Source organism: Protopterus annectens, chromosome 13.part0 (genome assembly GCF_019279795.1).
Source record: "Protopterus annectens isolate FY-2018-M chromosome 13.part0, PAN1.0, whole genome shotgun sequence".
NCBI classification, from domain to species: Eukaryota; Metazoa; Chordata; order Ceratodontiformes; family Protopteridae; genus Protopterus; species Protopterus annectens.
In genome coordinates this window covers 1,310,958,966-1,311,031,054 of record NC_056747.1, presented here as the reverse complement: position 1 = coordinate 1,311,031,054, position 72,089 = coordinate 1,310,958,966, and positions in this window count along the sequence as shown.

Genomic DNA, 72,089 nt, shown 5'->3' with positions numbered 1-72,089 from the left:
TATTACACAAATTAGGATGGTCATAGTTCACATCAACGTGCATTTTTAACACTAAGAGGTAAGAAACTCTAATAACTGGCATTATTAACTGTAATCCGCTTTTATTTACCATAAAGTCAAAACATTTTACCATGGGAAGGGCAGACCTAAGAGACAAATCGGGATGTTGTGCAAAATCGGGGAAAGGTATGAATGTAAGGTTTTAATAAAGTTAATTAATTATATATGCAAACACGCGTAGTGGAAAATGAATAATATCGCGTCTAAAGTGACCTTTGCATTTATAGTTTTACTGTTTTTTAACCATTCTGTGAAATTAGGCTGGACTGCCAAAAGTCATGGGCATTCATAACTGCTATACAGCTGAAACACCTGATGTCCTTAAAGGGTCATTTGCATATACCCCAGGTGCCTCCTTGTATATGATTGCTACAGGGTTACCTAAAATGAACTTTACTGCATTCACTAGGAAACAAATTTGGTGGCGTGGAGGTCTTGCATAAGTAACTTAAAATATGCTACAAAAGAGTCATTTTCCTCTTGAACTACAGAGACATTTGCAGTCATATACGTCTGGAGAGTGGACAAGCCTTTTAGTGGCTTAGTGAGGGTCAGGCTACATCCAGTGATGGAGCATTTTAAAATATAAGTTAAGGAATGATTAAACAGGTGGTTTGTCATTTTTTTCTGACCATAAAATGCCGACAAATTTCTAATCAATCATTTATCTTCAAATCTACCACGAAAGGGGGAGAGGTTCTTGTTCTCTATAAAACCACCCTAAATGTTACTCTAGACAACCTTCAACCACCTATATATCAAAGCAGAAATTATGATTTCCAAACTACAAATAAAAACAAATGTATAAACATAATATGTGTCTATATTCACATAGGTAATAACTCAGGGACCCTAGAAGACGTCCTCTACTGGCTATCCAATGCCTACCCCCAAGAGACCATTGTTTTAAGGGACCGCAATATAGATTGGTACACCTGCACTGCAGAGACCCCAACCACTCATGTAAACCTACATGGTTTTACACAAACTATAACCTCCCCTACTAGGATCAGCAAGCCTAACAATAAAGTATCCTAGACTGGACACTAATTAATAGCCCCCACCACATGTACAAATCAGGTACTCTCCCTGAAGATCTAAGTGATCATTTCTTAACATATACTATTAGGCATAAAGTTGAATGGCCACATCTACCCACCTATAAAACAATAAGAAATAAAAACTTCAACCTTAATAAATTCTTAGAAGAACTTAAATTATGCAATTGGTCATTTCTAAAACAACTACCACTAGATGAGGCAGTAATACACTTTAATAACACATTCCTGGCCATCCTTGACAACCACGTACCTGCATGGTCTATTAGAATTAAAACAAAAGTTGCCCCCTGGCTCACTAAAGAAACAAAACTAAAGATAATCAAGCTAGAACTTCCAATGAGTGACCTCCCAAACCTCCTGTAACAGAGGCACATGGGATATATGCAAATGACCCTTATGAACATCAGGTGTTTCAGCTATATAACGATTCTGATTGCTCATGACTTTTACATTTGAAGTTGTTTTAATGGACAATTTCAGGCCAATAAAGCCAAACCCCACTAGCTATGGATATGCATATTTCAGCCTTGTTATGAGCTCATCAGCATACCATAAGCAGAGTGTTTGACTAAGCATAAGAAACACAGGGTTGTTATACACAGCTGATGTCCATTATCATTAGGGTGACTGCAAAATATCCCAGCTAACAAATTAAAACAAAGAGTTATAAGGTCACACTGAAAAAACAATCAGAAAAAACTAAATGAAAGCTATTACTAGACAAAAAAAACTATTTCTGCCATCTACAGCAGAAGCACCACAACAAGCCACAGAAGTTCTGGGCAGGTATTAACAAACTCCTCCACCCAGGGCAATCCACAACTCCAACCCCCTCAGCCCCAACCCAAAAATCACCAGAGTCCATTGCCAACAACTTCAACAGTTTCTTTACAGAAACCATCCAGGCCCTTGCAAATCTAAACCCACTTGTCCTAATTCTGAAACCCCTAAACCCAGTGACAATCTCTCCTTTAGCTTCCAAAAAGTTCTAATTTCACTCATTAGAGCCCTAATTAAAAAACTAAAACCAACCACCCTTTCAGCTGACCTCCTCCCTGCAGACTAGCTGCAAAAAGCTGCTGATGTTATAGCATACCCTGTCTCTATTTTTATAAACAGAACCATAACTGAAGCCTCTATCCCCTCTATCTGGAAAATATCACGTCATACCACTCCACAAAGGAGGCAGCTCCATTGGGCTGTCAAACTATAGATCAATAGCTATTCTTTCCCCTCTGGCTAAAATTATGGAAAAGTGTATCCATAAACAACTCTTACACTACATTATTCAACATAATCTTCTGGCCAACTCCCAGCATGGATTTAGACCACAGCACAGTACCACCTCAACCCTCCTCTCCTTTTCTAATGTCATAAATTCAAATCGTAAGAGCAACAAACTATCTTCTGCCCTGTTTCTCAATCTTTCCAAGGCCTTTGACATGGTTAACCACCAGCTACTCTTACTTACCCTAAATAAAATATCCCTAAACAGCCATGCCATACAATGGTTTCAATCTTATCTTAGTGGAAGACAGCAGGCTGTCCTTTGGCAGGACAAACTCTCCACCCTTCTCCCCGTTACCCTTGGTGTCCCTCAAGGCTCCATATTAGGTCCTCTTCTTTTCTCCCTCTTTATCAATGACCTCCACACTCTAATCCCAGACACAACCTGTATGCAATTTGCCGATGACTCCACCCTGATTTGCTCAGCCTCTGCCCCTGCAAATCTCCTTAGTTTAACCCAGAAAACCTTTAATAGAGTGGAAAACCGGATCTCTAATCAACAGCTGATATTAAACCCTAATAAAACAAAGCTATTGCTCTTCTCCCCTACTCGCAAATCCTGTCAACCTTCGTTTACTATAACGTCTAACAATGAGACCATAATCTCACCAGATATGTATACCAAACTCCTGGCTGTTATAATAGACAACAACCTCAAATATGATATGCATGTAAACCAAACTATTAAAACTGTTAACAAAAAACTTGGCTCCCTATACAAAAACAAACCTTTTCTCACCCCTCTAGCTAGGACTGCCATTGCCCATACCCATTAGCTTTCAACTCTACTTTATGCCTCGCCAATACTCACTAACTTGAACAAAACTAATCTTAGCAAACTCTCTCGCTGCTACAATCAAATTGCCAGGTTTGCCACAGGAACTCCCTACAGGACACACCATTGTCAAAACCTAAACCTCTTAGGATGGCGAGAACTCCCCAGGCTAATTCAATATAATCAACTTACTGTAGCATTCAAGGTTATTAATCATCCAGAAAAAAATGCCCTCCCTTAAAAACATTATCCATCCCTACAAAGACGCTAGGTCACTTCATTCCACTACAGAACTTTTGGTTCAATCTGTTAAAGCTAACAACCTATCTGGAGAATCTTTGTTTGCAAATTCAGTAGGCAAAACCTGGAATTCACTCCCATCTGACCTTACTCTGAACCCCTCCCTTAATCATTAAAAAAAAAAAATCTAACCCAGTATTTTAAAACTCACTGGTTATATCCTTGCTCTAACCCTGACTAAAGAGAAACTGCAGCATCTTTGTAGATACTCCGTATATAGGTTCATAGGTAGGTACTAGGCTATTGGCCATGTGGCCTATACAAGCCCAGGCAAAAAGGTACCCTGGTTTTTGCCACCTAAGAAAATTATTTTCCTGTGCCACTGTCAAGCAGAGTCACAGAAGTGATCCCCGGGGTGAATTTCCTATTTTCCATCCAATCATCAATATTTTTTTTGAAGAGTGCTAATGAGGAGCTTTGTTTGATATATATAGGGAGTTTATTCCAGAGTATGGGAAGTGTCTGGGACAGGAATCTATCCCTCCAGCATGTTCTGTTTATTGTGGTGACAAGGTTTAGGTCCCTAGAGTGTGTAGCTCGGAGGGATTGGGATTTCTTTAAGTGGAGCATGTCCAACAGCTCTGGGTTTGACATAGCTTTGTATGTTAGGCAGAGATCACCTCTGAGTAAGTGATATGCGATGGAGTAAAGCTGGAGCTTTTTGAGACGGTCTGCGTAGGGCATCTGTTTGAGGCCGGTAATCCTCTTTGTGAGGTATTTCTGCAGCCTTTCCAGTTGTTGTAGATGCCTTGTGAGGTACATACCAAAAGGGGCATTGTACTCTATAATGGGTCTAATGAGTGATGAGTAGAGGGGAACAGTGACCTCTTTTTTTCTGGATGAGAAACTTTTTGTGATGAGGTGCGCCACGTAGAAGGATTTTCTGACTACTGTGGCGATGTGATAATCAAAGGAGAGACTACTGCCCACCTGTGTCCCAAGGTCTCTTATCACACTTTTGATGCTAAGTATGCTACCGCCTATGTTGTAGTTCATGGGTACAGAGTTTTTACCAAAGGGGATGACTGACAATGCACTTTTTGGCATTGAGCTTGAGGCCATGGCTTTGACACCAGGCATCTGTCTCAGTGAGGCCCTTTTGTAGGATGTCCACATCGTTAGGGGTTTCGATTATGGCTCCTAGTTTGCAGTCATCTGCAAACTTCATTAGCCAAAGACCTTCTGTGTTAGCCTGTACTTCAGAGAAGTAGATACCAAACAGGAGAGGACTCAGGACTGAATCCTGTGGTACTCCACTTGTCACTGGTCTGAAATCGGATTTGGAGTCTGCTACTTTCACAGTGTGAGTTGTGTCAGTGAGCCAGTTGGCAACCCATCTTGTGACATAGGGATTTATACCTTGTTTAATGAGTTTATCTATAATTCCAGAGTGGGAGATGGTGTCAAAAGCCTTGGCAAGATCTAGATAGGCTGTGTAAACCACCTTAACCTTGTCTATGGCTTTGGTGACTGCTTCAAAGAAGTCTATCAGGTTTAGGAGACATGATCTGCCTTTTACAAACCCAAACTGGGTGGGGTCCAGAGTGTGGATATTACTAATGTCTTTGTTTATAAGTTCCATGATGACACGTTCCATGGCCTTACAGACCAGGCTCGTCAGGCTAATGGGACAGTAGTTCCCGGGGTCCATGGTGGCTCCCCACTTGTGGAGTGGGATAACCGTTGCTGTGCGCCATTCAGCAGGCACAAAGCCTGAGGTGAGGCTATGACTGAACATGGTACTTAGTTGGGGTGCCATTTCATTCTGTAGTTCATGTAGAATGCAGCCTGGGATGTTGTCTGGTCCCATGGATGCGGTGTTCTTGGCTTTGGACAGTGTGGTTTTTACCTGTGCAGCTATGATTACAGGGACTTTGCATTCTTCCCATATAGAGATGGGCTCTTTAGGGGGTGAGAGGGGGGTAAAGTTAGCACTGAACCTATCTGCCAGGATGTTGGCAATATCAGTTGGGTCTGTATATTTAGTGCCATTGTGCTGTAACTCAGAGCAGATCTGAGTGTTGCCACTGAGATTCTTGACATAGCTATAGAATGCTTTGTGGTTGTCTTTAGAATGAGTGGTGATTTTGTTTTCATAACTAGCTTTGGGGGATTTTATCAGGGATCACAGCTTCTTACTGAGGCTGACCAGGGAGCTCCTCCACACATGGGATTTTACTCTCTTTTGCAACAGTTTCTTCCTTCTGTTGTACAGTTTGTTTATGGCAGGGGACCACCAGATTGGCTTCCTTTTTTTGGAGGATAGCATCTTGGTTCTGTTTGGGATAGCACGATCCATACACTCGTGTAAGTGCTTATAAAGTGCAATTGTGTAGGATTCAGTAGTCATAATTGTATTGTCCATCTGCATGGGTGTCATGAAGTTCACCACTTCTGTCTTAAGAAGCATGAAGTTGGCTTTGGAGAAATTTTTTACCATGGTTTCTTTAATGGGGGGTGGGGGCAGGATGTGGATATCTATGGTAATTAGCTTATGGTCGGATTGGACCAATGAGGAGTTGACTTCAGGTATGGAACACCGGTCAGTCATGTTGGTAATGACTAGATCTAGGATATTGTTGCTCCTGGTGGGGGTGTGGATAAGTTGATCCAGGGCATTGGAGTTTATGAATTCCAGAAAGCATTGAGCGAAGGAGTTAGTACATGAGTAGTTTTCCCAGTTAATGGTGGGGTAGTTGAAATCGCCCATTATTAGGGTGTTTGGTTGAACCCTAATATTTTCCAGTACATCAAGAAAAGAGGAGTGGGAATCCTGGGGCATGGTGGGGGATCTGTAGCAAGCTACAATTTGGATTGCAGTTTTGCCCAGAGTTAGTTGCACTTGGATAACCTCGGCTGCATTATGCTGAGCAACTAGCCTGGAGGTGTGGATATCCTTAATGAATATGGACACACCTCCGCCTTTGGTGTTCCAGTCCAGGTTACATGGCCGAAAAGTGTGGTATGAGTTATAGCCTGGTAATGCAGGGGTGCTCTCTGGAGCCTTGAACCAGGTCTCAGTCACTGCACAGATATCGATGTTCTCCATATTAAGGAGTGCCTCGAGTGAGTGCATTTTGAGATTTAGACTTCTAGCATTGAGTAGCATCACCCTCAGCTTTTGCTTGCCTGTTCCTCTTACGGTGGTGAATTTGTCATTTGAACCTTGCCTAAAAATGGCACTATAGGGGCGGCAAGTACCTTAACCAGTATCTGGAATCCCACGGGTGACAGGTGAATGCCATCTCTGGCAAAGCATCGTGGTCTGTTGATCATGTCATCCCAGGCAGACAGATACTGTATGAAATACAACACAAAAAGTAGCACCAAAGCACAAATTTGCTTCACCACAAACGAAAAAGAAGAATCCGAGCAGTCAGACAGTTTATTTCTCTAGCGCTTCGGCCACAATCAGCCTTAAAGGAGTAACAACTAATACATTTTACACAGTATATATACACAATCAGCTACCAATTAATAAACAATCAATTAATTAAACTAATTAAGATTTAAAGTCACATAATACAAATTAGAGAATACTTTTCCAACAAAATTCCACACTCAAACCTTTAGGCATCAAAGTATTATATTTAAAAATAAAAATAGCCTCTTTTCTTAAAAGCATAAATTTTACTTTTTCTTTATCAAAATCATCTGTTAAAATATGTTCCAAAATGGTCACTTTTAAACCCACAGAACTATCATTGTGACATTCTTTAAAATGTTGGGCCACAGGACTTTCATCTTTGTTTGTCCGAATATCCCTTAAGTGTTCCAACAGCCTCACTTTAAACATTCTTTTTGTTTGTCCAATATAAAATTTATTACATCCACATTTTATAGCAGAAATAACCCCCTCTGTTCTACAATTGTAAACACCATTGGGTATAAAGCAAATGTTATTAATACAAGAAAAAAAATTCACTGTGTGCGAACATACACTACATTTCCCACAAGGCTTCATGCCGTTAACATAAATTTGTAAAGGAAGTCTAACCTCAGGTCTAATAAATTTAGTATAAACTAACATATCTTTAATATTCCTATCCCTTTTGTAAGAAAAAAATAATTTCCTATTAATTAAACTTGTCAGTTCAACAAAATTCCTCAAAAATTCCCAAAAATATAAAATACACTGTCTAATATCACTAAGAACATTATATGTGGAAACTATAAAAAAAATCTCTAGATCTGTACTATTGGTCACTATATTAGTATTATTATTCCTAAATAATTAAATGTTTCTATTATTGTTACATCTGATAGCAAATACCTTTTTTAATATCTTTATCAACTAGTCTAACATCATATTTCCTATTGATAAACATATTCCTAGTCTGCTCAATTTCTTTCATAAAATTATTTTCTTCATTGCACAATCTAGATATTCTTAAAAATTCTCCATAGGACAATGAATCAATAGTATGCCTAGGGTGACAACTAGTGCCCATTAAGAATTCATTAACTGATTCAAATTTTCTATGAATACTCGTAATAATATTTTTTCCTTTTATTCCACATAAATTAATATCCAAAAATGAGACTTGTTGCCCATATTGTAAGCCATCAAATAATATATTAAATCTGTTTACTTGAATTTCTTGCACAAAATTAGATACTAAGTGAAATCACCTTCGCATAAAAATATTAAATCATCTATATATCTAAAATAAAATTTAACATAATTCTTAAAGAAAAATTTACTATAAATACATTCCTTCTCAACTAAGCCCATAAAAATAGTATGGGTTTCCACATATAATGTTCTTAGTGATAATATTAGACAGTGTATTTTATATTTTTGGGAATTTTTGAGGAATTTTGTTGAATTGACAGGTTTAATTAATAGGAAATTATTTTTTTCTTACAAAAGGGGTAGGAATATTAAAGATATGTTAGTTTATACTAAATTTATTGGACCTGAGGTTAGATTTCCTTTACAAATTTGTGTTAAGGGCATGAAGCCCTGTGGGAAATGAGTGTATGTTCGTACACAGTGAAATTTTTTTCTTGTATTAATAACATTCGCTTTATACCCAATGGTGTTTACAATTGTAGAACAGAGGGGGTTATTTATGCTATAAAATGTGGATGTAATAAATTTTATATTGGACAAACAAAAAGAATGTTTAAAGTGTGGCTGTTGGAACACTTAAGGGATATTCGGACAAACAAAGATGATAGTCCTGTGGCCCAACATTTTAAAGAATGTCACAATGGTAGTTCTATGGGTTTAAAAGTGACCATTTTGGAACATATTTTAACAGATGATTTTGATAAAGAAAAAGTAAAATTTATGCTTTTAAGAAAAGAGGCTATTTTTATATTAAAATATAATACTTTGATGCCTAAATGTTTGAATGTGGAATTTTGTTGGAAAAGTATTCTCTAATTTGTATTATGTGACTTTAAATCTTAATTAGTTTAATTAATTGATTGTTTATTAATTGGTAGCTGATTGTGTATATATACTGTGTAAAATGTATTAGTTGTTACTCCTTGAAGGCTGATTGTTGTCGAGGCGCTAGAGAAACAGACAGACACTGTATCCCTTTAGAATGACACCAGAAGCTTAGCCAATTGTTGAAGTCAATCATTTTGTCCTTGTACTGTGGCATCATTTTGGGTGATGGCAGAATGCTACTCAGGGCTAGGGTCATACCTGCCTGGGCTACAAGATCAGAGAGCTCTTCCATGTCTCTTTTCATGTAGTCCAGGGAGGTACATCTCAGGTAGTTCACACCAACATGGACAATGACAGAGTCATATTTGTACTTGTTGTGGAGTGACCTGAGTGCATGGGTTATGTGGCGGATCCTGGCACCCAACAGGCAGCTGACAGTAACCTTCTCCTTGTTTAGCCTGGTGAGTGGGACATCAGTGTGCCTGACTATAGAGTCACCTATGACTAGTGTGTTGGGTATGTTGTTTTGCCTTATTGGCTGTGGTTGAGTGGCACACTGAGTCTGCGAGCTATGTGTCATTTGGGTTGTGTTGGGGGGTGGAAGTTGCATGCATTTCTGCTTTGGAGGTCTCTGTTGCTTGAGCAGATTATTATTGAGAGCCTCTGCGAATGTTTTTGAGTTTCTGTGTGTGGATTATGGTGGTGTAGATTTAGTGAGACTATCTGATGAGTGTGGTGTGGTGCAAGTGTTTACCTTCTCCTCTTGACTGTCAAGTTCAGTCTTGGTTGGAGAGAGCTTTACCTCCAGTTTGGCTAGATAAGTGCATCTCTCACAGGTTGTAGTGCTGGGTGGTAGGAGGAGAGGGTTGTCTGTGTACATGAGGCAATTTCTACATTGCCCCAAGATGCCCAGATTCATCAGATAGGCAGGCGAGAACATTGGGAGCTGACCCTTGGACATGCCTGAATAAAAAAACTATTTTCCTCTAGATAAGTGAGGAAAGTGAGTACAAGAGCTGTTTTTCTCCAAGCAAGTGAGGAAAGTAAGTACCAAAACTGTTTTCCTCTAGGTAATGAGGAAGGTTGAGTGCTGTAGTAATTAGTAGGTTATTTAGTGCTTACAACAAGTTCTGAACAAGTGCTGATCACAAATAAGAAAATTCAAGTGCTAAAACTAAGAATCTGTATCTGGACTAAACTAGTTACAGGAAAGGGGGGAAACAAGTGCAAATGCGGGCTTTTAAATCAGAAAGTTGAGAGAGATGGAAAACTGCCCGAACGGCCAATAACTACAGTTTCTGAGTCAGAACCACTCCTTATGTGATAGATAAGTTACCTAGTGCTTACCACTCCCACTGATAAGCTAGAAGTCTTCCCTCCAACACAAAAAGCATGGAGGGGCTCAGAAGCTTACATACAGTCCTGGATACAGCAAATCTGAATCTGGACTACACTAGTTACAGGAAAGGTAGGAACTAGGCTTTGATTTTATTTTTTTATTTTATTTTATTTTATTTTTTTATAAGTTGTACCTATAGGTTTGATAAGAGAAACTGTAACATATTTGTAAATATTTCTAAATATAAACTGTATTTTTCATAGGCTTGATATGTGAGACTGTAACTTGTATGTTAATACAATATGTTTGTGCATATACTATAACTTGCTTGTCTTTATCTGTTTGTAAGTTTGGAGCTTTTCTCCCTGAGCCTCCACTGAAAATGGACATGTATCCAGTTGGACTATCCTGGTCAACAAATGCAAAATAAATAAATAAAAATAAAATAAAATCTAGGAGTTAATGGTGCAACTTTTCATGACAAATGGTGATCAGTCACATGGTGAACCTTCCCTTGGTTATAGCCAGGCATTTATCACATATGCAAATGCATGCATCATAAGATCCAGTAGAAGAGCAACAAATATCACACCTTTAAAAACGTTAATGGAGTTAAAAGGATACTCCTAGATCAGCAATAACAACTGTATCTACAGTTATTCATACAGCCATTCATTCTCTAATTATTTGCTTATTCCAAGGTCACAGGGGAGACACAGCCTACTCTGGTACTCAGCTGGAGGGCAGAGGGCATCAGACTATCATAGGGCACAGATACACACTTGCACAAGGCACACACATCTATAAACATTTCTGGGGCTATGTCCGTAGTACACCTATAGCACATCTTTGGGATATGATAGGAAACTGGGCCACCCTGCAACACCCTCCATGGCCACAGAGAACAATACCTCTCTTTTATTAGTATTTAATCACTTAATTTTTATATGTGCTATATCTTTCATTCTGCATTTAGAATATCTGCATTATGAACCCTGCTCATTTAGTACAGATGATTACAGATGTGAGCTGCTAATGACCTTTATTATTTAGCCATGTGTTTGATTCCCTCAGTCTCCATTTGCCTGTTAGTTCTGTGGTTCTGAGCACTTCAGTTAACCGGACAGGTCATCCTTGAAAAGAGGAAGCATATACCTTATGGGCTTACTGGTTTGAAAAGGGGGAGCAGATTTGTTTGAGGTGAGAGCAGCACAGAATTGTTTCATACAAATCAGAAATATCTAATTACTGCATATGTAGGGAGAAGAGGCAATAGTCTGGAAGATGGTGTGCAATTCCAAATCATGTATCTTCCTTTGTGTAGAATATAATAAAGGCAAATAATTCCACCAATTGCAACATTTAGTTTTTTTAACTGAGAGAAAATAATGCAATTTGTTTATTACTTGCACACAACATTACACTTCTGGGCCAAGTTTACTATGTATACTTTATATTAAAGATTTTTAATCAGATTTAAATTTGAGCAGGTTAAACTTAAAATTATAAAAACACTAAACCCAACAGGGTAAGGACTAAATAAAACAAACAAAAAACACAAATTCACAGGCTGCACCAAGCTGTTTTAATGAAGAGCTAAAAGGCTCCAAAATACTAAGTGCTTTCACTATCAACTGATGGCTTCTTCAGAGTAAAAGGAGCTCATAATCACGTTGTTTAAATACAAAATTCCACATGCACATTGACCAATTGACTTCGTTGATTAATTACAATCCCAATGAACATACTGTTATATCTTTCAAATAAACCATAAACATGCATGCTGAACGTGCTTAAAAACATGTATTAAAACATCTATGCAAACAACCATAGCCCTTTGTTTCAAAATGGGTGACTTGCACGACATGTGCAGGATTTTACGTATGGAAACCTATACGTAGATTAAGGGAAAGGATAGCAGAACACCAGATGGCTATTAAAAATATGGATAATCATAACGCATTGTATTTACATTCCAAGGATTGTGTCAACTTTAAAAAGTTTATATTTTTTGTAATTGATAGGGTGATGATAAGTGAAAGAGGGGGTGATGATAACATCAGAGTTGAGTCTTTAGAATTTAAATGGCAGGTGATTATAGATGCAACAACTTACCCTGGGCTCAACGACCATATTTCTATTAAGTCCATTTTGAAACAAAGAGCTATGGTTGTTTGAAGTCTTTTTGCTTTGTTGTATTGGGAAAAGCTAGTAATAATTCAAATAAGGTCTCAACTCTAATATGTGTATAATGAGTATGTTCAAAGTGAGTGCATAGATGTTTTAATACATGTTTTTAAGCAAGTTCAGCATGCATGTTTTATGGTTTATTTGAAAGATATAACAGTATGTTCATTGGGATTGTAATTAATCAATGAAGTCGATTGGTCAATGTGCATGTGGAATTTTGTATTTAAACAATGTGATTATGAGCTCCTTTTAGGTTCATAGGTTCATAGGTTCATACTAGGCTATCTGCCCGAGGGCATTTACAAGCCTAGACCATCGTTTTGTGGCTTACGCCACCCCTTTAGTATGGGGAACTATACCCATTATTTTGCTGTGCCTCTGTCGAGCAGTGACACTGAGGTAATCCCTGGGGTATATCTGCGATCTCCCATCCATTGGTCAAGATTTCTCTTGAACAAGGCCAGCGAGGTGCTCTGCCTCACATATACCGGGATTTTGTTCCACAGCATAGGGAGTCTTTGGGTGATGAATCTATCCCTCCAGCACGTCCTATTAATAGCCGTGTCGAGGTTTAAGTCTCCGCCTTGTGGCTCTGATGGATCTAGATTTTTGAGGTGAAGCATATTCATCAAATCTGGGTTTGACATGGCCTTGTATGTTAGGCAAAGGTCACCTCTGAGCAAGCGGTAAGCGACTGAATAGAGCTGGAGTTCTTTCAGTCGGGCAGCATAGGACAAATTTTGAGACCCTTTATCCTTTTGGTGAGGAACTTTTGTGGCCTCTCCAGCTGCTGCAAGTGTCGGGTCAGATACATTCCGAATGGGGCATTGTACTCAATCATTGGTCTGATGAGTGATGAGTAAAGGGAGACTATGACCTCCTTGATCTAGATGAGAATCCCTTCATGATAAGGTGGGCAATGTAGAAGGTCTTCCTAACTACTTTAGCTACATGGGTGTCGAATGACAGACTACTATCAACCTGGGTCCCCAGGTCCCTGATAACTTCTTCTGTGCTCAGTGGATTGCCACCTATTTGGTAGCTAGGGTAACCTTGTTTTTCCCGAAGGGTATGACTATGCATTTTTTGGCATTTAACTTTAGGTCGTGGCTCTGGCACCAGTTATCCATTTCTGTGAGACCCTTCTGATGGATATCTGTGTCAGATGTGTTTTCTACTATGGCGCCCAGTTTGCAGTCATCTGCAAACTTTGTCAGCCATAACCCTCCTGTGTTTGCTTGTACTTGGAAAAGTAGATGCCAAACAAGAGTGGGCCCAGGACTGAGCCCTGTGGGACACCACTTGTGACAGGCTTTGAGTCTGACATGGCGCCAGCAACTCTGACCCTGTGGGTTCTGTCACTCAGCCAGTTTGCAACCCATCTTGTGATGTATGGGTTAACATTTAAGCTGATGAGTTTTTCAATGATACCCGAGTGGGGTATTGTATCGAAGGCCTTCGCCAGATCGAGGTAGGCTGTATGGACTGCCTTTCCTCATCAATGGCTTTGGTGACTGTTTCAAAAAGTCAACCAAGTTTAAAAGGCATGATCTGCCTTTGACAAAGCCAAACTGGGTTGGATCCAAAGTCTGCAAATTCCCTATGTCTTTATTTATGAGGTCCATTATGATCCTCTCCATGGCTTTGCAGATAAGGCTTGTCAAGCTAATGGGCGGTAATTTCCAGGGTCGGTGGAGGCACCGCCTTTGTGAAGTGGGACCACAGTTGCAGTGCGCCACTCCTGGCATGTATCCAGAGGTAAGACTTTGATTAAACAGCTGTCCTAGCTGTGGGTTTAATTCCTCATTGAGTTCGTGGAGCACACAGCCGGGGACACCATCAGGTCCCATGGATGCTGTGTTTTTTGCTTTGGAGAGAGCAGTTCTCACTTGGGCGTTGGAGATGTTTGGGGGGCTGCAATCGTTTGGTATAGATATCTCTCGTTTTGGGGGGGAGGGGGCGGAGAAGTTTGCACTGAACCTGTCAGCCAGTATGTTGGCAATGTCTGTAGGATCAGTAATCTTCACATCATTTTGAACTAGTTCTGAGCATATCTGGGAGTTTCCTCTGAAGAAGCCATCAGTTGATGGTGAAAGCACTTAGTATTTTGGAGCCTTTTAGCTCTTCATTAAAACAGCTTGGTGCAGTTTGTGAATTTGTGTTTTTGTTTGTTAAACTTAAAATTAGGTGTTAGAATGAGTCTCAAATCTGATTATGTAGTGTAGCAACTGTGTGTTGGGGGGTGTAGGGAACAAAAACAGGGTAATTTTTGTATGATGATGACATTGTTTTCCTTGAGAAAATTATTATTTTCAGTAATCTTGAATGGTTTCTACATGTGTCATGAGCTCTGTGTATTGATTGTCAGAGAATAATCATTAGGTTGTTATGGCAACTCCAATGAACTAGTTTAGATGTGTTCTGGAACTATCAAGTGCAAAAATGTAGCTATATTTTAATTTTTAAATTAATGTTGTACACAGATTGTCAAATATTTTTATTAACTTTTCAACGGCTCTGCATCAATCTGTTATCAGAATTTGTTAGTTTTTAATAACTATATTTTTATTTCATTTATTATTTTTATTTATTTTACATTTGTTTACCAGGATAGTCCAACTAGGTAGTTTACCCTTTTTCAGCAGAGGTCTGGGAGAAAGACCCAAGGTACATTCAAACTTTTACAGTCCACTGTGGCATATAAAATAAACAGGCATCTGAAATACAATAGTAGTAAAATATAATACATAGCAGGTTGCAATCACAGGTTAATTCACACATAGGCTTTACATACAAAGAAAAAAATTCACACTTAGTACATTTAATAGGTGCCATACAATAACAGGGAGATTTGTCAGTATTGCTTAAGGTTTCAGTCAAACTGTTCTATGAAGATGAATGTTAGATTAGACAATGGAAGTGCGAAAATATATTAATAAGCAGTGACAGTAAAAAGTAAACTATAGTTTTATTAGGTAGTTTAGTTATAAATCTATGTTAGTAGATACAAGAAAGGATTACAATGATTATGGGGGTGAGAAAGAGTAATAGATGAAGGTAACAGTAGAAAAGTAACTAAATATAATATTAGTCAGCCAGGATTAAGACAGGAGCAGAGCCATGATTCTGATTGGTGGGACTTGAGAAGTGTTTTAAATATATGGTGGTTGGCAGTAGATGGTATTGGCTAAGGGGTCATGTTCCACATCCTGCAGATACTATTGGAATATAGAGTCTCCATGAAATTTGTTAGACCTAGTCACTTGCAGAAAGAGTTTAGCAGAGGATCTGAGTTGTTTAGTGTTGGATTGGGTTTTAAGTAGGTTTTGTAGAGCTGGACATTTTTCAGGTTGATATATTATATTGTGGGCTTTTGTAAGTTGAGTAAATACAAGGACATTGGGTGGTTCTATCCAGTTAAGTTGTTGTAATGCAATACAGTGGTGTTCTCTATGCTAGATTAGGGTTTTCCATTTTAAAGTAGTTGGACATTAGACAGGCTAAAGGGTAAAATAAATTGTGTTTCATTTATGCATAAAAAACAGTTAAGCAGAAAGAAAACCTTGCTGGTCAAGCATAAGAGACAGTTTATTAAAAAGGAAAGATAAGCATAAAGTGTGTAAAAAATGCAGAAATACAGAATGTTCTTTTCTTAAGGGAAAGATACAATATTGTCAGCTACAGTGTGTTCCTTAATGGAATGTTAAAATAAAGCACATATGAGACAAAGCCTAGGACCAAGATTAGAAAAAGTAAATAAGGAAAATTACTGGACTGAAACAATATAATATGTTGTGCTCAGGATAGCAGTTCAGTTAAGGTTAGTAAGTTTGTTCGACCTGTTATTTCAGAGAAGATGACAGACACTCGAGCCTGAGTACAGAAGACAGGTCATATCAAGACTATGTTAGTTTACATTTTTCAGGACAATCAGAACATGACATGCAGTAACTTTAAACACTAATTGTTTATCAGCACTGTTAATGAAAACATTATTCAGATATTGTGAACATCTTCTTTTCACAGTCTGTGGAACACCTGTCTGCTCATGACTGGCAGTGAAGTTTTTACAGTGTTGAGTTGCCAGCCTGGCACCCAACCTTCCACGGAAGACACACACACACACACACACACACACACACACACACACACACACACACACACACACACACACACACACACACAGGGCCAATTTAGAGTATCCAATCCACCTACAGCATGTCTTTGGGATGTGGGAGGAAACCAGAGCACCCGTAAGAAACCCACGTGACCACAGGGAGGACATGCTGACTCCGCACAGAAGGCACCCCAGCCGAGGATTGAACTGGAGAACATCTTGCTGTGAGGTGGCAATGTTAACCACTGCACCACCGCGGCTGCCCAGATATTATGAGCATCTAATAAAGCCTTATTGAATGAACTACAGTGTTTGGAGAATTCATTCTAAAAAGCGCACAAGACTTGGTCCATAAAGGAAAGATGGGCATGTGTTCAGCATGAGCTTGGGTAATTAACAGATAAAGACTTTTATTCTCATTCTCATTCTAGCTAATTATGGTACAGTACAGTATTATCAGTGCTTACACTCTATATGGGGAGCTGTTAGCAAATCAGGCAATTTTATTATAGCATACTTCAAGTTTAGTTAGATTGATTTTCTTCAGGTTGGTACAAATGGCTGAGGCATATATGAGGGGAGATAGTAAATGTGTCCCAGTGATAGAGTGCCTGGAAAAATCAGTAAATAGGGTTGGGCTCTATAAAGGGAGCCAAGTTTAATGTGAACATTTTTAATGACAGTTGCCAGATGTTTATCGAATTTCAAGTTATCATCAGTTGTGATACCAAGAAGTTTAGTGTGTGATACTGGTTCGATCTTAGTGCTATTTGAGTAGTAGATTTGGAAAGGTGTATGCTGGCTTGAGGGTTTGTTGTTTGTAAATAACATTAATTTTGTTTTATTGGGGTTGAGGATTAATTGTGAACTGGCAAGCCAAGATTCTACAGCAGTGAAAGAGAGGTTTTTTTGTGCAGTTCAGAGACGGAGGATGCTGCACAAATAAGCATTGAGTCATCTGCATATTGTATAATTTTGGCAGAGTCAGTTGCAGAATGGAGCTTGTTTGTAAAAATGATAAATAAGAGTGGACCTAAGATTGATCCCTGTGTTACACCCGGTGTAATGGGTAGTGTGGGATATAATTCATTGTGCCATTTTAGTGCTTGCTGCTGTCAATCTGATAAACAGTCATGGAACCACTGAAGGGCAGAGTGGCTTAGTTTAAACAGGAGATCTTCTAGACATTTTTGGTGGGACACTACTGTATCAAAAACTTTGGACATGTCTAGGAATATTGAGGAGACTAATTAACCATTGTTTCTTAAGAGGTTAATGTCATCTGTAAAACTTAATAGTGTTGTGGTGGTGCTATGGGTAGGTCGAAAACCATGTTGGGTGTTAGTTAGGAGAGTAGGTGAGTCATGAGTTGTGACAGGTCTATAATTAGCAAGGTCAGTGTTTATTTTATTTAACATTTGTTTACTGGGAAAGTCCCAACTTAGAACAAAGACAATTTTCAGCAGCGGCCCAGGGAGAAACACTACAGACACGTCTTTTAACATTGGAGGAAACTGGAGTACCCAGAGAAAACCCTCACGAATACAAGGAGAGCATGCAGACTCCACACAGAAGGCACTCCAGCTGAGAATCAAACCAGAGAACCTCTTGCTGTGAGGCAACAATGCTACTGCTGCACCACTGTACCACATTGGTTCCCCCTTTGTGTAGTGGTATTATGCAGGAAGTTTTCCAGATTATGGGTACACAGAGTTCATTTATGGACATTTTGTGCCACATTTCATAGCTAGTTACTAGATGCAGTGAAAATTGCCCAGGACACTGTCTGATTTTGTGACTTGCTCAAGGTTACGCTTTAAGCAAGTGAAGGTTTAGGGAGTCAAACCCTGTACCACATGGTGATGGAGGGATACATTTCTGACTTACCTGATGACACTGCAGTAGAATAAAAACTCTGTCCTATTCCACAACTACTCTCTGGTTTACTGTCACTTAGCTTTAAGATGATTGCTGTTGTGCCCTCCACTCCCCCCCCCCCCTCCACACACACACACTTCTCTTTTTTCTGTTTATACATATCTCTCCCAGTTTGTTACTTCTGGTGTAAAGTTAATTATTTTAAAATGCCTGTTAACTATAACAGGACAGTGGTCAGCACCCATAAATGAACATTTTTCAGAAATGTTGCAAGGAATTAAATTAACAATTTTGTAAACAAAGGAGAAACATGTAATCTACAACAACTGTAACAACTCCACATCATAGTATAGAAAAGAGAAAATGTGTGCCACTCTGGTACAGTTTTTTTAACTATTTATAGGAAGATATTTCTATATTTATGCAAAATACAGATATGGCAAATGCATTTTTGAATTGTATATAATTTACACAGAAACCAAAAGCCCTAAAATGCTCTCATTTTCACAATTTACCACTGGACTATTGTGAATTTCCCAAAGTGCAGTGCTGCATTGTGTTTCAGTACAGTGGATTTTTTTTCTGTGCAAGTTCAAGTTCAGCTTTAATTAGATGTCTTAGAATTTTGCTCAAAAATCCATAAAACAGATAACAAAATAATAAAACACCAAACTGAGTTTATGATAAATGTCAGAAATTGAGATTAAATATGTGAGGTCATCCCATTTCATCAAAGACCATTTCAAAAACGTAAGTTTTAAAATTTACCATACATTTGACGATTCAGTAAGGCCTGTTACTGAATGAGAAGAGTTCTGTATGGAAACTTCTATCCTGAGTGCAGAAAACTGCCAGGAAGATCCCATATGGACATCTGTATAAAGGTGATTCATGCAAAGGAAAAACCTCCTGCATCCCTCCATGTGAGGGTTTGCATACTCTTTCCAATAAGATCAGCATTACTTAATAAAAAAAGGAAATTACTTTGTTTCTCATTTGCCTCTCTACTTTCTTTGCAAAATTTTGAGCACTTATGTTTGGCCAAAGTAATGACTCCCTTAATGTTACGATGTGTTAGAAATTTTGTTCTGTAGTGCCAGTTACATGGTATCAAAAAGTATTAATAGTATGACTACACTAAAAGCCAAATTTGACCACTTTTTTACCCTCCTTATATCTACCAATTTCCAGTTCTGCCCCATTCACCTGGATAAACAGGCTATCTGCCCAAAGGCATTTATAAGCTTATCCAGAATGTGTTGGCTTTCACCACCCCCTTCGATTAGTTCCCTGTGCCTCTGTCCAGCAAAGCCACTGAAGTGATCCCCGGGGTAACCTTTCTGTTTCCCATCCACTCGTCAAGGTTTCTCTTGAAGAGTGTTAGCGAGGAGTTCTGCCTAATGTAGATTGGAATCTTGTTCTAAAGCATGGGAAGTCTCTGAGACAGGAATCTATCCCTCCAGCACGTCCTATTTATTGTGTGGTGAGGTTTAGATCCCTAGATTGTGTGGCTCGAGGGGATATGATTTTCTTTAGGTGGAGCCTGTCCATCAATTCTGGGTTGGACATGGCCTTGTATGTCAGGCAGAGATCACATCTGAGTAGGAGGTATGTAACCGAGTACAGCTGGAGTTTCTTCAGTCGAGCTGCATAGGGCATCTGTTTGACGTCAGTGATCCTATTGGTGAGGTACTTCTGTGGTCTTTCCAGCTGATGCAGGTGTCCTGTAAGGTACATCCCTAATGGGGCATTGCACTCTGATGGGTCTGATGATTGATGAGTAGAGGGGCACAATGACCTCTTTTGATATGGATGCGAACCCTTTTGTGATTAGGTGGGCCACATAGAAGGATTTTCTAACCACTTTGGCAATGTGATTATCAAAGGAGAGATTACTATCTACTTGGGTCTCCAGATCCCTTATTATGTCTTCCATATTTAGGGGACTACCACCTATGTGGTAGTTTGTGGGTACTTTGTTTTTTCCAAAGGGGATGACTATGCACTTTTTGGCATTTAGCTTGAGGCCATGATTTTGACACCAAGTGTCCGTCTTAGTGAGAACCTTTTGGAGGATGTCTGTGTTTCAGCCGGAGAGTCAATTATAGCCCCAAGTTTGCAGTCATCTGCTAACTTGGTCAGCTATAGTCCTCCTGTGCTTGCCTGTACCTCTGAGAAGTATATGCCAAACAGGAGGGTTCCTAGGACTGAGCCCTGGGGAATGCCACTTGTAACCAGTTTAGAGTCGGACCTAGCTCCCACAGCTCTCACCATGTGGGTTCTGTCCATGAGCCAGTTGGCAACCCATCTTGAGACGTAGGGGGTTTTGTTCAGGCTGGTGAGCTTGTCTATAATACCAGAATGGGGAATGGTGGTGAAGGCCTTTGCAAGGTCTAGGTAGGCTGTATGTACCACCTTTCCCTCGTCTATAGCCTTGGTAACTGTCTCAAAGAAGTTCACCAGGTTTATGAGGCATGATCTGCCCTTAACAAAGCTGAATTGGGTAGGGTCCAGTGTTTGGAGGTTCTAAATGTCTCTGGTAATGAGTTCCATGATGATGCGCTCCATAGCCTTGCAGACCAAGCTAGTCAGGCTTATAGGATAATAGTTCCCTGGGTCTGTTGTGGCTACACCTTTGTGAAGTGGAATAACCGTTGCTGTGCGCTACTCTATGGGTATGTAGCCTGTGGAGAGGCTGAGTTTGAGCAGTGTGTTTAGGTGAGGGATTAGTTCGTCTTTGAGCTCGTGTAGGACACAGCCTAGGACACCATCCAGTCCCATTGATGCTGTGTTTTTGGCTTTGGAAAGGGCTGTTTTTACCTGAGTGTCTGTAATTTCTGGGGCTCTACATTCTTCTGGTATGGTTATGGGCCCTTTTGGGCGTGAAGTTTGCACTGAACCTGTCTGCCAGGATATTGGCGATATTGGTCAGTTCAGTGTATTTTGTGTCATTCTGCACTAACTCCGAGCAGATCTGAGCATTGCCACTTAGATTCCAGACATAACAAAATAATGCCTTATGGTTATCTTTGGAGTTCTTGGCAATTTTTCTTTCAAAGCTTGCCTTGGATGATTTTATGAGGGATCGTAGTTTCTTGCTGATACTGATCAGGGATGTCTTCCCTTCTTGGGAATTTACTCTTTTCTGCACTAGTTTCCTCCTTCTATTGTATAGTTTGTTTATGGCAGGGGTCCACCAGACTGGTTTCTTTTTCTTGCAGGAGTGAGTCTTGGTTTTGCTTGGGATAGCATGATCCATGCATTCTTGTAGGTGCCCATAGAATGCATTAGTAAAGGATTTTGCAGCTTGGACAGGGTTATCCTTTAGCATGGGGGCTTTAAAACTTTCCACATCAGTCTTAACTAACGTGAAGTTTGCTTTTGAAAAGTTTTTCACGATGGTTTCCTTGTCCGGCAGTGGGGGCAGAATGTGGATATCCAAAGTGATTTGTTTATGGTCAGATCTAACCAGCGAGGGGTTGACCTCCGATGTGGAACACTGGTTGCCCATGTTGGTGATGACCAGGTCCAATATGTTGTCACCTCTGGTGGGAGTTTTGACCAGTTGATCCAGGGTGTTTGAGTTAATAAATTCTAGGAAATGTTGGGCAAGGGAGTTAGTACTTAACTAGTTCTCCCAGTTAATGTTTGGGTAATTGAAATCACCCAATATTAGGGTGTTTTTTAGGACCTTTATGTTTCCTAGTATTTCCAGAAATGTGAAATGGGGGTCCTGAGACATAGTGGGTGATCTGTAGCAAGCTACAATTTGAACTGCAGTTTTGCCCATTGTTAGTTGCACGTGGATGATCTCTGAAGCATCATGCTGTGCCACTAACCTGGAGGTGTGGGTATCCTTGATGAATGTGGATATGCCCCCACCTTTTGTATTTCAGTCCGGGTTCTGTGGCCAAAATGTATGGTATGAGTTGTAGCCTGGTAGTGCTGGGGTGCTCTCTGGAGCCTTAAACTAGGTTTCTGTTACTGCACATATATTGATTTTCTCCATACTGGGGAGTGTCTCGAGTGCATGCATTTTGAGGTTTAGACTTCTGCATTAAGTAGCATTACCCTCAGTTTTTTGTTACTTGCGCTATTTATGGCGGTGGGTTTGTCTTTTGAGCCTTGCCTAAAAAAGGCACTATGGGGGTGGCAAGAGCCTTGGCCCATATTCAAAAGCCTAAGGGTGACAAGTGCAAGCCATCTCCAGCGAAGCAGCGTGGCTTGTCGAGCATGTCATACCAGGCAGACAGACACTGGATACCCTTTCAATAACACCAGAAACTTAGCCAATTGTTGAAATTGATCATTTTTTCTTTATACCATGGTATCATTCTTGGTGAGGGCAGGATGCTACTCAGGGTCATACCGGCCAGGGCTATGTGATCAGAGAGCTCTTCCATGTCTCTTTTCATGTAGTCCAGGGAGGTACGGCTCAGGTCATTCACACCAACATGGACAATGACAGATTCGTATTTGTACTTGTTCTGGAGTGACCTGAGTGCTTGTGTTATGTGGTAGTTCCTGGCACCCAACAGGCAGCTAACAGTAACCTTCTCCTTATTCAGCATCGTGAGTGGGTCGTCAGTGTGCCTGACTGTAGAGTCACCTATTACTAGTATGTTGGGTATGTTATTTTGCCTTAAAGGCTGTGATTGTGTGGCACACTGGTTTTGTGAAGTATGTTTCATGGTTTGTGTTTGGGGGTGGAGGTTGCTTGTATGTCTGCTTTGGAGGTCTCTGTTGCTTTTGCAGATTTTTATTTAGAGCCTCCGAGTATGTTTTCTTGTATTTATGTGTGTTTTTTGCTGGTGCTGGTTTAATGGGTCTATGTGAGACTGGTGGTGTGATGCAAGTATTTCCCTTCTCCTCTTGACTGTCGATCCAGTCTTGGGTTGAGAGAGCTTAGCCTCCAGTTTGGCTGTATAATTGCATCTCTCGCAAGTATTAGTGTTTGGTGGTAGGAGGAGAGGCTTGTCTGTGTACATGAGGCAGGTGTAACATTGCCTCAAAATGCCCAGATTCACCAGTTGGACTGGAGAGTACACCTGAAACTGCCCTTTTGACATGCCTGGATAGGTACAATAAACTGTTTTACTGAATGGCTGGTAAGGTCAAATAGAGAGCCTTGTCCTTATGTACAGTATAGGGGGGTCTAGTGCTAGGGTTTATAAGTGCTTGCTATGAGTTTTGAACAAGTGCTGGGCTGAGAAATGAATGGCTTGAGTGCTTAAGTTGAAAGTTTGTCTAGTTCCAATGGAAAAATTGAAGAGGAGACTTTGTGGAGCCGGGAATAGTTATACCCTAGCTAACCAAATGCATTTTTTATACCAGGGAAATGAAAGAGATGGAAATTTGCCCAAAAAGGCAAATAAACTACTAATTTCTGGGCTGAAACAACTCTTCCAGGGACAGATAGGCTGCTCAAAGCTCCCCTCTCTTACAGGTGAACAGAGAAACTTCCTTCTATCCAAGTAAGGTATGGGCAAACACAGAGATTTGTAACACAGCCCTGAATTCAGCAATAACCTGAAAACTGGACTATGCTAGCTTAGAACGGCAGGGAACAAGTATGTTTTTTTTTTTGTTTTTTTTTTTCAGAAAATAAAGCAGATACAATCAAAAAACATTTTAAATGCACAGACAAGGATACTTATTTTTATATATCTCAGATCAGAGTTGTAGTCAATGCCCCTAGTAATAAAGTAGGAAGAAACACAAATACAGTAAAATTAGATGAATAAAGTGCAATATATATATATATATATATATATATATATATATATATATATATATATAAAACAATAGCAAATGAACAAACTGATTTAAACAAGTTACCCAATTAACCAGAAAAATGTTCCAGCAGTCTTCAATTAGACAAGTTCTAACTGCACACTCCTGCCACTAGGGTGCAGGGGAACCTTCTCCAGAAAAAGATGGCCTGGATCAGTGCTCAGGTTATACAAACAAAGCTAGATTCAGCAGGCCTGAATCTGGTCTAAACTACAGCAACAAGGCGCATCAATTTCAGAAAGAAACAGTTAAAAATAAGCAGGCACAATAAGCCTGTGATCAGAAATTCCCAGCTCAGAAGGGCAGAATCCAACCTATCCTCCCTCAAGAGTGCAGACCACAAGCCTTCTTCATAGAACAACACTATAAGCATATTCATAGATTAGTACTAAGCTAACTGCCCTTGCGAGCCATTTTAAGCCTAGTCAATTATCCCTTGTGAGACTCAAACCCTGCACCTTGTGTTTGTAAGGCAAACACCTTAACCATTAGGCCACCCTCCCAACCCTTAATGTAGAATAACTGGCCTGAAACCCAAGTGTTTAAACCAGAACTAATACACTTTTAGAATAGCAGACACTGAGCCTCCAATCAACAATTTCCAGCTTAGGATGTAAGCTACCTGTTCTGCCACAACAGTGCAGACCACAAACCTTCTTAATGTAAAACAACCGGTATGAAGTCCAAGTGCTTAAAACAAAAGACTTAGAATAACAGCTACAATTTAATCCGGCTACTACCAAGCAGTAATAAATGCAGCAGAATAAATAAAATTGAGTACTTTTAAGAAGAGGCAAAAGCAAAATAAAGTAGGAGGAAACACAAATACAATAAAAACAGATGAATAAAGTGTAATTTTTTTTGGGGGGGGTTTGGTAGTAAAGTGCAAGGAGAGAGGGAGGAAGAACCTAAGTGGGTTGGCCTTCTCAAATCTTCACTCTGTATTATGTAGAGTGAACACTAGACTCAGGATATTATCTCACTGTACTCAGTTAAGTGAGCAAATGAGATGGACCCAGGAGAAGTGTTCAAATACAGACTTACAGGAGGGGTGGGCAATTCCAGAGCCACCAACGCTAACACCAAGACAAGAAGAGGGAGGGTGGGTGGGAAACTAACTGCAGTGAGGCACACAGCACACTATTCAGTGAAAATAGTTAGGTAACAGAAAAAATGAAATACAGTACTTTTAAAACTGCAAGTTTGTACTTAACAGAAGACTAAAATACAATACTGCAAGTTTGCACTTAACGTCAGCTTCTAATGCAGGTGATTGTAGCCAACCAAGTTTCACAGAAGTTGAGCATAAAATGAATTCTCAAACTTTGTGGCTAGCACTTAAAGTACAGAGGAAGCTCTCTAGGCTAACAATTACATATCAGTAAACAAAGAAGTGAGAAGACCACCACCCCCTCTTATAGCAGAGAGAGACACACAGCACACTATTCAGTGAAAACAATTAGGTAACAGAAAAATGAAATACAGTACTTTTAAAACTGCCACTTTGTACTTAGAAGACTAAAATACAATACTACAAGTTTGCACTAACTTCAGCTTCTAATGCAGGTGATTGTAACCAACCAGGTCTCTCAGAAATTGAGCATAAAATGAATTCTCAAAATTTGTGGCTAGCACTTAAAGTACAGTGTAAGCCCTCTAGGCTAACAGTTAAATATCAGATAACAAAGAAGTGAGAGGACCACCGCCCCCCCCCCTTATAGCAGAGAGACACACAGCACACTATTCAGTGAAAACAATTAGGTAACAGAAAAAATGAAATACAGTACTTTTAAAACTGCAAGTTCGTACTTAACAGAAGACTAAAATACAATACTGCAAGTTTGCACTTAACTTCAGCTTCTAATGCAGGTGATTGTAGCCAACCAAGTCTCTCAGAAGTTGAGCATAAAATGAATTCTCAAACTTTGTGGCTAGCACTTAAAGTACAGAGGAAGCCCTCTAGGCTAACAGTTAAATATCAGATAACAAAGAAGTGAGAAGACCAACACCCCCTCTTATAGCAGAGAGACACACAGCATACTATTCAGTGAAAACAACTAGGTAACAGAAAAAAATGACATACAGCACTTTTAAAACTGCAAGTTTGTACTTAACAGATGACTAAAATACAATACTGCAAGTTTGCACTTAACTTCAGCTTCTAATTTAGGTGATTGTAGCCAACCAAGTATCTCAGACGTTGAGCATAAAATGAATTCTCAAACTTTGTGGCTAGCACTTAAAGTACAGAAGAAGTCCTCTAGGCTAACAGTTAAATATCATATAACAAAGAAGTGAGAAGACCACCACCCCCTCTTATAGCAGAGAGACACACAGCACACTTTATAGTGAAAACAATTAGGTACTAGAAAAAATGAAATACAGTACTTTTAAAACTGCAAGTTTGAAATTAACAGAAATAAAATACAATACTGCAAGCCTGCACTTATTATCAGCTTCTAATGAAGGTAATTGCAGCCAACCAAGTCTCTCAGAAGTTGAGCATAAAATGAATTCTCAAACTTTGTGGCTAGCACTTAAAGTACAGAGGAAGTCCTCTAGGCTAACAGTTAAATATCAGATAACAAAGAAGTGAGAAGACCACCAACCCCTCTTATAGCAGAGAGACACACAGCACACTATTCAGTGAAAACAATTATGTAACAGAAAAAATGAACTACAGTGCTTTTAAAACTACAAGTTTGTACTTAACAGAAGACTAAAATACAATACTGCAAGTTTGCACTTAACTTCAGCTTCTAATGCAGGTGATTGTAACCAACCAAGTCTCTCAGAAGTTTTGTTTTGTTCCATATCCCTCTCACTCCTTCCTCATACCTTACACTTGGCTGGGAATTGCCTTTATCCCACTGGCCAGAAGTTCTGGCTTTGTCCCCTCCCCGATGGGGGTTGCTTATGTTCAGAAATGAACCCTATTTGTCCCCAGGATGAGATAATAGACTGCAGCTACTGTTAATGTCTGCCCAGTATTTTGTATTCCTCACTCCACTCCTCTTGGATATAGCATGCACAATGCAGAGATGGGAACATATCATGTCAGCCTGTAATGCATGACTGCATATGTGCATGTACCAACTTTCTACTACAGCACCATGCACTGCTGATTGTGTTCATGTACATGTCATGACTTGTCCTGCTGTTGTACTTGGTCTTTGCCTCTATGTAAGGTTTGTGCATACATACATACTTACCTACATACGTAAATACATACATACATGTATACATGCATACAAATATTTAAAGCACAGGCAATAATACCCTCCTAGCCTGCCAATCATTCCTATAACAGGTGCCCAAGTTGTTCTTAAAAATATTTAACTACTGATTGTTTTAGTATAATTTGGTAGTCTATTACATGTATCAGTTGCTCTCTTAGAGAACCAATTAGTACATCTCTCATTCCTATATAATCTTTACACAAGTTGTCCATGATTCTCTACTACTTTTTGATAGCCCCAGACATTCACAGAGGTAGTTATTTCTAAATGCACTATATACCTAAATAAGGTCTCCTCTTAAATATCTATATGAGACACTGTACAAATTCAGCTATTTTAGTCTTTGATAATAACTTAAATTTTCATATCCCTGGATTCCCTTAGTATATTCCTGCTGCACTCTTTTCAATTTACTCATGTTTGTTTTTTTATAAGGTTTCTCTATTGTTATTCCATGTTCAACTTTGGGTTTAATGTAAGTTACAAACCATGATTTCATCATTTCTGATTTGCTAGCTTTTATACATCTTTTCTATAACCTAGAGTTTTACAACTATCATTAACCATTTGGTTGACTTGATCAGAAAAACTAAAATGTGACTCTTTCCATACACCCATGTCCTTAAATGAATCTACAGTTTCAATCCCTGTGTGCCATACTAAATTATTCACCCTTCACTCTACGTCTTCCAAATCTTGGGTCTATATCAATTTATCGAAGGTTCATTCCCATGAACCTTCATTCATCGAACCATATACAGTGTTCACTTCCACGAATGTTCAGCTTAATAAATTACTTTACCAGGGAAAGTAATGAGTTGCCCAGCATTCGGACCATCATACAAAGCACCATATTTCAAACCCACCCAGGTGGGGGGCTGCATCCCCCACACCCCCCTAACTATATTCCATCTCCAAGATTGAACTACAGTGGGGAAAAGGGCACATTTCTAATGCTGGTCAACTCATTACTTTCCCTGGTAATTTGTTGAACTGAACATTTGCGGAAGTGAACATTCCCTGTATATGGTTCGATGAACAAAAGTTTGTGGAAATGAACCTTCGATAAAGTAATATATACCCCCAAATCTCACATGCTTAGTTTTTCATGTATTTATCAACCTGCTATTCTTCTGTGCCGAAAGGATCAATTTACTCAAGTTCTTTTGTAGACCTACCCTATATATGATACATGTAATCAGTTCACCCATTTTCAAGTCATCTGCATACAGACTGTAGAACACCTTAGTTGGAAAAAGATCTGTGAAATACAACCTAAACAAGTACAGTCCTAGGACAGAGCCCTGTGAGACACTTTGACTATAACCTAGGATTTCACCTGTCCAGTTGTTTGTAAACCATGCAGCTTTCCATCTTATGAAGATTGCATCAATACCTAACTTAGTTGTTCTAATTTATTAATCAGTTATTTGTGTATGACCTTATCAAAGGCTGAAGTTAAGTCTATATAAATTACATCACAGCACAGTTTTTCATTTATAGCTGTTATTATATTTGTAATTGAATATCATGCTACAGGTGGTTATAGATCTATTTTAAACATACACATGCTGATAAATAGTTTCAAATCCCAACCTTTCCAATTCTGACTTTAATTAATCCAATATAATCTTCTCCATTATTGTTCCATAAGAAAGGAAACTTGTTGGTCTACATGCCTGTGTGCTTGTTCTTTCCCCTTTCACTTAAAGATGGATTTAACAAGTGCATGTCTCTAATCTCAAAGAATCTCCATGCACTTAAAATACCCAGTGAATAAAAAGAACTGTAAATTCATTCCAAACTGTTCTCAAGTTATTATTACTAATTCCTTCTCCTTCCTATGATTTGCTTGGATACAGATTGCATTAGGTTTTTTTGCAATGTAATCTTACCCCCAGATTCTCTATACCTAACACGGTATGCAAGATCAGTGCAGGAGCTTTAGCAGGCAATATGTCTGCCATGTGATCCAGAAACAGCCTGCAGGGGCGTGCACGAGCACACCTGCACTAATCCTGCACGGACTAAGCCCTTGGGTGCAAATCACCCCATTTGCAGGAGAAATCTATGCAAATGAGGTGACTTTGCAATCCAGGAAGCTTGCAACCGGCCATGCAGGACTAGTGCAATCTGCAGAAATATACTCAGTAACCAAGTACATTCCTGCAAAATCCAAAATGGAGCTGTGACAGATCCAAATAAAGGCTGCATATCATGTAGTAAGCATGCCAATGGCCAAGTATAAGGCCATTTGCATTGCAAACAGTGAAAAAAATACAAAAATCAACCTTTATTTTTTTAGCCGATCTTTTTTAGCCAATCTCGGCTGTTTAAGCATAGGGCAGCGGCACGCAAACGGGATCGGGGGGATAACAAAATAAACCTAAATTAAGCATTCTAAATAAAATCAGTATTCTGCCATGCAAGTCAATGGCAGGCAGAAGAAAACATGACCAGTGAGTAGTGGTTGTTAAGGAGAGAGGCTCAGTGTGAGACATGTGACTATGCATTAGCAGGCAATCCTATGCAAATGAGGGGAATGAAAGTGAATGCCAGTTTTCCCCAGCATGTGAGTCAGGTCCCAACAGTGTAAGAGTAGGAATAGCTTGGTGCAAGCCTAGGAGTTAGCTGACATCATGGGGGGGTGTCAGGCATACTGTAAGCAGATTGGAGCCCTGTGGCTCAGGCTTGCTCCTAGCTTAGCATAGCTAAGCTAGGGTGTGTGTCTAAACCTGCCTAGCACTCTTTACATTGCCTAAGCGGGTGCACGTGCCACACACCTGGTTCTAAAGGAAGAAAAAAAGTTAAACCAGGAAACAGCAGCACCATGCACATTGAAGCACTCTGTTTGCACGGCGTGCCCCTGCGCTTAAACAGGAAGGCAATGGGAAGGGAAAACAGCAGTAGGAAGGTAAACAAGGAGAACTAGCATAGCTGGCAGGTGAAATGTATCAGAATCAGCCAATTACACAGGCAGCAGACCAGCCCAGTCCAGAACACTACTATAAACTATACAAACACTTTCCCCTCTGGTTTTTCCCACACTCTACACCACCAGTGTATACAAGTGGGGAAATTTTAACAAATAAACCTACAAAATAGAAGGGCTGCAGCAGGTAACATAGAACAACATGTGAAAGAGGCTGAGGGTGGCGAGGATGTGAATGCTGCTGATCAACCCACAGTGAGGAGACACAGAAGAGTGTACAGACCCAGGGTAACCTACCAAGGGCTACATGAGCTGGAAATAGTGGAGAACTATAGGATGGACAGAGACCTCCTACAGCAAATTGTTAAGCTGTGCTGGCCACACCTGACACACCAAACTGACTGAGGGGAAAACATCCCAGTGGATACCAGGATATGTGTAGGCCTTGGAATACTAGCCACAATTACCTCCCAAAGCTTAACTGGGGATATCATAGGGATCTCACAGGCATCAGCATCCGGAGTATTCCACCAGTTCCTGGATGCCATGTCAGCACATGCCAGTGAGCACGTATATTTCCCCAACACCCGTGAGGTCTTGGCCAGCAATATGCGTCTCTTCCACCAAATAGTAGAATACCCTGAGGTAGTGGGTGCTATAGACTGCATGCACATATGCATCAAAGCATCACCTGGTGATCAGGGTAGGGCCTACATCAACCGCAGGGGCATCCCCTCCATCAACTGCCAGGTCGTCTGTGATGCCCATGGCATTATAATGAATGTGTGTGCTGGTTGCTCCGGAAGCTATCACAATTCCCACATATGGCATCTGATGCAGCTGTACCAGAGATTTGCCAATGGGGACATCCCCTATGGTCACCTAGTGAGGGATGCTGGTTACACACTTTAACCATGGCTGATGACACCCATCAGAAATGCACACACACCTGAACAAGAATGCCATAATGAGGCACATGCACAGACCAGACTTATAGTAGAGTGTGTGTTTGGGATGCACAGGTCATGGTTCTGGTGTCTGGACACATCCAGTGGAGCCTTGCCGTACTCACCAACTACATGTACCCAAATTGTTATGGTATGTGCCATGCTACACAATATGATCCTGTGGAAACAGCTGCAGCAGGAACAGCATGGGGCAGGGCCACACAGCTCCCTCCCACCAATGCCAAGGCCTGCACAGGCACAGAGTGACTGGAGGAGGAACAACTTGAGCCTGCCCCAGTAGGCAGATGGAGGCGTGCCCAGTATGCTGAGGCTGCGGCAAAGAGACAGTGCATAGCACATATACTGACACAGTAGGAACCCAGGAAATGACACCTCTCTCTGACTAGCACATACAGTAAAAGAGATGCCAAACATGACACTACCTGTGCTCAACCATGTATAGGGAGTATACTATATGCATCTGACATAGGCAACCCTCCAGCACCATCCGCAATTCTGGCACACCCTCAAGGTAAGTTAATCAACCTACTAATTGCCAAATGGAGTAGGATGTGTTGTTACCTGTATCTATAGTATGGATGTGAGCATGCAAGGGAATTGGGTAGCTGAATGTTATGGCAGCAGAAAGTAGACACCCATAGTGGCACCATGACATCTGTAATACATACTGGAGTCACCATATAGCCAGTACTACACAGGGTGACAAAACCCACTGCAGGAAATGTGCTGGGTGACATGTGTGTCCATATGACTCACATATGCCAGTCAGGGGTGGTTCACATACCCAACAACAGTCTCAGTCAGCAGGGCCAGTGTAGACAAACCCAAACAGAGCCTGTGCTATGGCCCCTGAATGATGGCTATGGTTAACCTCCCCCCAGGCCAACACAGACAGACTACAGCAGGTCAGGCAGTGAGATGTTAGTTCTGAAGGGTAGGAAGTCAGACACTAATATGTAAGGCAACCAAAGCTATGATCTGTAGTCCACTGGTGTATATGCCTCTAGTCAGCTTTATAGGTAAGAATACAGAATGAAATGGAGTACCTGGCATACCAGTACAGTCATAGCAAATGTGTACAAGTGTCAGGTGTGCCCCCCTCATACTATGTAGTAAAGTGATAACAGTCAGGTGTGCCTCCCAACCCTGTGTACAAATGTAGAAATAGACAGGTGTGCCCCCCATCCTACGTAGTAATGTAATAACAGTCAGGTGGGCCCCCCAATCCCGTGTAGAAATAGACAGGTGTGCTCCTCCATCCTACATAGTAATGTAATAATAGTCAGGTGTGCCCCCCAATCCTGTGTAGAAATGTAGAAATAGTCAGGTGTGCCCCCCCCATCCTACATAGAAATGTAGTAACAGTCAGGTGTGCCCACCCCAATCCTGTGTAGAAATGTAGAAATAGTCAGGTATGCCCCCCATCCTACTTAGAAATGTAGTAACAGTCAGGTGTGCCCCCCCAATCCTGTGTAGAAATAGTCAGATGAGCCCCCCAATCCTATGCAGAAATGTAGTAACAGTCAATGCCAAATGCTTGATGGAAACCCTGCAGAAACAGCATGCTACATGTTGGTGTACAACACAAAGGTCAGCACTGCAGTACAAACTACCTGGACTCAATCCACACATTAAATACAGATGGCCATACTGGGCATGCTCGCATGCTTAGAGAAATGAAGGCAATGTCAGACAACAACATACTGAAAGGTCATACTGGGCATGCTCACACACTTAAACACATGAAGGCCACGTCTGCAAACACCAGTGGACCAGACATATCTGGCAGTCACAGCTGTTAGTTCAGACACTTGTCAGTATGCACCACTCATGCCTTGCACACACAGTGGATAGGAATACAGACATATATGTAAGGCAACACACTATAATAAGCCAACAGTAGATGTACATAGGTATGTGGAAGAGGGTGACTGTGACAAGGAGCCATCCAGGCCTGTCCCACCCAGCACACAGCCAAAGGGCCCCAACCACATGAGGTTCAGATGTCACTCACTGCAGATACTAGCCACCAGTATCTGTCAGCATTACAGACTATGTGGTGCGCGTGCTAACTATGCAACATGGCTGTACAAGGAAGTAGTCGTCTAGCAGCTGTATACACTTACCTGTGAAATATGACCCTGTGTGTGCCCACATGTGGCATGTCAACCTCTAGAGGAATGGGTTATGGCCCATGCACACACACTTCCCTTCCCATAGCCTTACTATGACAAGCCTGTTGAGGTCATCCACTGTGAAATATACCTTTGGGAGAGTTGTAACCCAGTAATCTCCCTGGCGTGTCTCATAACTGTGTACTGCTGTAGTGTGATAAACTAGTTAGGTAGTTGTTCAAATCCCACACATGGCAAGTGTGTGTGTGTGTGTCTGTGTGTCTGTCTGTCTGTGTAGAGAGAAATGCTTTTTTAGGGTAGTCACTCTCCCTACAATTGAAATGCTCTACTTTGGTAAGGCTGCTGATGTCATCCACCTAGAAATACATCTCTGGGAAGGTTGTATCCCATTAATTTCCGTAGCTTGTGTCATAACTGCGTACTGCTGAAGTGTGATAACATAGTAAGATAGGAGTTCTAATCCCAGCCTTGGCAATTGTGTGTCTGTCTGTGTGGAGAGAAATGCTTTTTAGGGTTGTCATACTACCTACACTTGAAATGCTCTACTTTGGTAAGGCTGCTGATGTCATCCACCTAGAAATACATCTATGGAAAGATTGTACCCCAGTAATCTCTGTAGCACATGCCATAATGGTGTCCTGCTGTAGTGTGATAACATAGTTAGATAGGAGTTCTAATCCCAGCCTTGGCAACTGTGTGTGTGTCTGTCTCTGTCTGTGTAGAAAGCAATGCTTTTTAGGGTAGTCACACTACCTACAATTGAAATGCCCTACTTTGGTAAGGCTGCTGATGTCATCCATCTAGAAATATGCCTCTGGGAAGACTGTAGCCCAATAATATCTGTAGCACATGCCATAACTGTGTACTGCTGCAGTGTGATGTAGAACTTTGGTAGGGTTCTATTCCCACCCATGGCAGTTCTGGATGTTATGTGTGTGTTTCATTGTCTGTGTAAGGAGCAATGTGTTTTTGGCTAGTCACACTCAGGACATTTCAAATGCCCTTCTTTGGCAATCCTGCTGATGTCATTCACTGTGAAATACACCTTTATGGAAGGAGTTCCCCAGTAATTTCTGTGGTGCATCCTATAACAGTTTTATGCTGTAGTATGATATAGACCTCTGTTAGGGGTTCTATACCCACGCATGTTGGTTGTGGATGTTATGTGTGTGTTTCAGTGTCTGTGTAGGAAGCAGTGCATTTTAGCCTAGCCACACTCACTACAATTCAAATGCCCAACTTTGGCAATCCTGCTGATGTCAATCACTGTGAAATACACCTTTAGGGAAGGAATACTCCAGTAATCGCCATGGTGTGCACTATAACTGCGTACTGCTGTAGTGCAATAAAATAGTCTGGTAGGAGCTCTAATCCCAGACATGACGTGTGTGTGTGTGTGTCTGTAACTCGTATCCTGTATGGAGGTGGTTGTGAGTGTGTAACAACTGGGCCCAATGTGAAACGGGTTTTGCAAATTTCTTATATGGTGGCCCTAGTATATATCACAGTGTCCACCATACAGAGATAACAGATGTGAAATAGCCGAGAGGCTGGGGGTGCAGATCCATACCCATACATGTGACATCAAGTCCAGGCAAACAAAGTTAGCAACGCTAGTATTAGCCAGAAAACACTCTCAGCCCATGCCTCATACTCACACACACTTGCCTAAGCAACAGCCGCTATGTTGGTAGTACACTGCATATTGCTCACTGATAGTAACTATGGAGTTATTGCAGTGGCCTACAGAGGGCATGGCACCCTGTCCATCTGTCCAATAGGCACGTACATGCAGACAGTGCACCTTCCCCATGTTCCCCACTGAACACCTGTGGTTCCATCAAATGTAACCCACAAAGGACATACTATGCCTGAAAACATGCCCTGTATAGACAGATGCCACTGACACCCGTTAGCATATCAATGTAGGTGCAGGGTAAACCTGCTGTCCATTACCAGTTCCCACCACATGAGGCCAGGACTGGCACATCTGATGATAATCTGTGTACACAACAAGGGCCAGACACCCCAGGTACAGTTCCACATGTCACTGTACATGCATATGGGAGGTGTGCACATCACAGACACAGTCCATGTCATGGACTAAGGAACACATACATGGCAAGCAATGCACAGCATTGCCCACATACAATAGTCGCCCAGGTGACTGGATGGTGAATACAATACCCATCTGTGTGGGCAAATCCAGAATCTACACCCCTGAGCCACAATGCAGACCATTGTCATATGGTCTGATGCCAAAATGTACCCATCGCCTAGCCTTGTATAGCTGTCTGGCACAGTTGACCACTACACACCTGTGAATCAATGCACCCATACATGTCAGTACTGGCACTGTGTGTGTGTGTGTGTGTGTGTGTGTGTGTGTGTGTGTGTGTGTGTGTGTGTGTGTGTGTGTGTGTGTGTGCGTGTGTGCGTGTGTCTGTGTGTGTTGTATGATGCGTATGTTCACATTCACACTCACTATAACCCCCATTGGCATACTGAAGCATGCTTTCTGATGTCAGACACCTCCCCTTACCCTTTGCCCATATAACCTCTGTATGACCCCTGTGGTGAATGTGATACCTGCACAGTAATGTGTTGTGGCAATCTCACTCATGGTGGGTTGTATTCCTGGCCCTGCCAAGTGTGTCAATGTGTGTCCATCCCTGTAAGAATGTGGCTGTGTTGACGCTGGCACCTGTTCATGTGAACAGGCACATGTACTACACCTACTGTATAGCTACCATATCCCTGTTGCACTTATTGTCACTCACCATCACATATACGTTCTGAGGGCTCCCCAACAAGTAACCTATGTGGCACCTCCAATAACTGCATAGAAATGTGATAGCACTTCATAGTCATCAGGGATTTGATACCCTGTGCTGGTAGGTATGTGACACAAGCATGCTTATATTTTACTCTCTTACCCCTCCCTGACTTGTCTTTGCCTCTGTCTGCCTCTCTCATTCCCTTTCTGGTGGATGTGGAGACCTACACCTACTTTGCTTAGGCAGCAGCATGTATATTTTAAGTGATGCTCATGATCAGCTGATGGCCTCTACATGAATTGCAGCCCTCCCCTAGCTGATTGCATGTGGAACAGCTATGGTAACATTCACATAGCCAATTGCATGGAAACACACTCCAATATCTAGGAACATCATGTTGGTGTTGGGCCTTTTCATTCACTAGATTTGTTGTTTGGCAAATAGCATCTCAGATGGATTGGGGATTCACCTCCTACAACATACACTGTGGAAACAGGGCAACACACAGGAGGGGGATGTGCCTGACCTGACTACAGACTGCAAGTGCTGTTATACTGCATTTGATGTAATGTTGGTTTAACAGTGTGTGTGTGTGGATATGGCTGTCCTACATGTTTTAATACCTGCCATGTCAGTTCTATGTTTATGAGAAATCCCCATCTGTAGGGTCATCTGCAGACTGGGCAGTGTGTGGTGCCTTTGGTTTCATGTGTTACCCACAGAGCATCTATCTGTGAACTGCAGAAGGTAGTGTGAGGATTGCAGTCTGTAGTTGGTGAAAGCCATGACAGTTACTGACTTTGTATCCCTCATAGGACATATGTTGCAACAAACCCTGTTACAACAGTAAATGTGTGAGGTTATCACAGCAACATGTCAATATTGGCCCTGTGAATGTGCTTTCAGACACAACTCTGTCAACCTTTGTACATATGTCATTCATTAAGATGTGCATATGTGCTGTACATCATAATTAGTGTCATCATATCAGATAACAAGCCAGTGAGATATCAGACTGCTACACATGTTATGTACAGTAGGCGTTATGTTTGTTGACATAATCTGGACATTCTGTGGTTGTTTGTACAGTACTGAGGTCTGTGTACATATGGTGAATGTTGACAGTGTGTGTATTGTTAATATGTACTTTGGCCTGTGTACAGACTATGGTAGATGCCATTGTTCTAGGTCCCGTCCTATCTGATGTTACATGCTGCTCCACTGTATGTTACCTTATTAGCTTACATGTTTGCAGGACCACACACACACATACACACACACACACACACACACACACACACACACACACACACACACACACACACACACGTCCCATAACACAGACAGGCATCAGACCACACTGTGTAGTGGCCCAGAATATGTAGGGTTAGTCTGTGAGTGGCACATATGAGGATGGTGTTGAACAGATAGTCCATATACTGTCATATTATGCTAGCTTACCATATGTGGCTGTGTTCACATTGGTTGTGGCTATGCACTTTCACACAGATGTATCTTACCCTGTGCTGTGACATGCCTGTAGACCCTGCTATATATGCAGGTACATGTGCATTCCCCCATAGGAGATGTAGACCAGTGTTATGCCAGTCTGCCTGTAGCCTGCACAGTGCATTGTTACATGCCTAGCAGCTTAGTGTACTTACCCAGTCAGATGTCATGTCCAGATACTTGCCAGATGTACTTCTGACAGACCTCCCTTAACAGTCATGTATGTCAGACAGAGCAGTGGGATGCTGTACAGATGTATGTCAATATCTAGTGGGTAGTATGTGGCCATGGCACCCCTGTACCAGTGGTTATTATGTGTCAGGACAGATGGGTGTGTTAATGCATAACCTATAGGGGCAAATGTATACCAGTCATTATGTGTTATACCCATCTACATGGCTGTTAACATCCATATTGTCAGGCTTGGTCCACATATTTTGCATTAAGGGGTTCTGTGTATACCTCTGGACTGAACAGAGTGTGTCAGAATGTCCACATATATTGGCCAATATCTCTGCTGCACTCCAAAGGAACATTATGTGCTAGCAGCAGTACTGTATTATGATGTCCTTAGGATTTCTGTCAGTAGCCAATGGCTCACATGTGGAAAGCAGATGTGACCTCCCACACACACCATGTCTGTGAAGACAATCCCTATTACAGTAGCAATAGTCTACTAACATACCTGCTATACATACCTGACATCCCCTTGCACTATGAAGTTGGGACTATAGGGACTGGTGTAGAGCTACACCCCATGTTTAGGACATATGGTGACTATATATGTACATATAATTATCCAGATATCTATATATATAATTACACATATACATATCGACATATATAGATGGGTATGTATATGTACATAGATATACATATACACACCCAGATATATACATATACAGAGCAATATATGTCTACACATATACAGATAGTGATAAATATGCACATATACATATGGATATATACAGATATATTGACAGTAGTAGGTATATCAGAATAGATATGTATGCACATATAGTTATAGATATCTACATATATACCAACATAACTAGACATATCTGTACAAATAGGATGTGCATACATATATAGCTATATACACACATATATCTATATATACATATACGTATACCTATATATACACATATGTATATATATATATATATATATATATATATATATATATATACACACATATGTATATATATATATATATATATATATATATATATATATATATATACATACATATGTGCATACAAAGAGATGTACACATGGCCATATATATATATATATATATATATATATATATATATATATATATATATATATATATAGATATATATAGATATATATAGATATATATATATATGTCTATAGCACTATACAGATGTGTATACAGACACATGTATGAATATACATGTGTATGTACATGTAGACATATATAGACCTATGGCATGTATACAACAATATTCCTGTCATGAGTAAACGTCACAGTTGTATATACCCTCCCACATGTATCTCACTGTATGTATCTGCTATGTGCACCTTATGATAAAACAACACATGTGATGCAACAGTCATATTAATAACAAGGACTACACAAGTTAGGATCTACAGGCAAATGTTCAATACTACTCAATATGTGTATTGACAATTATAGTGGTAAAACAACAGCAGTCTTCACAGTGGTCAGGATGTAGTGGTTAAGTGTTGTGACTTCAGTGTAAAGGGTCCTGGGTTCAAGACCTGCAAGTGCTGTTCATTTTGTTGCTGGGCAGGACAAGGGCTGTCAGATACAGAGTGGTTAAGGCAGTTTTGAGTAGCTTTAAGCAGGTTTGCGTGAGTTTGTGTGAAGCTAAGTGGTGCTAAGCTATGGGTAAATGTACAAGCACTTAAACAGTGTAGGCAACGCTTACCAGTGCGCAAATTAGCTTAGCTGTCATATTGCAGCAATGTTGATACTTGCTAAGCATAGCTTAGCCCTGGTAACCAGGACACACAACCCAGTCTGATAACCTGTAATAAGTGTATGTATTGCCATGTACAATACATGCAGCTATGTGCTGTCATTACAGTAGCAAGGGGTGTGAGAGTCATGTGCGGGACACAGACATATATGAGGCCTGTACCGCACTGTTATCCATGTGAATATGTTACATACACGTATAGTAGCCCAGGGTACATGCTGTCACACTGGCATGTAGTGTATCATGGCAGTACTACTGTTGACAGTGCTAACCTAGGCAAGAGCAGAGTTCTTAATGCAGTACTGACAACAAGCACACCTGCGAGCATGGCTGGACACCAAGACATCCCTGTTGTATCCCTGGTGTGTGAGCTGTGTCACAGTATATACCCCTTACTGGTCTGTCAACACACGCATGCTACTGCATAGATACCCGCCAAGCTGATGACTGTCAGTCCCTGTACAGATGTGCAGATGGCAGGTATCCAGCTGGGATATGTACAAGCAACCTATGCTTGATTGATGCCCTACTACGCATGTGGCATGTGCATGAGATGCATATCCCTGTAGTATCAATGTTGGGATATACTATGGGTTGTATCTCAGTCATGGCCAATGTGTGATGGTGGGTATGGCAGAGTGTCATCATGGGTTTCAAGGAGTACAATATACAGTGGGGGATGTGGGTGCTGTGTACACTGTTATTACACTAAGGTACACTAGCTATATATCCCATGTATCACGTTATGGTTACCACTGTCTCCATCAATCATACAGGTAACTCTTACCACAATCCAAGCCAGTTATGCATGTGATTTGTGCAGCCTACCTGAAACACACTGGAGGCATGGTCAAGTTAGTTAGCAGTGATAGGCCCTGGTATCTCATAGGTTCATAGGTTCATAGGTTCATACTAGACTAACTGCTCTAGCGAGCCATTTTAAGCCTAGCCAATTATCCCTTGTGAGACTCAAACCCTGTACCTTGTGTTTGTAAGGCAAACACCTTAACCATGTGTGTCTGGCTGTTATGTGTCTGTAAATGTGTATATGATGGTATGTCACACTGCGTATCGTCCAAATACACCCAATACATCCCCCATTAACATACTGTACATGTTGAGGGATGTTCTGCATGTCCCATGTAACCTGGGACACACCTCACACTAAATGCTGTGCGGTGTGTGCTATGTAAGCCACACACATCAGTAGCATGACATAGCTAGGTAGGGGTCTAGTCCCAGTGTTGGCAAGTAACAGTGTGCATGTATGTGGATAGGTCTATATCAGGTTGCAGGGTATACATGCTTCAGTGGGCCACCTGTCCATGTGTCACAGGTAATAACCGGTTTAGTAACCTGTGAAATGTGTTCAACTGTACCCCAGATATGTCACAGCCATGGTGTCAGCACAGTGACATACCCTGCTGTGCAATATGACTGCAGACCATCCTTGTGCTGACACATGTACACCTACAACACACATGGATAACATTATAGGGACTGCAATCAACCAGTGTTACGAACAGCTATAATGCATCATTGCTGGATGGCTACACTACCTGCCAAAATATGCCTCACACTGTACTCCCTACAACATGTTACACTGCAGTACTGTGATACACTATTGTACATTCACTGTGTGCATTAGAACCATATCAGCCTATCCCTGCATCGATGGTATGGATGACAGGGGTGGGGCACAGGTATCATCATGTGCACAGGGCATTCTAGTGCTGACATATGTACACCTACAATACAGTTGGATAGCATTATAGAGACCACAACCAACCAGTGTTACTAACAGCTATAAGGCATCATTGCTGGATGGTTACACTACCTGCCAAATATGCCTCACACTGTACTCCTTACACCATGTTACACTGCAGTACTGTGCTATACTGTTGTACAGTCACCATGTGCAACAGAACCATATCAGCCTGCCCCTGCATTGATGGCATGGACGACAGGTTTGGGGAACAGGTATCATCATATGCTCAGGTTCTGGGGTTGGTTTGCCAGAGGCCAAGGGTGGGCCATTCATTTGACACCATGTGTGTGGGTGAGGGGTGTACTCTGGGGAGCTGCCCGAGGTGATGTGGTGTGTGTAGGTATGGAGTTGCCATAGGTGTGTTTGCATAGTGTGTGGGTATGCATGCACACAGTTCTGCCATGTGGCTGCCCTACACAGGTGTTTATAGACAGCTGCAGACCATACCCGGTAAGGTGTGCAGTTCACTGCCTCCGGCTGTGGACACATGCACTGTGCCTTCTAGGAGTTCCACAGGCACGTCCAGGTACAGGCCTCAATGTGCTACTCTCACCTGCTGATGACATTTGTCCGTAGTACCAGGACCCTCTTGAGACTGGCCAGGACCACGTGCATGTGGCCTGCTGTGGTGTGGTGTGGACAGCACACCCCCCCCCTGCACTGCCAGGGCTGCTACTGCCAATATGGGAGCCCCTTGGTGTCTTGGCATGTCTACGTTGACTACCAGCTGTTGGCATTGCTGGCCTACATCCACGCGGACGTCGCTGCACTCCCACTACACATTCAAGCACGGACAGGCCATGGCTGATGAGGGCCATCATCTCACCAGACCATCTATCCATGAACTCAGTTAATCCACGGATGGCATCGGCCAGTTCACGGGCATTGTCCTTTGAAGATGCAAGAGCAGCCGTCTGCAGCTTCAGGCCCTGTCTGTGGTAACGTTCTATACATGCCTGTGCCACCATGACAGCCTGAAACATGCTTCTGCTGATAGCAGCTATGTTGCCTCTGCCAGGGGCATGATGTCCAGCGGCACTACCATGAGCACCCTGGGACATCTGCCTATGTGGTGGCCTGCCGAAGATCCGGCTATGCCTGCTGTGACCGGACACAGTAGGCATGGTTACCATACTTTCCTGTGCACTGCCACTGAACACCAGCTGTCCCTCTGCTATGAACACTGGTGATGGGGTGTGTATAGGCAGTGAAACTGTGTGCGGTGGTGGGGTGGCTAAAAGGGGGATGTCAAATGTTGGCGCAGTGTCGGCCCCTGAAAACATCACCTGTACCTCAACATTATTATTATCATCATCATAGGTGTCTGTATGGACACCTACATCAGATTGCATGCAGGAGGGACCTTGACCCACCTCGCCACCTGTGGGGGAAAACAATAAACACACTTTAAAACATGTACATCATTGCCTAACAGTACACACACACACACACACACACACACACACACACACACACACACACACACACACACACCCCTCTGTAATACCTACCTGTCCATGGCTTTACAGACGGTCCCACGTATATGTCCATGTGTTACCCCATCCTGCTTCACACTTGTTAACATACACACATTGATACCACTCATTAACATCACAGTCCTCTAAATGCCCACACAAGCGGCCACAACACAAGGCCTGTTGCTACTTTACCTGCCTGACCTGTGTGTAGTAGATTTACATGGCCTCACTGCTGTCATTCAGTATGCACCCTCTGTATGCCTGGAAATTATGTGCATGGCCTCTATATGTGTGGGCTACTATGTTGTATCCATAATACCTCCCACTGGTGTGTCATTTGTATGTAATACTCAGTACATACCAGATATGCTGCTCCATCAGCCCATCATGTAACAACTGTAATATTTGGATACACTCCCTGGTGTTGACAAGTACTTCCCTAATGCATCTGTAGGGCTGCATACATGGGTTGTAGGTGACCTTTTTGCTGACTGTGATATTACGTGTGTACCTGGAGTCTACCTTCCCTCTGGATACCTGTTCCATGCTACAGACCATATTACAGTATTTGCTGTCCTGTGCTCACACACATGACAGGTATTCCTGGTGTGTAATGTGGCAGTCCATGTCCATATACTGCATGGTCCCAAAGGGAGGTACAGCCATATGAACACCCCACAATTGCACATGTGCATACATCGCCACACACACAAACACACACATGCACACACGCATCCTAAATGCATCTACCTCCCTCCACTTTACCAGAGTGACCCTGCAGACAAACTAACTAACCACCAGGATGCACACACACACACACACACACACACACACACACACACACACACACACACACGGGTGAGGTTGCACAACGATAGTACACACAGTTCTCCTATTACCCATCTGCCAACATGCAGAACATATGGTACAGAACAGCATGCAGTTCAGCTATAGTCAATCCATGCTAGCAATAGTATACATGTGTGTGATGCATGTGCTGTGTCACTGGGTGATGCCCCTTCCCTTGGATACAACTGCACCCATGTACATAGTATTACTGTGCATCTGTTCTGCACCCTGCCATGTACTGTGCACCACAACTCACAGGTGTACAACCCATTGCGGAATGTGTAGTACTGTGTCAGTTATGTCAGCTTTACTTCTCACAGCCTCTATGTCAGCAACACATACATGGGATGATATGTAGACAGTTGTCATTGGTGAATGCCTGATGCCTGATTTACAGCTGTCAACATCAACAGACCATGTATGATCACTGCAATACTCTTACACTGACAACCATCAGAGCATACCATGGCTATGGGGGGTGTACACACCTTTATTGATTTTACACACACATCCTTGATCTGCCATGGGACCACATCACTGCATATCTTAGCAGTACATGAGCCCTGTATGTGACATATGTCCTGTACTTTCACATGCAGTGTCTACAGATTGTGTTAGGTTTGCAGCTGATGACTGCAATGCATACACACCATGTGGACATATGTGTACACACCCTTATCATGACAGTTTATCACACCTCTTGTTGTGTGTACTACAGCAGTCACTGCTCCTGGCAGGGGTATACCAGCGTGAGCCATCTGCATTTGCCAGTGTATGTTCAGTCTGCCCTACACATGTCCCCCTATTCTGCATGACTGCAAAGTCTACTCATTTGCACATCCCATGGTGTTCACACAATGCTGTCACTATTGCAGTGTGGGGTAGGGTTACGGCTGCCACAGCTCTTGAACCTGACTATATGAAGATAGAGCCATTCCTACCATTCTTAGGATCCCTGCTGCAGTGCACTGGTGTGTCATGCTGAGACTCCTCCTCCTACAGCTTTTATGCAGATGCATGACAAGTAAGCCCTATAAATGTGTGTCACTTTGCAGTGTCCCATACACTGCACACCACATGTTGCAGCCTAAACCCATCTGATAATGTGGACTACTGTCATGCCTTATGCCACAGTGTATCTCTGCAGCAGTTACCATTGTCCTACAGGTATATACACTGATGTTGCACTGTATATGAGTGTTGTTCAAAACATGTCACTACTGTAGGCCATGGCTACCACCAGTATGTTACTCCCTGTGGACACGTTCTGCAATGACAGGATGTTAGGTATCATGCAGGTGTCTGACATACCCTTCCAATACCCCATCATGGTCACCACTATGAGACCGTGCATTTCACAGCAACAATGCATGCACATGTACAACATGCAGTAAGGGTAGGTGTGTTAGATTTGTGCATGGAATATACCATCACCATTACATGCCTGGTGTGTTGGCAAGCATCTACATAAAACATACTCACCAGCTACAGGCTGCTGCCTTGTTGTTATCCTGGAGGGACCTACATAAGAGGGTGAGAAATGCAATGTCAGTGACCACACCTGTGGCACTGCTACATGCTGGGTGCAGTACTACCATACATTAACGGTACATTGCCACAATACTACCACATCTGGAAATCTGTTTATCACTACAGTGCAGCAACACACTATATCTATGACATGTCAGATATGCATGATCTACCCGTACCAATGCGGATGTTTACACTACAGTGGTCTACTGATGTGCCCTGTGTCCTTACCTGCACTCTCCTTGGCCAGTGTGTGGGTGACATCCACCTCCACAACGGGGTCCACTGGTTGTTGGTGGTCTGGATGGGCAGGTGCCATGAGGCTGGCCAGGAGCTCCTCCACCCATGTCAGGAGGATGGAAAGCATGCCCCCCCCCCCATGGTGAGGTGATCCCACTGGACTGCAGCAGCACACCAATGGGCATTGCGAAGCAGGTCAGTACAATGATGCCAGACTTGCTCATAACTGCGGTTGTGCAGTCTGACACCATTGACCCTGTGGACTAGGTTGCTCCACAGAGTGGTCCATTCCTGCTGCTTATGTGCATGCCTGCCAAACAGCAGTGGATAGTGCTGGATCATGTGAGCTATCAACACATCATTCTCAGCATTGGAATAGGTGGGCAGCCGTGCATGTGCCATCTTGGCTGAAAGACATAAAGATGGAAGCAGGCCTGAGCAACTCAAACGGCAAGGTTACCACAGTTCATAATACACATCTCTGTCACCCCCCAGCATATCAGCTTCAACAGACACACACAACTCATTAGGTATGGCTACAGCTTAACTACTGTTTGGACAGATATTTGTATTGTACCACACCTTCTGCTATGTGATTGTGGTCATGTCCCCTGTGTGGACACTATCATTGCTGGCCTGTTAAAGATTATTCACCTGAATGCCATTGTTAAGGCCACTATGTTTACATATATGCCAGTGGTATGGCTGCCCTGAGATTGCTGCACATCTGACAGTCTGTGTTATTGGGGATATCTATGCATGCTGTTGGACATGTACCGAGATTGTGTAGACTATTACTACCAACAAATGTTCTATAACAGTGACACAATAACATGAATATGTTCTATTGGCCAGCAGATCCACTTCTCCACTCCCATCTGCCCATAATACCTGGCCACATCACATGTGTGTCCCAACCTGGGGCCTCCTCATGTACTGTTACAGCAATACCATCATTTGGAACCACCCAGGGGATGTTGTCTCCCCCCTCCCCAGGGCACACACAGACATATTCCTGTCTCCTGAGCTCAGGTCTAGGGTCTGTTACATACTGGGCTCCACAGACACATAAGAGATGTGCTACATCGGTCTGAATCACACAGTACACATTCACAGGGCCAACATGCTCCTCCTGCTCAGCCTCCAGACCAGGCACCTTCAGGACATGGACTGCTGTTTTGAGTAGCAGTGGGTGGAAGGCTTGTTCCCATTGTGCCCATATTGGGGGCCATGGGGCATCCACATCACAGACCACACACGCCATCTATGGTGTTTACCCACCACGTGTGTCATATACCACCCCTGTAGACTGTCCTCTATATCTACCAATCTTGACCACCTCCACATGTGTACCTGCCATACTTCCCCATATTCCCTTCACAGACAGGGGCAATGTGGTGCCAACAAGGGATTAACATGTGACATACCCATCCATGGTGCACACACTGCCAGCTGTAGATATCCATGTGTATTGCTATGTGTGCTGCTGCCTCACACACACAGCATACATCACTGTGATAGTGATATAGGGGACATGTCTTTACATACATATATGTTTGTGTGTGCGTTTGTATATATGTAGACATGTGCATATAGGTATATATCTATATATATATGTGTAGATATATGTGATGTATATATGTGCACATATATATGTCTACACATGGGTATATGTATATGTCTGGACATACATGCTGATATACATATATATTCTTATATATTATATATGTGACATGTACACATATGCATACCTATATGTGGGGTACATTCAGACATCAGCTCCACAATCTCACAACACCTTCCTGCACAGCTGCACTGTTCTGCCTTGCTACAACACAGGCAGGTGACACATATGGACACAGCCTGACATTACGGGGGTATATGTGGGACCTGATTGCAGGTAACCCTATTATACACCCATAGCATTCCAGCATGCTACATTATAGATTCACCTGAGTAACCTGGCAGTGGTGGGCCATTGGGTCCCACATGTCCATCATAATGGCATTATCTCCACCACCAGCTATTGGCCACATAATATACATCATTCCCATTACACAACACACACTATGATGGCTTACATATTGTCTGTCAGTGCTGACCTGCACAGTTAACAGCTATGGCCCACTACCCACAGGGATAGACACTTGTCCAGAACAGTTGTTCAGTTGAACACCATCACAGCAACACCTGATGGCATATATAACTCATTCCACATCATCTATCCCATTATGATGGACCAGGTACTACATTCTATTACATGTATATATACTTCACATACCTGTTGTGGGAATGACATATTGTTGAATGACAGCTGGCTAAATGCCTGCGACATCAGCTGTTAGTTTGCAGAGCTTTCTCTCTTTTTTTTTTTTTTTTCGCTTTCTCTCTCTTGCTCTCTCTCTCTACCGCTTGCTCAAGTGAATGGATTGAGCTGCTTTGAATAGATTGCAGCCTGGTTTTAGTAGGTGAGGCACATGATCAGGTGATGGCCTCTGCACCAATCAGTGTCCTCCACTTGCTAACTGCATGTAGCTTGCTGTGTAGTACTTCCAATTACCAGTCATGGCAGCCACCTACTATAAATCCCTACATCATGTTAGCGTGGTCCCTTCACCTTTCCTGTATGTTGGACATCCTTCCTATGTGTGGGCATCAGTGTTACAGACAGCAGGTAGTAATACCTCTTACAGGAGAACCGGCACACTCAGGCCAGCTACATATTTGTAGGAGGTTCCAGAACTACAGACAGAGTGTGAGTAGAGTTGTGTTATGCTTTGTATAGTACTGGTATTACAAGGTGTGTGAGTACATACTAGTTTACTTTGGAATGCAGTCTGTCTGCATAGTTCTCAACTGTGGGCCTATCCTCTTGGTGGCCAGAGGTGTGCCTATCACATTTTGTCTGTCCACCACACAGGTCATGTGTCAGATATTTCACTGGCAGTGTGTGTGTTGAGCGCTATCAGTACATGGCTTCATCCATTTATGTTTCTAATCTCAATTCCCTGACTAAGAGTATGTTGCAGACCACCCTGTAACACCAGCAACTTGCTTAGTGTATGGCAACAGTTTTCCACATATGGGCCTGTGTTCCAGCCTCTGTCCTCCATCTACATACCAAGCTTTGCACATATGACATGCTGTCAGGGGTTGTTCTGTAGTTGGCTGTAAGTATATCACACTGCCATTGTTGTCATCAGTCCACTGCTGTTGTATCCCCCACACATACGGAGGAGCTGGGGCCATATATGTGTGGGCTTCACCTACACAATACATGTGTGCTCTTATGCACTCCAGAGGCCAGTGTATGTAACAGTGGTATATGGCCCTATATTATTGAGTTTAAGGGGTGCACCATAAATGACCTAGGCTGTAACAAAATGTGGGGGTATCAGGGGTGAGCTGCCTTAAGGTATCTGGATGTACAGTTTCATACACTTCACCTATATTTACATTACTTACATTAATTGGGTTAATGCAGGCCTACTGCCTCCTGCCATACACACTGTTCTGTTTTGTCAGTGTGCTTGTGATGGTGTCAGTTATGCCTTGTTATGTAACAGTTGCATCCCATTTGGTCAACTGAAGTCTTTACCACCTACTGAGTTTGTACAGTGTGTCGATACAGGCTGCTGAACTATACATCTTCATTACTTACTGTTGTTTGTTTGGTATCCTGTGGCCCAGTCTGTCCTCACTACTGTACAATTTGAAGGGCTTGGCCTGGACAGCAACAGTTGTGAACCTTTCCAGACTACTGTATTAGTATAACTGTTTCACAGTTGCATTACTCTGTTTATATGAGTGTCAATGTCAGAACAGCTATGACATGGCATATAGAACTGTAACAGTACACAAATAAAGGTTTTGCATTTCTGCAAACCTGTGTGTGGTGTTTTTTCCTATGACTTCTCTGTGGGTATATGTTGCAGGCAATGATTGTCATTTGTAAGCGTGGCCCATACAGTGTCCAGTTGTTAAGGTGTTAACTGTAGGCATAGCAGCTGTTCCATATTGTGTGCACCTTCTACATATGTATCTTACTGTACATATCTCAGCATGTGTTTGTGTAGTCACATGAAAGGTTTGTGCATACATATATACTTACCTACATACGTAAATACATACATACATGTATACATGCTTACAAATATTTCAAGCACAGGCAATAATACCCTCCTAGCCTGCCAATCATTCCTATAACAGGTGCCCAAGTTGTTCTTAAAAATATTTAACTACTGATTGTTTTAGTATAATTTGGTAGTCTATTACATGTATCAGTTGCTCTCTTAGAGAACCAATTAGTACATCTCTCATTCCTATATAATCTTTACACAAGTTGTTCATGATTCTCTACTACTTTTTGATAGCCCCAGACATTCACAGAAGTAGTTATTTCTAAATGCACTATATACCTAAATAAGGACTCCTCTTAAATATCTATATGAGACACTGTACAAATTCAGCTATTTTAGTCTTTGATAATAACTTAAATTTTCATATCCCTGGATTCCCTTAGTATATTCCTGCTGCACTCTTTTCAATTTACTCATGTTTGTTTTTTTTATAAGGTTTCTCTATTGTTATTCCATGTTCAACTTTGGGTTTAATGTAAGTTACAAACCATGATTTCATCATTTCTGATTTCCTAGTCTTTACACATCTTTTTATATAACCTAGAGTTTTATAACTATCATTAACCATTTGGCTGATTTGATCAGAAAAACTAAAATGTGACTCTTTCCATACACCCATGTCCTTAAATGAATCTACAGTTTCAATCCCTGTGTGCCATACTAAATTATTCACCCTTCATTCTACGTCTTCCAAATCTTGGGTCTATATCAATTTATCGAAGGTTCATTCCCATGAACCTTCATTCATCGAACCATATACAGTGTTCACTTCCACGAATGTTCAGCTTAATAAATTACTTTACCAGGGAAAGTAATGAGTTGCCCAGCATTCGGACCATCATACAAAGCACCATATTTCAAACCCACCCAGGTGGGGGGCTGCATCCCCCACACCCCCCTAACTATATTCCATCTCCAAGATTGAACTACAGTGGGGAAAAGGGCAAATTTCTAATGCTGGTCAACTCATTACTTTCCTTGGTAATTTGTTGAACTGAACATTTGCGGAAGTGAACGTTCCCTGTATATGGTTCGATGAACAAAAGTTTGTGGAAATGAACCTTTGATAATGTAATATATACCCCCAAATCTCACATGCTTAGTTTTTCATGTATTTATCAACCTGCTATTCTTCTGTGCCCAAATGATCAATTTACTCAAGTTCTTTTGCAGACCTACCCTATATATGACACATGTAATCAGTTTACCCATTTTCAAGTCATCTGCATACAGACTGTAGAACACCTTAGTTGGAAAAGATAGATCTGTGAAATACAACCTAAACAAGTACAGTCCTAGGACAGAACCCTGTGGGACACTTTGACTATAACCTAGGATTTCACCTGTCCAGTAAACCATGCAGCTTTCCATCTTATGAAGATTGCATCAATACCTAACTTAGTTGTTCTAATTTATTGATCAGTTATTTGTGTATGACCTTATCAAAGGCTGAAGTTAAGTCTATATAAATTACATCACAGCACAGTTTTTCATTTATAGCTGTTATTATATTTGTAATTGAATATCATGCTACAGGTGGTTATAGATCTATTTTAAACATACACATGCTGATAAATAGTTTCAAATCCCAACCTTTCCAATTCTGACTTTAATTAATCCAATATAATCTTCTCCATTATTGTTCCATAAGAAAGGAAACTTGTTGGTCTACATGCCTGTGTGCTTGTTCTTTCCCCTTTCACTTAAAGATGGATTTAACAAGTGCATGTCTCTAATCTCAAAGAATCTCCATGCACTTAAAATACCCAGTGAATAAAAGGAACTGTAAATTCATTCCAAACTGTTCTCAAGTTATTATTACTAATTCCTTCTCCTTCCTATGATTTGCTTGGATACAGATTGCATTAGGTTTTTTTGCAATGTAATCTTACCCCCAGATTCTCTATACCTAACACGGCATGCAAGATCAGTGCAGGAGCTTTAGCAGGCAATATGTCTGCCATGTGATCCAGGAACAGCCTGCAGGGGCGTGCATGAGCACACCTGCACTAATCCTGCACGGACTAAGCCCTTGGGTGCAAATCACCCCATTTGCAGGAGAAATCTATGCAAATGAGGTGACTTTGCAATCCAGGAAGCTTGCAACCGGCCATGCAGGACTAGTGCAATCTGCAGAAATATACTCAGTTAGTAACCAAGTACATTCCTGCAAAATCCAAAATGGAGCTGTGACAGATCCAAATAAAGGCTGCATATCATGTAGTAAGCATGCCAATGGCCAAGTATAAGGCCATCTGCATTGCAAACAGTGAAAAAAATACAAAAATCAACCTTTATTTTTTTAGCCGATCTTTTTTAGCCAATCTCGGCTGTTTAAGCATAGGGCAGCGGCACGCAAACGGGATCGGAGGGATAACAAAATAAACCTAAATTAAGCATTCTAAATAAAATCAGTATTCTGCCATGCAAGTCAATGGCAGGCAGAAGAAAACATGACCAGTGAGTAGTGGTTGGTAAGGAGAGAGGCTCAGTGTGAGACATGTGACTATGCATTAGCAGGCAATCCTATGCAAATGAGGGGAATGATAGTGAATGCCAGTTTTCCCCAGCATGTGAGTCAGGTCCCAACAGTGTAAGAGTAGGAATAGCTTGGTGCAAGCCTAGGAGTTAGCTGACATCATGGGGGGTGTAAGCAGATTGGAGTCCTGTGGCTCAGGCTTGCTCCTAGCTTAGCACAGCTAAGCTAGGGTGTGTGTCTAAACCTGCCTAGCACTCTTTACATTGCCTAAGCGGGTGCGCGTGCCACACACCTGGTTTTAAAGGAAGAAAAAAGTTAAACCAGGAAACAGCAGCACCGTGCACATTGGACCACTCTGTTTGCACGGCGTTCCCCCGCGCTTAAACAGGAAGGCAATGGGAAGGGAAAACAGCAGTAGGAAGGTAAACAAGGCGAACTAGCATAGCTGGCAGGTGAAATGTATCAGAATCAGCCAATTACACAGGCAGCAGACCAGCCCAGTCCAGAACACTACTATAAATTATACAAACACTTTCCCCTCTGGTTTTTCCCACACTCTACACCACCAGTGCATACAAGTGGGGAAATTTTAACAAATAAACCTACAAAATAGAAGGGCTGCAGCAGGTAACATAGAACAACATGTGAAAGAGGCTGAGGGTGGCGAGGGTGTGAATGCTGCCGATCAACCCACAGTGAGAAGACATAGAAGAGTGTACAGACCCAGGGTAACCTACCAAGGGCTACATGAGCTGGAGATAGTGGAGCACTATAGGGTGGGCAGAGACCTCCTACAGAAAATTGTTAAGCTGTGCTGGCCACACCTGACACACCAACTGACTGAGGGGAACCCATCCCAGTGGATACCAAGATATGTGTAGGCCTTGGAATACTAGCCACAATTACCTCCCAAAGCTCAACTGGGGATATCATAGGGATCTCACAGGCATCAGCATCCAGAGTATTCCACCAGTTCCTGGATGCCATGTCAGCACATGCCAGTGAGCACGTATATTTCCCCAACACCCGTGAGGTCTTGGCCAGCAATATGTGTCTCTTCCACCAAATAGTAGAATACCTTGAGGTAGTGGGTGCTATAGACTGCACGCACATATCCATCAAATCATCACCTGGTGATCAGGGTAGGGCCTACATCAACCGCAGGGGCATCCCCTCCATCAACTGCCAGGTCGTCTGTGATGCCCATGGCATTATAATGAATGTGTGTGCTGGTTGCTCTGGAAGCTATCACAATTCCCACATATGGCATCTGATGCAGCTGTACCAGAGATTTGCCAATGGGGACATCCCCTATGGTCACCTAGTGAGGGATGCTGGTTACACACTTTAGCCATGGCTGATGACACCCATCAGAAATGCACACACACCTGAACAAGAATGCCATAATGAGGCACATGCACAGACCAAACTTATAATAGAGTGTGTGTTTGGGATGCTCAGGTCATGGTTCTGGTGTCTGGACACATCCAGTGGAGCCTTGCAGTACTCACCAACTACATATACCCAAATTGTTATGGTATGTGCCATGCTACACAATATGATCCTGCGGAAACAGCTGCAGCAGGAACAGCATGGGGCAGGGCCACACAGCTCCCCCCCCCCACCAATGCCAAGGCCTGCACAGGCACAGAGTGACTTGGAGGAGGAACAACTTGAGCCTGCCCCAGTAGGCAGATGGAGGTGTGCCCAGTATGCTGAGGCTGCGGCAAAGAGACAGTGCATAGCACATATACTGACACAGTAGGGACCCAGGGAATGACACCTCTCTCTGACTAGCACATACAGTAAAAGAGATGCCAAACATGACACTACCTGTGCTCAACCATGTATAGGGAGTATACTATGTGCATCTGACATAGGCAGCCCTCCAGCACCATCCGCAATTCTGGCACACCCTCAAGGTAAGTTAATCAACCTACTAATTGCCAAATGGAGTAGGATGTGTTGTTACCTGTATCTATAGTATGGATGTGAGCATGCAAGGGAATTGGGTAGCTGAATGTTATGGCAGCAGAAAGTAGACACCCATAGTGGCACCATGACATCTGTAATACATACTGGAGTCACCATATAGCCAGTACTACACAGGGTGACAAAACCCACTGCAGGAAATGTGCTGGGTGACATGTGTGTCCATATGACTCACATATGCCAGTCAGGGCGGTTCACATACCCAACAACAGTCTCAGTCAGCAGGGCCAGTATAGACAAACCCAAACAGAGCCTGTGCTATGGCCCCTGAATGATGGCTATGGTTAACCTCTGTAGTCCACTGGTATATATGCCTCTAGTCAGCTTTATAGGTAAGAATACAGAATGAAATGGAGTACCTAACATACCAGTACAGTCATAGCAAATGTGTACAAGTGTCAGGTGTGCCCCCCCCATACTATGTAGTAAAGTGATAACAGTCAGGTGTGCCCCCCAACCCTGTGTACAAATGTAGAAATAGACAGGTGTGCCCCCCATCCTACGTAGTAATGTAATAACAATCAGGTGTGCCTCCCCAATCCTGTGTAGAAATGTATAAATAGACAGGTGTGCCCCCCCACCCTATGTAGAAATGTAATAACAGTCAGGTGTGCCCCCCAATCCTGTGTAGAAATAGACAGGTGTGCTCCTCCATCCTACATAGTAATGTAATAACAGTCAGGTGTGCCCCCCAATCCTGTGTAGAAATGTAGAAATAGTCAGGTGTGCCCCCCCATCCTACGTAGAAATGTAGTAACAGTCAGGTGTGCCCACCCCAATCCTGTGTAGAAATGTAGAAATAGTCAGGTATGCCCCCCATCCTACTTAGAAATGTAGTAACAGTCAGGTGTGCCCCCCCAATCCTGTGTAGAAATAGTCAGATGAGCCCCCCCCCCCCAATCCTATGCAGAAATGTAGTAAAAGTCAATGCCAAATGCTCGATGGAAACCCTGCAGAAACAGCATGCTACCTGTCGGTGTACAACACAAAGGTCAGCACTGCAGTACAAACTACCTTGACTCAATCCACATATTAAATACAGATGGCCATACTGGGCATGCTCGCATGCTTAGAGAAATGAAGGCAAACTCGGCTAGGAGAGCTCAGGCAGGCATCATTCCATCGCAACCCTCCAGCATATCGGCTGGGCAAAGGCAAGCGGATTTACATGTAGAGAGTCTTGTTCGAGCTGAAGGGACAGCACAGCTTGGACGGCAACTCATTCCCTCTATCAGCAACTTTCTGAACAGGAAAGATTTTTTTGCCAACAGCAGTACTAGCGCTGTGGAAGTGCAGCAGCCATGTGAAGGTAGGAACAGTGACATTACAACTTTCATTAGCGAATTTGATTATAAGCTGTTCAAATGTAAAAAACTCCAATTGGAAGTAGCCTATTTGGAGGAGTGCTTAGCTAAAAAGATTGTTCCTAAAGGACTAAGGCAATGGAGGTTTCCAGTAGGATTAATTAAGGGTTCTCACCTCCATAGTAAATTGTTAGACTTGTTTGACAAACAAGGGTTTGACTTCATGCAAGTGCTTATAGCACACTATTTAGAACAAATCCAAGAGTACCAGCTTGATCTAGAGAAATTGGAAGTGGACATTAAGGAAAATCAGGATTTCCCTAGATATAGGTATGAATACACAAGGATTTTTTCAAGCATAGAAGCAACTATGGAAAAATTGTCAATTAATAAACAAAAGAAAATCAAGAGAGACTTATTTCAATATGCCAATTATACAGCTTATCCGAATCCACCTTTGGCCACTCAAACGAAATATGGCACTAAGGGAAACAATAACTTAATTGATAGACGTCACCATACTAGTAATGTGGTACCCCCACTCCCTCTTAATGCACCCTTACAACCACTTCAAGGTGAATTCCATCAGGATATGTTGGATGACCAAGGACTTAACAACCATGTTCAATCTAATGAGAATAACAATTACGAGCAGAGTGAAAATAATAATAGACAAATACACAACAACAATCCTAACAAAACACAAAACGCTCAGGATTTTCAGCAGGGACAGAACCCTCACCAGAGAAACTTGAGGTCCAATACCAATCAGAATGTATCAAGGAACAAACGGAACCAGAGGCGGAGGTAGCAGAATATTCCAATATATTGAACATCGTGCAAAGCACGGAAGGAGACTTTAAGATATACAATTTTACTTCCTTTGAAATTGATCAAAGCACATGTAATTTTTTCTCCAAAGGGTTGACTTTTGTTCCGGACACACATTTTGACTTAGTAAAAACCATCATAGATGTTAAATTATTTGTACGCAAATTAAACCTGAGAGCCACTTTAGGTGACATGCCCACCCTCCTTAATAATTTCAGGATAGCTAGTGTCTTTAATCCACCACTTCTAGACAGGCTCAAAGTTTTTGAAATGGCCTGCGAGTTGGATTTAAGACACTTGGCATCGAAGCAAAACAACATCAAAGGCGGTAAATTTAACATATCAACACAGCAAAGGGATCTTATTAAGATTCTAAAAGATTGTAACATCAGGGTTATGAAACCCGATAAAGGGAATGGGCTTATTTTTATGGACCAATATGTTTACGTCAACAAAATGTTAACCCATTTGGCATCAGGACCATACCAAGAAGTCAGTATCAATGAAATTAACATAGCATATGGTAAAGTCAAAGGTATTTTAGATGATTTACTTTTTGAAAATTCTATTGATATTGACCTGTATAGGTACTTAACTGTTCCATCACCTAGGTTACCATTCCTGTTTGGGGTGCCCAAAATCCACAAATCAATGTCGGATCCACCATTTAGGCCTATAGTTGATGGGAGAGGGTCCATTTTGAGTGCTGCAGCCATATATGTAGACAGTGTACTTAAACCACTCATAGCTAATGAAAAGCAGATTTGCAAGGCCTCTTGGAATTTTTTGAGGGAAATAAACAAAATTCCATTTAATTTCGAGTACGTTTTCCTCACAGTAGATGTGAAAGATCTATACACGGTTATTCCCCACAACATAGGCTTGGAGTGGGTTAGGGAGTTCCTTTTTGACAGGAAGGTTAACAACACTACTATTTGTATAGTAGAGACCCTTCTTGAACAAATTCTTATCTCTAATTTTTTTGGTGCACGTATTTACAGACATCTGGCGTGGCGATGGGCTCGCCTTGTGGAGGGGCCTATGCCAATTGTGTTATGGCACAATGGGAGAACTCCCTGTTGTTTGGGAATCCCACATTCAAGGAGCATGTCGCCTGGTACACCAGGTACCAGGACGACATGTTCTTTTTATGGAAAGGGCTTCCCGAAGACATCCCCTCTTTTATTGCTACCATCTCTAACTTGACAAATTTCTTGGAATTTACTTATGAATACCATCATTCTAGTATTAGTTTTTTGGACATCATGTTATACAAAGATGAGCAGAATTTGAGATTTAAAAGCACCATCTACAGGAAACCCACACATTCTAATGGTTTCTTACACTATTCTAGCTGTCACCCGTACCATCAAAAGAAAGCCGTGGTAAAAGGGCAAATGGTACGGGCAGCTAGAATGGTCACTGAAGATGAAGATTTTCTAAATGAATGTGCAAAACTCTCAAATATGTTTTATAATAGAGATTATCCGAGTAAAATGGTTGTGGAGATTATGGAAGAAGTTGTACAGAAGCGTAACACAGGGCATTTTAGCCCCATATTGAGCACAGAATTGCCGCTCCATATTGATGAAGGTCAACGAGATGGGGAGCAAAATACTATTTTAGCCCATAGTGAACGCCAGTGCAACCTAAGGTTTTTATGTATCTTTTCCATAGACCATCGATTTATTAGAGATATTTTATGTAAGAACTGGGTCTTACTATCATGTGACAGAAATCTTCAGGATTAGAGGCTGGAAAATCCATGGTACGCACGTATAATTTAGGTATGGTAAAATGTGGGTCTTGTAGACAATGTGGGTTTATCAAAGAAGGACACTCTGTAAAAATAAACAACATTGAATATAAAGTCAGAGGTAAATTTAATTGTAACACCAGGGCAATAGTTTATGTGGCAACCTGCTCAGATTGCCATGCTTTCTACATAGGAAAGACTGAGCGCAAGCTGAAACAGCGTATTTATGAGCATTCTTACGCTATGACTAAAAAAGATGAAACAAATGCTTTGGCTTGCCACACTATTGAATACCCAACCCACAAATTTAGATTCACAGTACTGAAACAGGTGGATGATACTCCATACACAGGTCCATGGCAAATCCATCTCGAGAAGGAAGAATTATTTTGGCAAATAAAGACTGCAGCCAGTCATCCACCAGGTTTGAATTAACAAATATCTATTGCCTGCATCCTAAAAAAACTGGCTTTAAATATAGTTTTATAAACCAGTTTTATGCAGTAAGCATCTTAATATTTGTTTAATTTAATTTCACTTTGCAATATGTGTTGTTAGTTCATTTAGATTGAATGTTCCCTTACATTTGTTTTAAAATGGATTTAACATTTTTAGTGTAGAGTGGCATTTACCCACTAGTTTAGCTTAGCACGTCTAATTGAAAGCAACTTTATATTCAATATTTAATAAATAACAAACACTTCCACAGTTGCTATGAATGGTTCAAAACGTATGAAACATGAACATTGAATTGTTTTTATATTGATTTTATGCATTGATACATATTTCTAGTAAAACGCTTTACGTTTTATATCCACAACTTGCTTCAAGATTAACTAGATGTGATATTAGCAGACATTATCAGATTCTCTTCTATTGTCCAATTGTTTAATTATTTAATTAACTAATTAACTGTTTTTAAATATGACTTGTTGCCTGTGTCTCCGTTTGTCTGTTGTTTATTTCTGAGGAAGGAAGGGCACTGGACCTTCCGAAAGCGCTAAAAATTATTAAATCAGAGTTTTTATTTATTTTGAAGTTCGTATTTCATTTCTCCAGTTTCCAGCTCCGTTTTCATTTTTGTGCATTCTCCAGAAATGAAGGCAATGTCAGACAACAACATACTGAAAGGTCATACTGGGCATGCTCACACACTTAAACACATGAAGGCCATGTCTGCAAACACCAGTGGACCAGACATATCTGGCAGTCGCAGCTGTTAGTTCGGACACTTGTCAGTATGCACCACTCATGCCTTGCACACACAGTGGATAGGAATACAGACATATATGTAAGGCAACACACTATAATAAGCCAACGGTAGATGTACATAGGTATGTGGAAGAGGGTGACTGTGACAAGTAGCCATCCAGGCCTGTCCCACCCAGCATACAGCCAAAGGGCCCCAACCACATGAGGTTCAGATGTCACTCACTGCAGATACTAGCCACCAGTATCTGTCAGCATTACAGACTATGTGGTGCGCGTGCTAACTATGCAACATGGCTGTACAAGGAAGTAGTCATCTAGCAGCTGTATACACTTACCTGTGAAATATGACCCTGTGTATGCCCACATGTGGCATGTCAACCTCTAGAGAAATGGGTTATGGCCCATGCACACACACTGCCCTTCCCATAGCCTTACTATGACAAGCCTGTTGAGGTCATCCACTGTGAAATACACCTTTGGGAGAGTTGTAACCCAGTAATCTCCCTGGTGTGTCCCATAACTGTGTACTGCTGTAGTGTGATAAACTAGTTAGGTAGTTGTTCAAATCCCACACATGGCAACTGTGTGTGTGTGTGTGTGTGTGTGTGTGTGTGTGTGTGTGTGTGTGTGTGTGTGTGTGTGTGTGTATGTCTGTGTGTCTGTCTGTCTGTGTAGAGAGCAATGCTTTTTTAGGGTAGTCGCTCTCCCTACAATTGAAATGCTCTACTTTGGTAAGGCTGCTGATGTCATCCACCTAGAAATACATCTCTGCGTACTGCTGTAGTGTAATAAAATAGACAGGTAGGAGCTCTAATCCCAGACATGACGTGTGTGTGTGTGTGTGTGTGTGTGTGTGTGTGTGTGTGTGTGTGTGTGTGTGTGTGTGTGTGTGTCTGTAACTCGTATCCTGTATGGAGGTGGTTGTGAGTGTGTAACAACTGGGCCCAATGTGAAATGGGTTTTGCAAATTTCTTATATGGTGGCCCTAGTATATATCACAGTGTCCACCATACAGAGATAACAGATGTGAAATAGACGAGAGGCTGGGGGTGCAGATCCATACCCATACATGTGACATCAAGTCCAGGCAAACAAAGTTAGCAACACTAGTATTAGCCAGAAAACACTCTCAGCCCATGCCTCATACTCACACACACTTGCCTAGGCAACAGCCGCTATGTTGGTAGTACACTGCATATCACCCACTGATAGTAACTATGGAGTGATTGCAGTGGCCTACAGAGGGCATGGCACCCTGTCCATCTGTCCAATAGGCATGTACATGCAGACAGTGCACCTTCCCCATGTTCCCCACTGAACACCTGTGGTTCCATCAAATGTAACCCACAAAGGACATACTATGCCTGAAAACATGCCCTGTATGGACATATGCCACTGACACCCATTATCATATCAATGTAGGTGCAGGGTAAACCTGCTGTCCATTACCAGTTCCCACCACATGAGGCCAGGACTGGCACATCTGATGATAATCTGTGTACACAACAAGGGCCAGACACCCCAGGTACAGTTCCACATGACACTGTACATGCATATGGGAGGTGTGCACATCACAGACACAGTCCATGTCATGGACTAAGGAACACATACATGGCAAGCAATGCACAGCATTGCCCACATACAATAGTCGCCCAGGTGACTGGATGGTGAATACAATACCCATCTGTGTGGGCAAATCCAGAATCTACACCCCTGAGCCACAATGCAGACCATTGTCATGTGGTCTGATGCCAAGATGTACCCATCACCTAGCCTTGTATAGCTGTCTGGCACAGTTGGCCACTACACACCCGTGAATCAATGCACCCATACATGTCAGTACTGGCGCCGTGTGTGTGTGTGTGTGTGTGTGTGTGTGTGTGTGTGTGTGTGTGTGTGTGTGTGTGTGTGTGTGTGTGTGTGTGTGTGTGTGTGTGTGTCTGTGTGTTGTATGATGCATATGTTCACATTCACACTCACTATAACCCCCATTGGCATACTGAAGCATGCTTTCTGATGTCAGACACCTCCCCATACCCTTTGCCCATATAACCTCTGTATGACCCCTGTGCTAAATGTGATACCTGCACAGTAATGTGTTGTGGCAATCTCACTCATGATGGGTTGTATTCCTGGCCCTGCCAAGTGTGTCAATGTGTGTCCATCCCTGTGAGAATGTGGCTGTGTTGACGCTGGCACCTGTTCATGTGAACAGGCACATGTACTACACCTACTGTATAGCTACCATATCCCTGTTGCACTTGTCACTCACCATCACATATACGTTCTGGGGGCTCCCCAACATGTAACCTATGTGGCACCTCCAATAACTGCATAGAAATGTGATAGCACTTCATAGTCATCAGGGATTTGATACCCTGTGCTGGTAGGTGTGTGACACAAACATGCTTATGTTTTACTCTCTTACCCCTCCCTGACTTGTCTTTGCCTCTGTCTGCCTCTCTCATTCCCTCTCTGGTGGATGTGGAGACCTACACCTACTTTGCTTAGGCAGCAGCATGTATATTTTAAGTGATGCTCATGATCAGCTGATGGCCTCTGCATGAATTGCAGCCCACCCCTAGCTGATTGCATGTGGAACAGCTATGGTAACATTCACATAGCCAATTGCATGGAAACACACTCCAATATCTAGGAACATCATGTTGGTGTTTGGCCTTTTCATTCACTGTGAGCAGGAACTAGATTTGTTGTTTGGCAAATAGCATCTCAGATGGATTGGGGATTCACCTCCTACAACATACACTGTGGAAACAGGGCAACACACAGGAGGGGGATGTGCCTGACCTGACTACAGACTGTAAGTGCTGTTATACTGCATTTGGTGTAATGTTGGATTAACAGTGTGTGTGTGTGGATATGGCTGTCCTACATGTTTTAATACCTGCCATGTCAGTTCTATGTTTATGAGGAATCCCCATCTGTACGGTCATCTGCAGACTGGGCAGTGTGTGGTGCCTTTGGTTTCATGTGTTACCCACAGAGCATCTATCTGTGAACTGCAGAAGGTAGTGTGAGGATTGCAGTCTGTAGATGGTGAAAGCCATGACAGTTACTGACTTCGTATCCCTCATAGGACATATGTTGCAACAAACCCTGTTACAACAGTAAATGTGTGAAGTTATCACAGCAACATGTCAATATTGGCCCTGTGAATGTGCTTTCAGACACAACTCTGTCAACCTTTGTACATATGTCATTCATTAAGAGGTGCATATGTGCTGTACACCATAATTAGTGTCATCATATCAGATAACAAGCCAGTGAGATATCAGACTGCTACACATGTTATGTACAGTGGGCGCTATGTTTGTTGACATAATCTGGACATTCTGTGGTTGTTTGTACAGTACTGAGGTCTGTGTACATATGGTGAATGTTGACAGTGTGTGTATTGTTAATATGTACCTTGGCCTGTGTACAGACTGTGGTAGATGCCATTGTTCTAGGTCCCGTCCTATCTGATGTTACATGCTGCTCCACTGTATGTTACCTTATTAGCTTATATGCTTGCAGGACCATACACATATACACACACACACACACACACACACACACACACACACACACACACACACACACACACACACGGACACACACACATGTCCCATACCACAGACAGGCATCAGACCACACTGTGTAGTGGCCCAGAATATGTAGGGTTAGTCTGTGAGTGGCACATATGAGGATGGTGTTGAACAGATAGTCCATATACTGTCATATTAAGCTAGCTTACCATATGTGGCTGTGTTCACATTGGTTGTGGCTATGCACTTTCACACAGATGTATCTTACCCTGTGCTGTGACATGCCTGTAGAGCCTGCTATATATGCAGGTACATGTGCATTCCCCCATAGGAGATGTAGAATAGTGTTAAGCCAGTCTGCCTGTAGCCTGCACAGTGCATTGTTACATGCCTAGCAGCTTAGTGTACTTACTCAGTCAGATGTCATGTCCAGATACTTGCCAGATGTACTGATGACAGACCTCCCTTAACAGTCATGTATGTCAGACACAGCAGTGGGATGCTGTACAGATGTATGTCAATATCTAGTGGGTAGCATGTGGCCATGGCACCCCTGTACCAGTGGTTATTATGTGTCAGGACAGACAGGGGTGTGTTAATGCATAACCTATAGGGGCAAATGTATACCAGTCATTATGTGTTATACCCATCTACATGGCTGTTAATATCCATATTGTCAGGCTTGGTCCACATATTTTGCACTAAGGGGTTCTGTGTATACCTCTGGACTGAACAGAGTGTCAGAATGTCCACATATATTGGCAAATATCTCTGCTGCACTCCAAAGGAACATTATGTGCTAGCAGCGGTACTGTATTATGATGTCCTTAGGATCTCTGTCATTAGCCAATGGCTCACATGTGGAAAGCAGATGTGACCTCCCACACACACCATGTCTGTGAAGACAATCCCTATTACAGTAGCAATAGTCTATTAACATACCTGCTATACATACCTGACATCCCCTTGCGCTACGAAGTTGGGACTATAGGGACTGTGGTAGAGCTACACCCCATATTTAGGACATATGGTGACTATATATGTACATATAATTATCCAGATATGTATATATATATATAACTACACATATACATATCGACATATATAGATGGGTATGTATATGTACATAGATATACATATACACACCCAGATATATACATATACAGAGCAATATATGTCTACACATATACAGATAGTGATAAATATGCACATATACGTATGGATATATACAGATATATTGACAGTAGTAGGTATATCAGAATAGATATGTATGCACATATAGTTATAGATATCTACATATATACCAACATAACTAGGCATATCTGTACAAATAGGATGTGCATACATATATAGCTATATACACACATATATCTATATATACATATACGTATACCTATATATACACATATGTATATATATACATATATGTATATGTATATATATATATATATATATATATATATATATATATATATATATACATACATATGTACATACAAAGAGATGTGCACATGACCATATATATATATATATATATATATATATATATATATATATATATATATATAGCACTATACAGATGTGTATACAGACACATGTATGAATATACATGTGTATGTACATGTACACATATATAGACCTATGGCATGTATACAACAATATTCCTGTCATGAGTAAACGTCACGGTTGTGTATACCCTCCCACATGTATCTCACTGTATGTATCTACTATGTGCACCTTATGATAAAACAACACATGTGATGCAACAGTCATATTAATAACAAGGACTACACAAGTTAGGAACTACAGGCAAATGTTCAATACTACTCAATATGTGTATTGACAACTATACTGGTAAAACAACAGCAGTCTTCACAGTGGTCAGGATGTAGTGGTTAAGTGTTGTGACTTCAGTGTAAAGGGTCCTGGGTTCAAGACCTGCAAGTGCTGTTCATTTTGTTGCTGGACAGGACAAGGGCTGTCAGATACAGAGTGGTTAAGGCAGTTTTGAGTACCTTTAAGCAGGTTTGCGTGGGTTTGTGTGAAGCTAAGTGGTGCTAAGCTATGGGTAAATGTACAAGCACTTAAACAGTGTAGGCAGCGCTTACCAGTGCGCAAATTAGCTTAGCTGTCATATTGCAGCAATGTTGATACTTGCTAAGCATAGCTTAGCCCTGGTAACCAGGACACACAACCCAGTCTGATAACCTGTAATAAGTGTATGTATTGCCATGTACAATACATGCAGCTATGTGCTGTCATTACAGTAGCAAGGGGTGTGAGAGTCATGTGTGGGACACAGACATATATGAGGCCTGTACAGAACTGTTATCCATGTGAATATGTTACATACACGTGTAGTAGCCCAGGGTACATGCTGTCACACTGGCATGTAGTGTATCATGGCAGTACTACTGTTGACAGTGCTAACCTAGGCAAGAGCAGAGTTCTTAATGCAGTACTGACAACAAGCACACCTGCGAGCATGGCTGGACACCAAGACATCCCTGTTGTATCCCTGGTGTGTGAGCTGTGTCACACTATATACCCCTTACTGGTCTGTCAACACATGCATGCTACTGCATAGATACCTGCCAAGCTGATGACTGTCAGTCCCTGTACAGATGTGCAGATGGCAGGTATCCAGCTGGGATATGTACAGGCAACCTATGCTTGATTGACGGTCTACTACGCATGTGGCATGTGCATGAGATGCATATCCCTGTAGTATCAATGTTGGGGTATACTATGGGTTGTATCGCAGTCATGGCCAATGTGTGATGGTGGGTATGGCAGAGTGTCATCATGGGTTTCAAGGAGTACAATATGCAGTGGGGGATGTGGGTGCTGTATACACTGTTATTACACTAAGGTACACTAACTATATATCCAAAAAGAAAGCACCAGTTCAACAACGAAGAGCACAGATAAAAGGTTTAATAATCAATTAAACCTTTTATCTGTGCTCTTCATTGTTGAACTGGTGCTTTCTTTTTGGTTATTAGTCAAGCAGGCACCTTCCTTTACACTAACTATATATCCCATGTATCACGTTATGGTTACCACTGTCACCATCAATCATACAGGTATCTCTTACCACAATCCAAGCCAGTTATGCATGTGATGTGTGCAGCCTACCTGAAACACATTGGAGACACGGTCAAGTTAGTTAGCAGTGATAGGCCCTGGTATCTCAGATGTGTGTCTGGCTGTTATGTGTCTGTAAATGTGTATATGATGGTATGTCACACTACGTATCATCCAAATACACCCAATACATCCCCCATTAGCATACTGTACATGCCGAGGGATGTTCCGCATGTCCCATGTAACCTGGGACACACCTCACCCTAAATGCTGTGCGGTGTGTGCAATGTAAGCCACACACGTCAGTAGCATGACATAGCTAGGTAGGGGTCTAGTCCCAGTGTTGGCAAGTAACAGTGTGCATGTATGTGGATAGGTCTACATCAGGTTGCAGGGTATACACACCTCGGTGGGCAACCTGTCCATGTGTCACAGGTAATAACCGGTTTAGTAACCTGTGAAATGTGTTCAGCTGTACCCCAGATATGTCACAGCCATGGTGTCAGCACAGTGGCATACCCTGTTGTGCAATATGACTGCAGAACATCCTTGTGCTGACACATGTACACCTACAACACACATGGATAACATTATCGGGACTGCAATCAACCAGTGTTACGAACAGCTATAATGCATCATTGCTGGATGGCTACACTACCTGCCAAAATATGCCTCACACTGTACTCCCTACAACATGTTACACTGCAGTACTGTGGTACACTATTGTACAGTCACTGTGTGCATTAGAACCATATCAGCCTATCCCTGCATCGATGGTATGGATGACAGGGGTGGGGCACAGGTATCATCATGTGCACAGGACATTCTAGTGCTGACACATGTACACCTACAATACAGTTGGATAGCATTATAGAGACCACAACCAACCATTGTTACTAACAGCTATAAAGCATCATTACTGGATGGCTACACTACCTGCCAAATATGCCTCACACTGTACTCCCTACACCATGTTACACTGCAGTACTGTGCTATACTATTGTACAGTCACCGTGTGCAACAGAACCATATCAGCCTGTGCCTGCATTGATGGCATGGATGACAGGGTTGAGGAACAGGTATCATCATATGCACAGGTTCTGGTGTTGGTTTGCCAGAGGCCGAGGGTGGCCCATACATTTGACACCATGTGTGTGGGTGAGGGGTGTACTCTGGGGAGCTGCCCGAGGTGATGTGGTGTGTGTAGGTATGGAGTTGCCCTAGGTGTGTTTGCATAGTGTGTGGGTATGCATGCACGCAGTTCTGCCATGTGGCTGCCCTACACAGGTGTTTATAGACAGCTGCAGACCATACCTGGTAGGGTGTGCAGTTCACTGCCTCCGGCTGTGGACACATGGACTGTGCCTTCTAGGAGTTCCACAGGCACATCCAGGTACAGGCCTCAATGTGCTACTCTCACCTGCTGATGACATTTGTCCGTAGTACCAGGACCCTCTTGAGACTGGCCAGGACCACGTGTATGTGGCCTGCTGTGGTGTGGTGTAGACAGCACCTCCCACACTGCCAGGGCTGTTACTGCCAATATGGGAGCCCCTTGGTGTCTTGGCATGTCTACATTGACTACCAGCTGTTGGCATTGCTGGCCTACATCCACGTGGACGTCGCTGCACTCCCACTACACATTCAAGCACGGACAGGCCATGGCTGATGAGGGCCATCATCTCACCAGACCATCTATCCATGAACTCAGTTAATCCACGGATGGCATCGGCCAGTTCATGGGCATTGTCCTTTGAAGATGCAAGAGCAGCCCTCTGCAGCTTCAGGCCCTGTCTGTGGTAACATTCTATATATGCCTGCGCCACCATGACAGCCTGAAACATGCTTCTGCTGGTAGCAGCTATGTTGCCTCTGCCAGGGGCATGATGTCCAGCGGCCCTACCACAAGCACCCTGGGACATCTGCCTATGTGGTGGCCTGCCGAAGATCCAGCTATGCCTGCTGTGACCGGACACAGTAGGCATGGTTACCATACTTTTCTGTGCACTGCCACTGAACACCAGCTGTCCCTCTGCTATGAACACTGGTGATGGGGTGTGTATAGGCACTGAAACTGTGTGCAGGGGTGGGGTGGCTAAAAGGGGGATGTCAAATGTTGGCGCAGTGTCGGCCCCTGAAAACATCACCTGTACCTCAACATTATTATCATCATCATCATCAGTGTCTTTATGGACACCTACATCAGATTGCATGCAGGAGGGACCTTGACCCACCTCGCCACCTGTGGGGGAAAGCAATAAACACACTTTAAAACATGTACAGCATTGCCTAACAGTACACACACACACACACACACACACACACACACACACACACACACACACACACACACACACACACACACATCCCTCCATAATACCTACCTGTCCATGGCTTTACAGACAGTCCCACGTATATGTCCATGTGTTACCCCATCCTGCATCACACTTGTTAACATACACACATTGATACCACTCATTAACATCACAGTCCTCTAAATGCCCACACAAGCAGCCACAACACAAGGCCTGTTGCTACTTTACCTGCCTGACCTGTGTGTAGTAGATTTACATGGCCTCACTGCTGTCATTCAGTATGCACCCTCTGTATGCCTGGAAATGATGTGCATGACCCCTATATGTGTGGGCTACTATGTTGTATCCATAATACCTCCCACTGGTGTGTCATTTGTATGTAATACTCAGTACATGCCAGATATGCTGCTCCGTCAGCCCATCATGTAACAAATGTAATATTTGGATACACTCCCTGGTGTTGACAAGTACTTCCCTAATGCATCTGTAGGGCTGCATACATGGGTTGTAGGTGACCTTTCTGCTGACTGTGATATTACGTGTGTACCTGGAGTCTACCTTCCCTCTGGATGCCTGTTCCATGCTATAGACCATATTACAGTATTTGCTGTCCTGTGCTCACACACATGACAGGTATTCCTGGTGTGTAATGTGGCAGTCCATGTCCATGTACTGCATGGTCCCAAAGGGAGGTACAGCCATATGAACACCCCACAATTGCACATGTGCATACATCGCCACACACACAAACACAAACATGCACACACGCATCCTAAATGCATCTACCTCCCTCCACTTTACCAGAGTGACCCTGCAGACAAACTAACTAACCACCAGGATGCACACACACACACACACACACACACACACACACACACACACACACACACACACACACACACACACACACACGTGAGGTTGCACAATGATAGTACACACAGTTCTCCTATTACCCATCTGCCAACATGCAGAACATATGGTACAGAACAGCATGCAGTTCAGCTATAGTCAATCCATGCTAGCAACAGTATACATGTGTGTGATGCATGTGCTGTGTCACTGGGTGATGCCCCTTCCCTTGGATACAACTGCACCCATGTACATAGTATTACTGTGCACCTGTTCTGCACCCTGCCATGTACTGTGCACCACAACTCACAGGTGTACAACCCATTGCGGAATGTGTAGTACTTTGTCAGTTATGTCAGCTTTACATCTCACAGCCTCTATGTTTGTCAGCAACACATACATGGGATGATATGTGGACAGTTGTCATTGGTGAATGCCTGATGCCTGATTTACAGCTGTCAACATCAACAGACCATGTATGATCACTGCAATACTCTTACACTGACAACCATCAGAGCATACCATGGCTATGGGGGGTGTACACACCTTTATTGATTTTACACACACATCCTTGATCTGCCATGGGACCACATCACTGCATATCTTAGCAGTACACGAGCCCTGTATGTGACATATGCCCTGTACTTTCACATGCAGTGTCTACAGATTGTGTTAGGTGTGCAGCTGATGACTGCAATGCATACACACCATGTGGACATATGTGTACACACCGTTATCATGACAGTTTATCACACCTCTTGTTGTGTGTACTACAGCAGTCACTGCTCCTGGTAGGGGTATACCAGTGTGGGCCATCTGCATTTGCCAGTGTATGTTCAGTCTGCCCTACACATGTCCCCCTATTCTGCATGACTGCAAAGTCTACTCATTTGCACATCCCATGGTGTTCACACAATGCTGTCACTATTACAGTGTGGGGTAGGGTTACGGCTGCCACAGCTCTTGAACCTGACTATATGAAGATAGAGCCATTCCTACCATTCTTAGGATCCCTGCTGCAGTGCACTGGTGTGTCATGCTGAGACTCCTCCTCCTACAGCTTTTATGCAGATGCATGACAAGTAAGCCCTATAAATGTGTGTCACTTTGCAGTGTCCCATACACTGAACACCACATGTTGCAGCCTAGACCCATCTGATAATGTGGACTACTGTCATGCCTTATGCCACAGTGTAGCTCTGCAGCAGTTACCATTGTCCTACAGGTATATACACTGATGTTGCACTGTATATGGGTGTTGTTCAAAACATGTCACTACTGTAGGCCATGGCTACCACCAGTATGTTACTCCCTGTGGACACGTTCTGCAATGACAGGATGTTAGGTATCATGCAGGTGTCTGACATACCCTTCCAATACCCCATCATGGTCACCACTATGAGACCGTGCATTTCACAGCAACAATGCATGCACATGTACAACATGCATTAAGGGTAGGTGTGTTAGATTTGTGCATGGAATATACCATCACCATTACATGCCTGGTGTGTTGGCAAGCATCTACATAAAACATACTCACCAGCTACAGGCTGCTGCCTTGTTGTTATCCTGGAGGGACCTACATAAGAGGGTGAGAGATGCAATGTCAGTGACCACACCTGTGGCACTGCTACAGGCTGGGTGCAGTACTACCATACATTAACAGTACATTGCCACAATACTACCACATCTGGAAATCTGTTTATCACTACAATGCAGCAACACACTTTATCTATGACATGTCAGATATGCATGATCTACGCATACCAATGCGGATGTTTACACTACAGTGGTCTACTGAGGTGCCCTGTGTCCTTACCTGCACTCTCATTGGCCAGTGTGTGGGTGACATCCACCTCCACGATGGGGTCCACTGGTTGTTGGTGGTCTGGATGGGCAGGTGCCATGAGGCTGGCAAGGAGCTCTTCCACCCATGTCAGGAGGATGGATGGCATGGCCCCCCATGGTGAGGTGATCCCGCCGGACTGCAGCAGCACACCAATGGGCATTGCGAAGCAGGTCAGTACAATGATGCCGGACTTGCTCATAACTGCGGTTGTGCAGTCTGACACCATTGACACTGTGGATTAGGTTGCTCCACAGGGCGGTCCACTCCTGCTGCTCATATGCATGCTGGCCAAACAGCAGTGGATAGTGCTGGATCATGTGAGCTATCAACACATCATTCTCAGCATTGGAATAGGTGGGCAGCCGTGCATGTGCCATCTTGGCTGAAAGACATAAAGATGGAACCAGGCCTGAGAAACTCAAACGGCAAGGTTACCACAGTTCATAATACACATCTCTGTCACCCCCCCCCCCAACATATCAGCTTTAACAGACACACACAACTCATTAGATATGGCTACAGCTTAACTACTGTTTGGACAGATATTTGTATTGTACCACACCTTTTGCTATGTGATTGTGGTCATGTCCCCTGTGTGGACACTATCATTGCTGGCCTGTTAAAGATTATTCACCTGCATGCCATTGTTAAGGCCACTATGTTTACATATATGCCAGTGGTATGGCTGCCCTGAGATTGCTGCACATCTGACAGTCTGTGTTATTGGGGATATCTATGCATGCTGTTGGACATGTACCGAGATTGTGTAGATTATTACTACCAACAAATGTTCTATAACAGTGACACAATAACATGTATATGTTCTATTGGCCAGCAGATCCACCTCTCCACACCCATCTGCCCATAATACCTGGCCACATCACATGTGTGTCCCAACCTGGGGCCTCCTCATGTACTGTTACAGCAATACCATCAGGCGGAACCACCCAGGGGATGTTGTCTCCCCCCTCCCCAGGGCACACACAGACATATTCCTGTCTCCTGAGCTCAGGTCTAGGGTCTGTTCCATACTGGGCTCCACAGACACATAAGAGATGTGCTACATCAGTCTGAGGCACCCAGTACACATTCACAGGGCCAACATGCTCCTCCTGCTCAGCCTCCAGAC